We start from the raw sequence: 54,328 nt of genomic DNA, 5'->3' as shown, positions 1-54,328 counted from the left end.
TGCAAAAAGTGTCTCTTTTGGTTCTACAATGCTTGCAGAATGTGTCTATTGGTTCTAAAGCTTGCAAAAATATGTATATTGGTTCTAAAGCTTGCAAAAATATGTCTATTGGTTCTAAAGCTGGCAAAAATATGTCTATTGGTTCTAAAGCTGGCAAAAATATGTCTATTGGTTCCAAAGCTGGCAAAAATATGTCTATTGGTTCTAAAGCTTGCAGAAAAAGTGTCTATAGGTTCTAAAGCTTGCAAAAAAATGACTATTGGTTCTAAAGCTTGGGTGTGGCTTGAAGTTGAAAGGCACTACTTACTGCAGATGGTGGCTTGGGTGCAATGGCTTGAAGTTAAAATGCATTACTTACTGCAAATGGGGGAGTGGATGCATTAGCTTGAAGTTGAAAGACACTACTTACTGCAAATGGTGGCATGAAGTTGAAAGGCACTACTTACTGCAAATTGTGGCTTGGGAGCTTTGGCTTGAAGTTGAAAGGCACTATTACTGCAAATGGTGGCTTGGCTGCTTTGGCTTGAAGTTGAAAGGCACTACTTACTGCAAATGGTGGCTTGGGTGTGGCTTGAAGTTGAAAGACACCACTTACTGCAAATGGTGGCATAAAGTTGAAGGGCACTACTTACTGCAAATGGTGGATTGGTTGCTTTGGCTTGAAGTTGAAAGGCACTACTTACTGCAAATGGTGGCTTGGGTGCTTTGGCTTGAATTTGAAAGCACTGCTTACTGCAAATGGTGGCTTTGGAGCTTTGGCTTGAAGTTGAAAGGCACTACTTACTGCAAATGATGGCTTGGGTGTGGCTTGAAGTTGAAAGACAACACTTACTGCAAATGGTGGCATGAAGTTGAAAGGCACTACTTACTGCAAATGGTGGCTTGGGAGCTTTGGCTTGAAGTTGAAAGCACTACTTACTGCAAATGGTGGCTTGGGTGTGGCTTGAAGTTGAAAGACACCACTTACTGCAAATGATGGCTTGGGTGTGGCTTGAAGTTCAAAGACACTACTTACTGCAAATGATGGCTTGGGTGTGGCTTGAAGTTGAAAGGCACCTCTTACTGCTAATGGTGGCTTGGGTGTGTCTTGGGTGTGGTTTGAAGTTGAAAGCCACTACTTACTGCATGGTATGGGTGCATTGGCTTGAAGTTGATGCAAGATGGAGGAGGGAGAGGTCACGACTCGCTGTCTTTAGTGGCTTTGCACCCTACTTCAAATGGTATGAAACTGCACTTGAAATTGGTGGCCTTGCACCCTGCTAGAAGTGGTAAGAAACTGCACTTGAATTTGGTGGCCTTATACCCTGCTTGAAATAGAATTTCGAGGATTAGCCGTGAGTCAACTACCAGCCTACCAGCCCACCAGCCGTGAGTGAGTGAGTTGCCAGCACAACAGGCTTGATTGACTGAGACGCCAGCCCAAGAATCCATTTGGCGCACAATTTGCATACTAGCCCTCTGGTAACCAGTCCCTTCAGCCCACAACACCCATACTAGCGCTCCAGAACCCCCCCCCCCCCAACTGGCCACCAATATTAGAATTGGTGGAGAGGTGGAATATTGCGTTGGATGTCCAGCCTTCCTGTGTGATGCTGGGACCCAACGGGTCCCACTTAGTCTAGTGTTATATATAATTATGGGCAACATTGCTCACGAGTCCCACAGCCAGTTTTAATGGGAGTTTAATTTCAGTTTAACATGCAGGTATTCTCTCTAACATTCACTGTTTTCACTTCATTTGTTCATTTGGAGAACATATTCAATATGAAGGAACCAAATGGATGTTTATTGCAGATGTACATATAGGTCAAAAAATGAAATACAAACCAAATAATTAATTGTCCAAAGTCCACACCTGGTATAGGAAACGTCCCCATCTTGTTTTCATACATTTCAAATCAAAAGCAACTCATTTCCATTATTTGCACCAAATTTAGTCACATTTTAATTTATAATGTTTTAAACACGATTGCATTACAGACCCACAACTAAAAGCACCAGACATGGATCAGAAGTCAGACACAGCCTGGCAGTGGGGAAATGCTCATTTCATTACCCACGGTCAGGTCCAACATAGAATGCAACAGTCCACCAGGTTAGCTACTTTCCCCATTAAATAAGACATGGCTAGACAAATATGAAGGTGCTTACAGCACAAATTTTTAATGCTGGTCTGACCAATAATGTGCACTGTATTCTAGAGCAGATAAATTGTCCTTTCACTCCCAATGTTAACAAATAGTTCTCATTGCAATGAGAAAATGTATATACTGGCTTTTGGAAGAAACTACTTTAATCACCAAGCCAAATTTTGTTTTAATATATAGAAATGCACATATTTAATTAAGTTCAGTTGCTGAGTGCAGATGTAGTGGGGGTGGGGTTGGGAGTATTTAGCTTGTCTCCTGCTAGTTTAGATATTAAAGAATATAAAGCATTAAATCCTAGTTTCTTACATGCCCATCATGAGGTACATTAGATAGACACAAAGTGCAGGAGTAATTCAACGGGTCAGGCAGCATCTCTGGAGAAGAAACTGGTGACGTTTCGGGTCGAGACCCTTCTTCAGATTCAATCTGAAGAAAGGTCTCGACCTAAAACGTCACCCATTCCTTTTCTCCAGAGATGCTGCCCTGCCCGCTGAGTTACTCCAGCATTCTTTGGTGTAAACCAACATCTGCAGTTCCTTCCTACATCATGTTGGAGAGAAACCTGGTCATTCATTGTGGTGGCAGTAAATGTTAAGCAGATTACAATTGCATGGACAGTCATTTGATCAAAGGCTTCCATTTAGTTTAAGACAAATCCACAACATGGTGCACAATAGTCTTTTATTGTACCTGTTACTCTGCTGCTGCATTAAAGTAAAGTGAAGGGTAAAAGTAACAAAGCTGAACACAACACTTCATTAGACGCTTTGCATCCACTTTCTTAAAATGATACACCACTTTTCTAAGTAAAATCTTCAAAAGCAAAAAGGGGAAGTCCAGCCGCTAAGTTTTACCACCGAACAGAACGGGGTGAGGAACTCACTGCTACTAATTCTATATTCTGAATACGACCGATTAGGAGCGCTTTGGAAACAGGCGGAAGGATACTTTGTAAAACTGCAATATTGTTCAGCAATGGGGAGAGGACACCGTCAACTAATTTTGCGATGCGCTAAGAAATTACATGTCAAATATTTCTACAATGGCCAACAATGCTATGCAATTGTTTCATTCTCCAGTGAAATTCTACACACCGTGGCAGATTAAGCTTGGGTTTTACTGGAGTTTTCTTTATTAAAAAAAAAAATCCAGGGTAATCCGAATGCATGAATTGGTTATGGGGCTTGATTTACAACTGTAATAAATTTGTATACATCATAAACAGGAGGCAAACAGTCATTTACAAACCACTCAACCAAAATCCCCTTTCCAATCTCTTATGGATTTGAAATACAACTAAAATAAAACAACCAAGATTGAGTATCTGAAACTACAGCAGCAAATTAAAAACAAAACACTCTCACCCAGACAGTAGCTTATGTAAATATGGGCAGAGGCTGACTGTGGCGCTTGGATGGGCAATGGCTGTCTACGTTACTTTGTATGAACTACTGAAGTGCTGAAGAGAAGCTTCTGCTTTTTTTTCTTCTTCTTCCCATTCTTCTCTTCTGCAAAAAAAAGAGCACAGAGTTAGAAATGCTTGCATAGTCATGCCACTTACAATTTCAGTTCAAGAGAATCGAATACATGTTTTTGGTTGAGTGGTAACATTATTCCATTGCATCTGTAAACTGCTGGATATTTTGATGAAACATTCCCAAGCAGAATAAAATGGCACTCAGTTTATTGCATATTTTAGAAACAGGGATTCAATTTGTTACAGCATCTCACCAACTGTGAAGAAAACAACATTGACACAAGACCTTATAGAGATGAACAAAATCATGAGAGGAATAGCGGGTATACGCACAGAGCCTCTTGTCCAATGAAGGGGAATCGAGAACCAGAGGATATAGGTTTACGGTGAGGAGAGAAAGAATTAATAGGAAACGGAAGGATAACTTTTCCACAAAATGGGGGTTGGGTGTATGGAATGAGCTGCCGGAAGAGGTAGTTGAGCCGGGTACCATTGCAATGTGTAAGAAACATTTAGACAGGTACATGAATATGACAGGTTTAGAGGGAGATGAGCCAAGTTGGGCCGAAGGGCCTGTTTCCACACCATAAGTCCCTATGACTCAGACATCCACAACAAATGAAAGCAAATTCCTTTTAAAAACCGGAGGGGTTACAGCATAGGAGGCCATTTAACTTCCAAGGAGCCCTGTTTCTTCAGTTTTTCCACATAAAGGTGCTCCTCATATTCCAGGCATCATTCCCATAAACTTGTCCGTTGTCTTTACATCTTTCTTGAACAACACACCAGTTAAAGCTCAACTAGTTGGGTTAAAGGTTTGTGACTGCTTTGGTCTTGTGCCTCTTATGCCTCTATTGTAAAGAACAGGATCCCCTGTAAGCTTTATTAATTACTTTCACCACCTGCCCTGCCACTTTCAGCATGTTGAATCTAAATGTTCGTTTGTTCGTATAATGGCACCTTCTGCTTTTCAACTTTACCAAAATGCAACATCACTTTGCATTAAATTTCATCTGTCACTAGTCCATTCCTCCCTCCAGCCTGTACTCATCTCCTGAAGCCTTTTAGTCTCCCTTTTGCAGTTCACCATCATTTGCACCTTTAGAAGTTATGCCCTATACAACCAGTTCCAAATTATTAACAGATTAAGCACTGCCCTGGTACCAACATCTGTACAATGCATTATATACCATTCTCCCCGATTTGAAGAGCAATCTTTTAATTACTAGTCCATTGTTTACATGGTTTTCCTTCATTTTTCAGACTTGAAAATTAATTTTAATTTACTTTAGTGATACAGCGTAGAAACGGGCCCTTCGACCCACCAAATCCTACTAGTAATCACCCGTACACTAGTTCTATCCTACACACCAGCACACTAGGGATAATTTACAGAAGCCAATTAACCTACAAATCTGTAAGTCTGTGGAATGTGGGAGAAATCCAGAGCACCTGGAGAAAACACACGCGGTCACAGGGAGAATGTACTCACTCCATGAAGACATCACCCTGGAATGAACCCTGGTCTCTGACGCTGTAAAGCAGCAGCTCTGCCACTGTGCCACCCTTTAAATTCTATCCTTAAAAAAAAAAATTCTAAATTTTTTTTTGCAAATCCATTGCATTTTTTCATCCTATCAATATCACAAAAAAATCCCAGTAATAATAGCATTTAAACTGAAAAGTTTAAGGTCAACCCAACATTTTATTCTAACTTCCATGCAAAGAAAGTGTTCTCCTGCAACATTCATTTCCTGCAGATGTATATTGGTGATGATGTGCCTAGAATTAAGGCAATAGGAAAATCAGAAACAAAATGTTGGAAGAAGCATCCACATTAAACATCATTCGGTAAATGTTTTAGATCCAGGACCCTTCACTGAAAACACTTATGATTGCTCATTAGATGTGATACCGGAAGGCAGAGCTGCGTCATTAATTCTCCTTACTGAGTAGATAAAGGGACAAAATTCTGGAGTAACTCAGCGGGCCAGGCAGCATCTCTGGAGAAGTAGAATCGGTGACGTTACCTATTCCTTTTCTCCAGAGATGCTGCCTGACCGCTGTTACTCCAGCATTTTGTGTCTATCATTAACAGACTTCTACTTCTTACTTGGGATGACTTTGCAACCTGCTCCCCTACCTGCACAAAGCTCTGGGACTGGAACATTATCAAGCTTGAGGAAGGCTGCTTCCATAGCCTGACTGAAGGAATTCTGAAAGCTGGGTACAGGTACACGGTCCGAGATATCACTCTCTCCGTCACTATCTGCTGGAGGCATCAAACTTGTTTCTGCTATCAGACGGAAAAAAAAATTCCATGAGTTCAATGTTGACTTTTACACTAATATGAAGCAGCACAAATTTATTTGAAAGTCATATTAAATGTTAAGTAGAAACCTTTTCTTGGAGATACTTTGGACCACACGTCTGCTTTTGCCTTCCCATCCTTCAGCATCTAGAATAAGAAATGCTAACTAGTATTTAAGATCTTTAACGTGGAAGCGAAGCAAAATAAAAAAAGATAAAAGCAACAGTAAACAATACAGATGTCCATTCAGAGCGAACAAACTCAGGTGTGGGCAGATGTTGGGAGAAGTGATGGAGAGGTGAGGTTTTCAAGAGATTCTTACAAATGTAAAACAGGAATTCTTGAGAGGAATCACAGCAGTTGTAATAAATGTTAGGAGTAGGATATAGGGATGAAGACAATTCGGTAACTGAAATGAAGAAGCCACGACGAATTTTAAAATAATTTAAATTCAAGGAACCGGGACATCAGAAGCCAAAGGCAGACACACGGGAGACCAGTCAGGGTAACAGAAGAATAGCAAGTCCAGAGGAGATATAGGAACAGTAAGAATTTGAAAATAGTAGAAACCAAAATGGTACACAGGCACACTTTCAAAATGATCTGGAAATGGGGCCATAACCCAATCCAAAAAGATACCACAATCTATCCCACCAAGATTGCCAGTGAAGCAAATAAAATCAGCAACAGATGAGCAGCAGTAATATGTATTGGATGTTAACAATCCTCCATAATATCTGATGGGAGAACATTATGGTTCATACAAGGCTGTGTTGATGGACAACCTCGCGAGCAGAGACCGAGGACTGGCTATTAAAATACTACAAGAAAGCATACGACGTGTGTGTGGACTATATTTCTACGGGTACCATAATCGATCAGAGGGGCCAGAAACCTGAGCGACTTGCCGCAAAGAGAAATGCCACAAGGATGGATATTGGTGGGAAATGAGGATGCAATATCTTGCATCTATATAGCACATTTAAGACGTACTAAGGTGCAATAATCAAACACAATTTAACACTGGGTAACACAAGCAATGAGATCCCAGAGACGAGTTCCAAGAGCGTCTAAAATTCTAATCTCTTTAGCAACTCTGAGGGAATTCAAATTCTTAGGACAAAGATGCTGAAGGAAGGATTGCCATGAGTGGAACAAAGTAAACCTGGCAGCAGCAAAAGGGCAAAAATGGAACGCAAAGAGCAAACCACGTACAAGCCGTGAGGAAGCAAGAGGGGTTAGGCCATGAAGGGGAGAACTTCAACACGGAGATTATTCTATTGAGAGCCAATAATATCAACAAGTTGGTGAAGTAGACTAGTGTGCTGCAGATCTCAATTTCAGAGCTGTTATTCCTGTCAGTCTTTCATGTTGTCCCATTAAGTTAATTTAATTTAATTTGTAGTTATGGAGGCGGTTGGCGAAACAAGATCAAAGCAACAAATATATATCATTTATGAAATTGGCAAGGATCCTAACAGAAGGTCTTACCATTCGAACAGAATTCAGAAAAGATAGGCAGATTTCTTAAGCATAAAAAGGTTGCATTTAATTACGAGGACAGTGAGTGAAAGTAAAATATGTGGGCATTGGTGGTTTCAAAAGAGGCAAGACATTATACCAAACAGGAAAATGCCAATGCCTGCTGGCAAAAGAAACGGGGAAAGAACTGGTCAGGGGACCAAGACGTTGGCCTCATGGGCAAAGGCAACTTGGAGAGAAGCAAAGATACATGTGGGAAAGGAGCAGTGGAAAGGAAGAGCTGAACAGATGGATCAATAAATCCGTCTACAGGAACCTTGTAACTGAAAAGTGAAGGGATTAAGAAGGGTGGAGGAATTTAATTGAACAAAATTAAAATGGTCGCAATCTAAGGCTGAGAAACACCTCAGAATTAAATGCAGTACACTCCCTTTGATTACATACACTCTGTAGCAGCACAAACCAATTTCTTAACTTCATTAAATCATGCCAAAACAAATCATTCAGACATTTTACACATCAAAATTGTGTTTATTGCCATTACTGTTAGCCAATGAAACAAGGATGAGAATCAGTAGTCTACTATATCACAACCAAAGTCAATGTACCCAGTAAATTGCCCATTTGCAACAACTTCTGCCAGCAAAAAGCAAAGCAATTTTCCAGAAAATGCAATGAATTAAGAATAGTTACATAAACCATCATCATTAAATCAATCTTGGACCCTTGCAGCAATGTTGGCAGCAAGCTTAATTACAGACGGGCAACTACTGAAATCATCTTTCTTTAGGCCAGTCAAGCAGTCATCAAATACAACCACAAAATACACGTTATAATTCATTAATATGCTGGTTAAGTCTTGAAGTGCCAACTGTAAAGGAACATTAATCCGTTTTCTCCAGTGGTGAGATTACCTTATGAAGATCCCCAGCCATTTATTGGGTTTCCACCATTTAAAAATTTATACTAATTAAAACCAATACGGCATTCATCAATGCCATTAAAATTCATTGTATACCTATGGGATTATTTTAGTTCAGTATAGTTTAATAAGCTATTTTATAATCGCATAAAGGCTAAACAAATGATTCAGTTGGCAATTTGGAACATTGAATTTCTTCACAAAAGTGCATCCTAATCCACACAAATGAAATTAAAGAAAACTGAGAGCCAAGTGTACAAATTAGTGATTGGAGTGCAAAGTGCCTGTAACATTCTAGACATTTTGAGAATTTAAGAACGATAAAATTCTGAAATACCAAGTGGTTAAATAGAATGAAGTCCTTGCAAATGATCATGTTGCATGAAGAGCAAGTTAAACAGCATTAATCACCCTAAATCAAGTACTTTTCTCCAGCAGCTAAATCAACTTGTCATGAATAAAATATTTATACAGCAGCTAAATCAACTCGTCATGAATAATATATTGATATATTACTTCAAAAATAAAGAATTAATTCATTGTTGTTACCTGAGCAAATGAAGGAAAGTGAACATCATCCTCCATGCTACCAACACACAGAGAAGGACTTCCAGGATTAAATGCAGGGGCTGATGGATTCAATGTTGATTCTAAAAGGAAGAATTAGAATAGATGCCAAAGTATTAAAGTATTAATTAGAACATTAAGCAGCACAAAATAAAAACTGCAGCAGCAAAATAGGCCTGTCAGGTTACCTCAACACCAGACCAAACAAATAACATACAGATTTCCCCCACCCCACGTCACTGTAAATGCTCATCTATATAATTCCAGCAGATTCCAGTGTAAAAGGCCTGTCCCACTTGGGCGACCTAATCCGCGAGTTCTGGCGAGTTTGACCTCGACTCATACTCGCAGCATGGTCGACACGAGGTTGTAGGAGGTCTTCGTAACTCTCCTTCATGCTCGAGCGTGGTCTCCACGTACTCGAGGCCTCAGCTAGGTCGCGGCGTTTTTTTCAATATGTTAAAAAATGCCCACAAGTAAAAAAAGGTTGCCATGGAAAAAATCGATACTTTTTTTACTCGTAGGTTTAGTCGTAGTAGGTCGGCATGTTAGTCGTAGGTAATCGAGGGTAGTCGTAGATAGTCTTCATCATAATCGAAGGGAGGTCGTCTTCATTCTCCACTATGCGGTGTCCAATTTTCCCAGTTAGTCGTAGCTAAGTCTTCAACATATTCGAAGTAGGTCGAAGGAGGTGTTCTACATAGTCGAAAAAGAGGTCTTCAACCTGACATTTTTTTTTTTTTTTACTCTTCTAAACTCGCCAATTAGGTCGCCCAAGTGGGACAGCCCCTTCATATTGAGTGCTTCTGCCTCTGCACAGAAAGAGATGACGCAGGTCCATCTCACCTCATCCTCTCAGTTCCACGTATAAACTTTCAGCCTCCAATACTACCTCTCCTCCCCCACCTGGATCTATCCACCCATCGCCAACCAGGCTTTATATCACCCTGGGTAGAGAAGACATTTCCAGCAGGGTGGCACAGCTCAATGTGGTTTCATTTCATTGTTTCAAAGTTTGCCACCAGAATACTAAAGATGCACCCAAGTACAAAAACAATGAAGCGTGTACCTCTCCAAAAATGAAAACTTGGTGTTGAAATCTATAATGTTAGATAGCGTGGCTTTAGAGATCTTGTTCAAAAAGCGAAAAGCATAAAAAGGAAGCTGCAAGTGATCGTAAAACCACACACACACGGGCGACTGCCTGGAATGTGCTGCCAGGAATGGTAGCTGAGGCAGGTAAGATAGTTGCATTTAAAGAGTTTGGATAGGCATATGGATTAGCAGGGAATGGAGGGATATGGATTATGTGCAGGTAGATATTAGTGCAAATCTGAAAGCAGACCTCTAGTTCTCCCAAAAGGGACTTTGCACTATATATAGGCTAAAATATCATATAATAATATATACAATCAGGCTAGTGTGAAACCTGTGGCGGGGGGGGGGGGGGGGTGAGAAGACATCAATGAGGAGATGACCAACATAATCAGCTTCCCCATTCTACATACATCGTAGAAAGGTTATCAGCTGCTGGTGAAACACGATTAACCATGAAAATCAGTCAATATTTGAGGAAGTGTGAATAAAAACATTGTTTAAAAATGCAATTTAAACTGACATTCCACTGCAATGGCACACTGTTTTACCTACTGCTTGTACCCCCCCAAACCTATGGACATCCCTACATACGTGCGAGCTCCCATATTATTAAATTCAAAAGTGACACATGCATACACACTCCTACCAATGACAAAACTAGTTTCCTCTCTCACGCTCTCCACTTTTAGTCGTCGTTAGCTCTTAGTCCTGTGCTTTTGACATTACAATATTGCGGAGGCATGGTTACCATAGAGTGATTTCCGTGTATTTTCTGACTTGGGGGACAAAATTGATTTATGAGCTTATGTGACAACTGAACCCGTTCATTACCTCGGGAAAGGCTGTTGGGGGCCTTATTTATGACGTAACACAAAACAGGAAAAATTCGTAGTGTAGCTTAATTATTTAAATGTTATCACATTCCAAGTTAAATTGAAACAAGCCAAATATTTGCTTTGTGACTTCAATATTAGAATTGCAAGTATAGAATTTCATACCTGGCAGTGAATTAGGACTGCTGCTAAGGGTTGCTGTGCTGGCTGAAAGACTGTTTGAAGGCAGAGAGTCACCATCAGAGCTGGCAAAGGAAACAATAAATTGCCCACTTTCTGTTGCGCCAAATGCTGGGAATTGCTGGTAGTTTTCCAGTCCAATTTGTACTTCTAGATCTAAATGAGAGTTAGTTAATTGCAGATGTCACTCAGTATCAGTTACAATGGAGGTCAAGATAAGTGAAAGCACTCACATTTGCCTTGCTTTTCATTTTCTTCCATTTCAATCCTACGTTCCCTTCGACGCTCATCCCGAGCTTTCTTCAAGCGAAGACATTTCCTTCTGTCCAGATCAACTATCAAAGAAGAAAAAGGACTCAATTATTTGGGTGCCAAAAGCAAGTCGCTCAAATAATGTCCGATTCAATTTGAAAAAAACCTTCAAACCTGCAAAAGCATCCAACGTTTCTTTCGAAATCACAGGTGGTGTCAGGGCCAGCTCACAAATACTAAACTCACAGGTCAATGGCAGATGACACAAATAACGGTGTCTGTGTCGTACATCCTGAGGAAAACAGTTCATGTTGATGCAAGTTACTTAAGGCAGCCTTTTGTAAAGCAGATTCAAATAAGCTTTCCCTTCAGAGACACAAAATGCTGGAATAACTCAGCAGATCAGGCAGCATCTCTGGAGAAAAGGAGGCGGTGATGTTTCTGGTCACGACCCGTCTACAGTCTGAAGAAGGGTCTCGACCCTAAACGTCACCCACTGAGTTACTCCAGCATTTTGTGTCCATCTTCAGTGTAAACCAGCATCTGCAGTTCTATCCTACACAAGCTTTCCCTTTACCTGTGCTCCAAATACAATACAAAATCCAATCCTACTTTTTCTTTAAAAGAGTTAACTTCAGCTGAAGCATGATAATCAAAAATGTTGGAGTGGGGAATTTAAAAAAATGATGGAATTATATAGATGAGCTTTTAAATGCATGTCTAAGCAAGCCATTTTGTCCTCATGGTGAGGCAATGCCACTCAAATGGTAGAAGTTAAATCAAATAACATCACAGTTGGCTTTTGTAGATGGTTTATGCATGCAACCTATAACGTAGCTACCTCAACACCACTAACCACGCCCAGCCATATCAGTATAACTGTGATATCCTCCCCTTGTTCCTCCCTTTGGTTCCAGTACGCCTGAAGACTAGATGCAGTCAGTACTGGGACGTGTGTAACATGTGCCTTGATTAAAGACTCAGTAAAGGTTACAGTGTGTCAGACTCCACTCCTTTACATGGTGTCAGCAAGTTAAACGCGCGCCTCCTGTTTATCGGGGTTTATTTGTCCCTAGTCCAACTAGTGTTTAATTCCCTATTCATCACGGCATCCTCATGCCGAAAGCCCTCTCCCCTTGTCTTTGACGCTGACATTGCGGAATGTTGGGCTCTTTTTGTGATGGACTACAACCACTTCATCAACATCGTGCACCGAAATGACCCTGATGTGGTCAAAGCCTCGCTCCTGTTGAACCTTGCCGGTCCTGATGCTATGAAACGAGCTCAGGCTTTCAACTATGATCCAGCGGTCCTGGATGACAACGACCAGGTCGTCGAGCCGGCGGAATCTGCCAATGACCCGGTATGTCTCTTACGCAAGTTTGCGGAGATTTGTGACTTGCCCTCCAACCGCATATTGGAGCGGGCTAGATTTTTCACACGGAAGCAGCAGCCTGATGAGCCTGTTGAATGTTTTATCGCTGACCTGCGCTACCTTGCTCAGCGGTGCCGTTTCGAGACCATGCGTGATCAGCTCACCAGAGATATCCTTGTCACCGGCATGCTAGATCAGAAGCTACGCGCAGATCTGCTGCAGAGACCAGACCTCACCCTGACTCAGGCAATGCATGCTTGCCGCATAGCTGAAGTAGTTGCCCCGCCACATGGGCAGAAGGGATCTGACAATCGGGCTATTAATCTGACTGGTGTTGCTATGCCACGTCGCAAACAAGGCAACTTTCGCCCTACGCCGCGGCCGACTTATGCCCCTCGGGTCCCGCTTGTCAAGAAGTGTCCCAACTGCAATTATATCCACTCCATGCAGTCGCAGTGCCCAGCACTTGGCAAAGCTTGCAATTTCTGTAGGAAGATGAACCATTTTTCAGCTGCCTGTCGTTCCCGTGAGGAACGTTCCCTCAGCTCCTAGACAAGTTTTAAACAACCTTCAGCAAGCTGATAGCGATTTCGATTCCCAGTCTTCAGTCGACACTGACCTCGACTCTGAGCCCAGCTGTTCCATGGGAGATGCCAGTGTTTACACTCTCCTTCATGGCCGATCTCGCCTCCCTGATCCTTCTGTACTCATTACTGTCAACAACAAGTCCTTCTCCGCGAAGCTCGACACGGGGGCGAAAGTGAATGTTATGTCAACATCCCTATTCAAACGGATAAGAAATAATGAGCTGTTGACTGCTGATCGCTCCATATTGCGTGCTTATGGGGGAGAAGAGCTAACACCTGTGGGGAGGGCCACCTTCCATTGTGTGCTGCAGAAATCATCCAGTGACCCGTCGTTTTTTATTCTGGACTGTGACTGTTACTCTATTGAGCAATCAAGCCTGCCAGGATCTCGGTCTGGTGTATTTCGACCGCACGGTCCACGAAGTGCGGGTGATGCTGAGTCCACTCTCCGAGTACCCGGACCTCTTCGACGATAAGTTGGGGAAGCTGCCACTTGCATACAAGATCGCAACTGACCCCTCGGTAGTGCCTGTGATCCGTGCCCCACACAGGGTGTCGTTTGCCATGAAGGGCAAGGTTGAAGCCATGCTGAAAAACATGGTTGACATGGGAGTGCTGGAAGCCGTCAGCGATCCCACCGAGTGGGTCTCCACCATGGTCGCCACCATGAAGAAAGGGAGGAACAAGGGGAGGATATCAGCGTTATACTGATATGGCTGGGCGTGGTTAGTGGTGTTGAGGTAGCTACGTTATAGGTTGCATGCATAAACCATCTACACAAACCTAGACTCAGTAAAGGTTACAGTGTGTCACACTCCACTCCTTTACAGCTTTAACACCACTTGACCAAGGGGGGGGGTTCTATTTTACAACTGCTTTAGTGATGTTTAGAAAGTGCACATGTAGGAGAAACTGTTTGTTTGCCACATTGCCCAAGCTTAGCCAACTTGTTAACTTTTTTTTATTTGATGTATTGTGTGCATGGAAGCTTTGAAAAGGATGCAGAGGTGGTACTAGCTAATAGAGAGAGAGGTTGGACAGACCGAGATTGTTTTCTCTGGAATGCCGGAGGATGCGGGAGACCCGATAAAGATTTAGATTCTAAAATTATTAGAGGCATAGAGGGCAGATGGTCAAAATCCTTTTCCCAGGATGGAAAAATCAAATACCCCATTAAGGTGAGGTGGACAAAGTTCAAAGGAGTTGTGCAGGGCAAGTTTTATTTTAAAATCACACTCATGGTGGTGAGTGCCAGGAACTCCGTCTAGGGTGCTGGTTGAAGCGGATATGTTAGCAGTATTTAAAAGACTTTTGGATAGGCATATAGATATGCAGGAAATTGAGGGATATGGGTTATGTGCAGGCAGATAAGTGATAGCCTTGGCATGATGTTTAAGAAGGAACTGCAGATGCTGGAAAATCGTAAAAATCACCCCACATCAGTCTGAAGAAGGGTTTCGGCCCGAAACGCTGCCTATTTCCTTCGCTCCATAGATGCTGCTGCACCCGCTGAGTTTCTCCAGCACTTTTGTCAGCCTTGGCATGATGTTCAGCACAAACATTGTGGGGCGAAGAGCCTGTTCTTGTGCTGTTCAATTTCATCAATTTGACAATGCTTTTGTTTATTTTTCATTCCAGCATCTGAGTGAATAACTGGCAAGGTCAGCCCATGCAAATTTACCCAATTTGTTCTATTTTCTAAAAAACACTATAAAATGAAGTTTATTTTAGTAAAATTATTCTTTTAATCAATTATTTGCATACTTTAAATGTAAAAATGATATGAATCCAGTTTTATACATGTGCTTATAATCTGCAAAAACATCTGCCACATTCACCCAGATGGTCTAACTATGCAGCAGTGATGTGTTAAGGCAGCCTGTGTTTAACCTCATCCAGTACTGCAAGATGCCAAATTGGGTTCCAAAACAGTTTTCCAATAAAGCTCAGTGTAAACAGGTTATCAATAAAACATTAAGTTACTCTACCTCTGTCACTGAATGCCCCACAATCTCGACTACTGAAGCAGTGATCTGTTCAGGACAGTTCTCCAGACTACCATACTCCCGCACCAGGCATCGCACGTTCACTGGGCTCAGAAACATATATTGTCCATCCTCCGCTGAAAAAGATAGAAATCAGCATCTCAGAAACCATTCAAAAGCAAAATATAAAATTGACACTAAAATCTCCATTTTGCCCCAGCCTACACATGACAACCATGGACAAAAAGTTCCTCTTGGAGTGTGAAGATCCCTGCTTAATGTCAATCTAATCTCCTTGAACACAGAGCACATTATATAGGTATGTTGCAAAACGTACCTGAAGATCGCTGAAAATCTGTCCCAGCCCGTGTGCGCGATTTTGGCGCCGTTTAGAGGGGGTCGGGTTTAAAACGCGATTTTCCCTAGGCTGTTCCAATCGAGGTTTTTCAGCCTAGTTAACTATTAACGAAAAATCGCTGGAAGATTCCGTCGCTTGAGCTATTATTAGTTTTAAGGGCTTTATTTAATTGTTATAGTAGGTTAAAATTTAACCTCTAAACCCACGACCGCCAACAACGGGCCGGATCTCATACAGGGGAAAACGGAAGGTAGGGGTAGGCTGTTCATTTTTACGTTAAAAAGGGCTTCTTAAGATCCCTTTATACAAACTTTGATGTTGCGAGTAGCTAATTTGGGGCCCATTATATCCCGCAGTATTTTTCTGGGGTACAAATCTACCGCAATGTGAACGTTCTAAACCAGCGCGTTCACAGGATCCCACTGGAAAGCCGATTTAAATGGACATTAATTTACAGCAATTGAACACTAAATTCCTTCCATTTGGCCTATAAATTAATGTAAATGAGATTTAAAAATCATGTTTTATTGTGAATTATTTGTGAATATTATTTGGAAACTTAGGCTATTTAAAAATGTTAATCATTTATTAAGAAATGGATAGATGTTTAGATCTAGTAATTGAAGTTTGGAATTAGCTACAATTGGGTAACTAACTAATTATTTGCTTTAATTTCAGGTCATCCAAGTAAGATTGTTTTATATTTGTTTCAGAATGCTTCAATCTATAATAACTGAAAATTTATTTCAGTTCTTTTAATTTTTAAGAAAGTTATGGGCTTTTGACTGTCCACGATCACAGCTTTTTTGTTATGTCCATAGAAAATCAATAGGGAACAAGATGCTAATTTCTGAGTATGAAAATGGCCATAACTTTTTAAATACTGGAGATATGAAAGTGAATGAGGTGTCAAATTAAACTTATTTTTGTGCTTTATCTGATGGGATAAATTGCAGACTTGATTTTTTAAATCTCAAAGTTTTGTAACATTTTAAATCTCAAAATTTTGTGACATTGTAACATTGCTACATTATAATTTTTTCAATGATGTTCGAAGACTAATGTCTTATATTCACCACACTTTGCTTTTAAGGAAATACACGTTTATATGCCAATGGCATCCTTCTTCTTCAAGCAATTACCAACACTTATTGAACGAGATTGGCATATTCCAAACAAATACATTCATTCACACAAAAACAATTAATTTAATTGCTTACAAGACAAAAAATAAGATTTATTAAATACATTATCAATTGAAAAGCTCACCCTGGTAGAAATAATAGTAGTAGTTTGTTGACAATCTTCCTTTGATAGCATCAGCTGAAAGTTCTGATTCATCTTGTCCACATTCAGTCTCACCGCAAGCTCCTTCTGTTACTTCACAATCATCCACTGATTCTGAAAGAGTGACCGATTCATTCAAGGCAGTGCAGCACATGGCAATGGCCTCTTCTTGTGGTTCATCAATAATTTCATCAAATGCAGATGCGTAGGCCAATACATGCTGTCAGGAAAAATGCAGACCAGGTCAGATCAAATTTTGAAACATGCTCCCTCTGTAGTATCAGTATTTTTTTTAATTACTTACAATCACAGGAATATTACATTGCCATATTATGTTGGCTACTATCACATTTCCCCAAATTTGCTGTATGTAAAAAAAAATCATTGGAAGCCACCAACCTTGCGCAGAATGGGGGCTGTATGAGAATTAGGATGATTATCAGTTTCAGACAAGTTATATAATGGGATGAGGACGTCAATCAGTCTATTCACAAAAGGAAACAATAGCAAAAATCTACACACTAGCTGTTTCTGTTGCAAACTAACTGAAGTATTTGCAGCATTTTGACATTTAAGCATTTTCCTGCAGCTATAGCTTGTTCACCTGGAATGTATCAGCGTACAAAGGTAGTGGAAGCAGACTTCTTACAAACTTTCTCAAAGGAATTTTGTATATACCTCGGAATGACAAAAAGTGCACTGAACCACGGGTGAAGACTATGGATCACTGAATGGCTCTAAAAAGCTGCCACAGGCACAATGGGTCAGTTATCCTCTGTGGCCTTATTATTCAAAGCGGAGTCAAAGAACGCCAGTTGCAAATGGAAATGAGGCCAAGAAAATGATTTGTATTATACCAACTGGTTCTTCTTAAATTACATAATTTATTAATAATGCAGAATGGTTTTAGATTTTGAGTGTTTTCAGGGGTGAGTGAAAATTCAAGGAGCAGTACCCACGGCTCGACAAATTTTGAAAAGACAGTTATAATTCATCATAACTACACACAATCAACATTCTCAGCTACAATTAGACACCAAGCCATTAGAACTTGAAATCTAGCCATCTGATCACAATCCAGCAACCTATACGTGCAAATACATGTTGATAATATAACCTTTGGAATATAGCAGATTCTATCCACCTTTAAAAAGGCTCAGCAAAATTATGCATTTGACTAAATAGGTTCTTGGGGAAAGTGCGGAGAAATATGCCAAAGGAAAAATCCCTTCAGTTAATGTAGTGTTCCCATTAGATTTTTGTTTTTGATAGACATGAAAAAGGTGGTACGAATCTCCATGTTTAAATACAACGATGAAACATTCCATGATGAAAGTTTTATAGATGGTTCACAAACAGCAAATACAGATTGAATAAAGGAAGATGAAGACATTTTAAAAATAGATGATAACATTAGTACTAACATGGTTCTTGTCGCCTGCGGATGTATTATGTTCAATCTCTGCCACAGGGTCTGAATCAATGGTCAGTTCCTCAAGTTTAAACATTGTGTCAAGAACATCCTTCTCTGGAGGTCCCAGCAACTCTTGCTCACGATTCTGCAATTTAAAAACAGACATTGAAAAGACAACTGAACTGCTATTTCAAAATCTAGAGCACAATATTGCACTTTAAAGTCTAAATGGCGGAATAAATTTTTATCATCACTGACTACATTTAACAGGCTTCCCGCCTTGTTGCTGTAGTAACAGGATGCAAGGCTGGTGCTAATTACTGTACTTTTCACAGCACTATTGCAACTTCTGGCTCACATTCCTAACAGAATAATTTTAATACAGATGGGGGGGGGGGGTGAAGATTCTATATCAGAGAGAAAATTGTCCACGTAAGCATTTAGCTATTTCTACCACACCACTTTAGATCATCACCACCTATTTAAGCTGGGGACGTGTAATCAGCAATGCTTTTAAAAATGGCATGCACTACCGTTCAAGCTGGTGGCAACTTCTCACATCTTGATTCATCATGTTAATTTACGCCTTTTGATCCACACCCCCCCCCCATCATAAATTTTACAATTATAACCTTGAGTCTGTCACGTTTGGCCTTGCTATCTCCATTGCAGACTCAGTCATTATCTAATCTTTCCCCAATTTTCGGAATCACACCTCATTTCTCTCCCCCAAAGCCATTTTCTCTACCTCCGAAATATTCTCCTATTTCCCTTCAAGGCCTCTGATAACATCTTTTCACATCCAACTCCGACTTCCACATTCCTATTCCCAGTGAACTGTTAACCACGTGGCACTGATATTAGCTGATAGTATTAACATTTTGCCCTCTTTGCGACTGGATCCTTGACTTCCTTATCAGCAGACCACAAGCAGAGACTGCATTTTGGGCTGTGCGCTGACCCCCCCCCCCCTCCCCCTCCCCTCCCTTCTCTACACGCAACTGTGTGGCGAAGCACAACTCTAATGCCATCTTCAGATTTGCTCATGTGCCTGTGATGTTGATGCAAGCAAGATTTCCGTTGCACTTGTACCTCAATGTACTTGTGGATATGACAATAAGCTCAACATGGCTTCCAAGGAAGCAAGTCACCATCTGAATCTTCCGCAATGATCCATTCATCTCCAACCCTATCCAACAGGAAGGTAGGAATGCAACAAAATATCCTACTATGCCTGGATAGATACAACTCCATCACAAAACCTTGCGACCATGAAGGCAAGAGTAGCTTGCTTAATTAATAACACTTTCACCATCCTATACACACCCCCAGAGTCACAAAAGACATCATATGCGATCTCTCAAACATAATTTCTTCTCACTCCTCCTCTACTCTACCTAGCTGACCATAATTATCCTCTGAAGTTGCTCTGCAATCAAATAGCACTCAGTATGTTCCACTCTTCATTTTCAAACCTGTCTTTGGTCGCGAAGCCTCAACTATATGATGGCTAAATTTAGCTTCTTAATAAACTTCTTTTTTTTTTTAATTACACAACCAATAATGGCTATAATTTCAAGCAACAAGGCTGCAAGTTCTGGAATTCCTTTTCAAAACTCCTCTCTACATTATAGCTATAGGACACACGACAGAATCCACCATAACAACCGTTTTCAGGTATAGAAATTGGCTACTGAAGCTCAAGTAAACTGTCCTAACACCACCTTGAGGCTCAGTATGAAGTTTGTGTTCTCTGGGGAAATGTCTGAAGACATTTTGCTATGAAAAGGGTAATATAAAAATACAAATTGTTATGAACATAGTAGCACGAACTTTGAAAGTAGATTTTGTACCTTTAATTCTTGCAAGGCCAGTTCAATGAAGCAAGATTCAGGTGTATTCTTTTCCTCCTCATACTCTCTCAGTAGAGCTGCTCTCTCTTTTTCTATCACATGCTGCATAACTTGCTGCTTTGAAGCCAGAAGCAATTTTGAATACTGGCGGTGTTCTTCATCCACTGTTTTATTCAAATTAAGTGCAGCACATTGCAAGGAAGGAAGAATTTTTTTTTAAAAGAGCAAAATCAGTTTAGAATGAAATGTCAATCTAATTACTGCAAAGTTGCACCCAATAAATTACAGCAGGACTGACAAAGAATAAATTCAAGTCTGAAGAAGGGTTTCGGCCCGAAACGTCGCCTATTTCCTTCGCTCCATAGATGCTGCTGCACCCGCTGAGTTTCTCCAGCAATTTTGTGTACCCAAGAATAAATTCAAGGCAGTCATGTTAAGATTAAGAGCTACTTTGATCAGCAGATATTTAGAAAACTATGAATGGGATCCTTGCACTTCGCTCCATTGAGTAGGAAGCAATTCATTAACATCATTTCGTGTTTTAGCTTTAATAGCAAGTGGTGGCGTGGGAAGACTGGATGCCACTAATCCAAATCCAGGTCAGACGGACATTTGGCCGAAATCTGCCGTCTGATAACAGTTCATAGGTAACGTTAGTGGTGTGCAGGAAGGAACTGCAGATACTGGTTTAAACCAAAGATAGAGCCATTAAGCTGGAGTAACTCAGCGGGTCAGACAGGATCGCTGGAGAATAGGTGATATTTCAGATCAAGGCCCTCTCGAAGTAGGGTCTCGACCCGAAACGTCACCAAATCCTTTTCTCCAGAGATGGTTTCTCAACTGCGTTAGTGGTGTGTTGGTTAGTAGTAGCATTTTACATTAAATGAGTCACATGAGACCTGCAATTATACAGCAAATGAGCAAAATAGGTAAGTATATAGCACTTGATTTACTGAGTGCAATAGTCCCATTACAGAAAACCAAATAACTTTGTGTGTAACTTGAGAAAGGACTATTTTATCAGTGGAGCAAATGTCAATGTAGATATACAAAGCCACCTCCCACAACAGTATCACATGACAATTAGAATTGGCACAAAGACGTCCCAGTTCCCTTTTGGCTTTTAATATCAGAACAATGTAGATAAATTTAATAATTCTACTAAAGGTCAACTACAAATTTAAACCTAACACATTACTGAAATACATGTCGAGTCCCCAATCAAGCCTATGTACAATCAATTTTCCATTATGGAAATAGGCCAATTTGAGCTTGAAGTATCTTTAGAATTCAAATATTTTGCCTTGAGACACACGCACATCAGCATATGGGCCAGAGTTTTCAAATTGTTCAATACCAAATTTAAATAAAGCTAAATCTTAATTCTTCAACAGGTTTGGAATTAATTTTTTTACAATGCATTATACTTGCAATAATGGTGTTTGCATTTCATTCCATCCATTGTATCTAATCTTTATGCAACTTTAATAATACTTCAGCACAAATGTAATTACTTTGAGCTATTGTAGAGCCTAAATGTTATTGGCATTATACTTTCTGTAGCTCTGTACAAATAAGAGTTGTTTGGGCCATTTGAAACTGTACCAATCAACATCTTTTCAACCAGCCATAATTTAAAATACAATCGGAACCGCCTGCCCAACACTGTTCCAGGATGGGACCTGAATTAGTGGGTCCTGAAGAGCATCAATGTTTCCACTAACCTCCCAAGTGAATTGGTTCAATTCTCATCCACATGGATTTGGGTAAAGCCATCAGAGTACCTTTCTCCCTACGCATCAACTGCATGGTCATCGTATCGTCCACATTATACTGCCGAGTTTCCAGGGCAATCACACTGAAACAAAGCAACACGTCTTAACTCCACATGATTCACTAAGGGTTCAACGGATACTACACTGGTCACATTCACAAGGATTAAATCTTTACATCTTTATGCCGATTACTATGACAAATAGAACTAGTTTGAAAATTAAATGAAAATGAGCAGCATAAGAGCATAATAGCCGCATTATTAACACATCAATTTACTGCACCATACCAAATTCAGCTCTGAAAAGTTAAGGTGATGTGGAATGCAGTTACATGCGGTGAGGTCAATGACTGGCTAGTATCATTAGCCCGGCCCTCCCTGTATTGATCACCGCGACTCCCCGGGGAGAGAGAGGGATGGAGCCAGGGCTGTGTGCTTGAAGCACGGCAACTGGAGGGGCGGGAGCGTTGCCCCGGGACCGTAAGGGAACGACCCACCTCCCCCTCTCCAATCCCCCCTCACACTCCCCTCCCCGTCTACCCCTTGCTTCCCCCTCCACCTGGGGTAGATCTACCCGAGCCGAGAAAACATTACTCCAGCGCGGGGCCCCCTTAGGCGCGGGGTCCAATTGGGAGCTCTCAGCAGCCCTGAGCCTCCGAATCGGTCACTACAAATCAACCTACCAGTCAGCACCGCCAGCGGCTGGAAAGTCAGCGACGCCAGCGGTGGAATCCAGTGCTGCTGAAACTAGCTAACGTTGAGGGAGATTGAGGTAGCGTCAATTACGTGGGCTGAGCCTACATAATTGACGCTCGCTCTCCCTCCACTGGGCTCAAGACACGCCCCATCAGCGAGTCAGATGTGATCTCACCTCTCATCTCTTTAAAATTTTATCAGATAACAGCCAAAATTGTCATATTTAGACTAACTTTAGAGAACGCCAACCAGCAATCACCCCATACAACAGCCCCTATCCTACACACTAGGGACAATTTACAATTTTACAGAAGCCAATTAACCTGCAAACCTGAATGTATTTAGGGTGCAAGAAGAAACCAGAGTATCTGGAGAAAACCCAGGCAGTCACAGGGAGAATGTACAAACTCCATACAGACAGCACCCATAGTCAGGATAGCATGTTATAGCATCTTAACATTGTTTTTTCCCCCAATGAAGGAGAAAAACAGTATACATGCATAAATTGGCTTGAAATTACTAACTTAACCCCACAACTGAACTGAACTTTATTTATAGAGCACTTTAAAAACAACCAGTGTTGCAACAAAGTGCTACACATGACTAATCATAAACATAAAACAAAACAATAAAAACATTAAAAGACAATAAAAACAATAAAAAACAATAATAGAAACACTAAAACAAGAGCAAAGTCTCATGCAGGGGCGAAAGCCAAGGAATAGAAAAGGGTTTTAAGACTAGTTTTGAAAATGGACAGTGAAGGGGCCTGTCTAATGTGCAAAGGTAGAGTGTTCCATAATGTCGGAGCAGCAACAGAGAAGGCTCTATCCCCTCTGAGCTGCCGCTTAGACCTCGGTACCTCCAGGAGCAGCTGATCAGCTGACCTGAGGCACTGAGCATGAGCGTAGGGATGAAGCAGCTCAGAGAGGTAAGGCGGGGCGAGACCATTTAAAGATTTAAAAACAAATAAAATAATCTTAAAATGAACTCTAAAGTACACAGGCAGCCAGTGGAGGGAGGCCAGAATAGGCGTTATGTGCTCCCTCTTACGTGTTCCAGTTAAAAGGCGAGCAGCAGCATTCTGAACCAACTGGAGACGTGCAAGGGAAGATTGGCTAACTCCAAAATAAAGTGCGTTACAGTAATCCAGCCGAGACGTAATGAAGGCATGGATTACTGTTTCAAAATGCTGTCGCTCAAGAATGAGCTTCACCTTTGCCAGCTGCCTTAAATGAAGAAGCTGGACTTAACTATCGCGCCTATTTGACGATCTAATTTAAAATCACTGTCCATCTTAAAACCCAAGTTTAAAACTATTGGCTTCACATACAGTGCCAAGGGACCCAAGTCAACAGGGGGAGGTTCATGGGAGCCATTGGGACCAAACACTATCACTTCTGTTTTCTTTTCATTAAAATTTAAAAAGTTTAGGGCCATCCAGGATTTAATGTCATCAAGACATAACAGAAGTGGTTTGACTGAGAAAGCATCTTTCTTCTTCAGCGGCACATATATCTGACTATCATCAGCATAACAATGAAAAGAGATGCCATGCTTTCTAAGAATGGAACCCAAAGTAAGTACAGTGAGAAAAGCAGGGCCCTAAAATTGAACCCTGTGGAACCCCATATGACAGAGGAGCGGAGGAGGATTCAGAACCAGCAAGGCTTACACACATAGTTCTGTCTGCCAGATAAGATCTGAACCATTCCAGGGCACTGCCACAAATGCCCACTAGGTGCTGTAACCGAGATACTAAAATAACATGATCCACTGTATCAAAGGCAGCAGATAGGTCCAGCAGGACAAGAATCACATAATCACCAGAATCATTAGCTAGGAGGATGTCATTAAAACAACTTTGCAAACATTACTCTAATAGAATGCACATCCGAGCTACCACCCCCCTTTATTATGGCAACTAAATACTCTTCTGACAATAATGCCACAGGGTTTGATTCTTTTTTTAATGTGACACCACCATCTTTGCAACTAGAAGATATGCAATTACTTGAAAGAATCGACTCACCTCTTTAGGTCTTTCTTATGGACAGCTTCATAACAGATAGGGCATGTGCCCCAGGTCTTATCACTCAGGGATAGATAATGAAGAATACATGCCCAACAGTAGATGTGCCCACAGCGAGTAATCTTTGCAGCAGAGGGTGGATACAAACAGATTGGGCACGAGGGGACTTCATGACTACATATACGCTAAAAAAAGAGGCCACGTGTCAGTAACCCAAACTCAACAATACATCAGTACAGAGCACAGGAACAAAACTGACAAAGAAAAATAACTGAAACATCAACTGATTCATTTATAATGGGAATCTGGAATCTAGGATGGAAATATGAAATATTAGAGGTCATAGCTTTGAGGTAATGAGTGTTCATAACACAACAGGCCTTTCGGCTCATAATGTCTGTGCCAAATATGATACCAAGACCAACCCTATATGCATGTACATAATCCATATCCCCCATATTCATGTGATTATCCAAAAGTCTCTTAAATACCAGTATTATACCAGCCTCCACCATCACCACCCCCAACAGCATGTTTCAGGCACTCATTACCTTCAAATAAAACCTGCCCACACATCATCTTTAAAATGTTCCCGCCATAATACTATGCCCTCTATTTGATATTTCCATCCGCAAATAGATTCTGGCTGGCTACCCTATCTATGATTCTCATAATTTTATACATCTCTCGCAGGTCTCCCCACAACCTCCAATTTTGCAAAGAAAATAATCCAAGTCTGTCCAACTTCTCCCTGCAACTAAAATCCTCTAACCAAGGCAGCATTCTGGCAAACCACCTCTGCAACCGTTTTAAAACTTCCACAACCTCCTTGTAATGGTGCAACCAGAACTGGAAGCAATACTCCAAACAGTGCTAATCGAAGTCTAAAAAAAGCCTCCTGACTCTTGTGCCGAATGAAGGCAAGCATCCATATGTGCCTTCTTCACCACTCTCTACTTGTGCTGCTACTTTCAGGGAGTTAGGGACTTGGCTCCTGAGATCCCTCTGTACCTCCACGCTCTTACGGGTAAAGTCATTAATTGTATATTTTCCACTTACAAGCCACTTCCACTTTTCCCCAAAGCATCTTAAGTAGTTCCAATAAGGTTCTGACATTGACCATTGTTTTCCCAAGGGAATATCCCTCAGGGATATTGAGAACTATCCCCATTATCCAAAATACAAAAATGCTTACCACTTGCTGTACAAAGTCCCAGTTCACCAATGTATCTGGGTCAGCAAAGTGAATACTGTAGTCCTGCTCCTCGGAAACCACAAACTGACAGCTTGAATAGAAAAGACGGGCAATTAACCAACAAAACCCATCAGTTTAAATTAGATATTAGAACAGACAATTAACATTTGTATTTGTTTGTAATCGTCTATTGTCCTGACGTCTGTTAAACATTAGGCATACTATTTAGATACAAAGATAGATCTTAATGGGACATCAGCGGTATAAAGTAACAATTATTTTGAAGGATCAACAAAGAGCTTGCTTTAATGAATTCTGCACCAACTAAAACAAAGAAGTTCTGAGCCGCCCAAAATAAAGCAAGACGCATACTCACATTCTTTGTCAAATACCCAGAAAAGTAGTCGTTGGAATTGAAAACACAATTATTCAAATCAAAATGAACAAATTTAGGTCGGTGAATTCATTTGGCTCCACTTACTTGGCTTGCAGAAACTGCTCCTTGTTGAATGGCTTGTGTTTATGTCCCCACCTGTTCCTTTTACCCCAGCGTCCGTGACAACTGCCATCATAATGTGATCCTGACTGGCCACGAGGTTCAAATGTAAAATTTAACAAGTGGTTTAGGCTTATCTTCTTAGGACCAGTAAACTGGGCAGGGCTGAACTCTGCCCTTTGCACCTCTGCTACCTGCAAATGGAAGAGTAGCAGTCCTTTAAATTCCAATAAAACACTCTCTCCGCTACACTCCAAACTTGATACGTTGTTGTGCACTGCTTTAGGTTCAATGGGGATCAACCCTCAAGAATTGTGCTTGATCCATCAATCGAGTAGTTGCTGCTCTTGGCCAGCACTCACTAGTTGGACTAAATCTTCATCCAACAGTTATGTAAATCAACAGTGTGCAACTATAGAAAAACTGTTGTCTTCAGCACAGCACAAATGATGACACTTTCATAGTGATGAATGGACATAATGGAAGAGCTCAAAATAGAAACATAGAAAATAGGTGCAGGAGTAGGCCATTCGGCCCTTCGAGCCTGCACCGCCATTCAATATGATCATGGCTGATCATCCAACTCAGTATCCTGTACCTGCCTTCTCTCCATACCCCCTGATCCCTTTAGCCACAGGGGCCACATCTAACTCCCTCTTAAATATAGCCAATGAACTAGCCTCAACTACATAGAAACATAACAGTCCATTCAGACTGACAGCCATGCATCAGCTAAATTAGCTAAGTGAGGGGGGGGGGGGGGGGAACAATCCATGTCTGAATATGTAGGTCCTCCAATAAGTGTCACACTACATTTCAAACTCAAGCTTGAAATATTATCTCTTTGGTATTTTATCCCAACTAATCCCTATGTAAAAAGCAGTTAATAATTTGTTCTGCTAATGGATCTTGGAGAAAATATTAACTATTCCCTGCACTGCATCATACATCTGTATTAAGTAAATCCAAGTACGAATAGACAATCTTACCTCCTCCCGTCTACCACCATTACCAAAAGTGCTAAAGGATTTGTTGGCACCACGTGCAGGGGGTCTCTTGTCAAAAGCTTTGCTTTTCTGTGGAATGGAGCGCCTGGTCTGGTTGCATACATTTTCATTTTTGGGAAAAGTCGTGTCTCGTTTTCTGTTGTAGCGTTTTGATCCATTTCCACATTTACCATCTGAAAAAAGTTTAAAATGGATGTTCATTTTTACCCTAATGGATAGAACCTTCAACCAGACTGACAGGATCTTGCTACCCATGCAAAATGCTCAAAGTATTTGGTTGCTGCTAAAAATTGGTATGCTACTCAAGTGCCCAAATCTTACATGCAAATGCTGTCTGCACCTATATTCTTACTGAATATTAAATCAAAATGCCTACAAAGGTCTTTTGCATAAACCTTTCAGCACTGTACTCTCTGAATCACTTAAGAAATTATGAATAAGTACAACTGCTGAAGAAAATATTAAGGCCCTTGACGTTTTATTATAAAGCTGGTAAGGAGAATAATATTGTTTTTTTAATTAAAAGTAATGGCCAAAAGCCAAAGAGCAATAAAGTATAGCATGTATCATTTCCAGGTTTACCCATCACAAGCCTACGACCATTTAAACATCACAGTAAGAGTACAATGGAATTGGATTTCTATATTCAAAACTTTCCCAAAGTAGTTTTGTGACAAAAAATTGGAAAACTCCATCTATATTTAATTATGCATCGTTAGCTGAACAGCAATTTCTACAGAAACCATTCAGATTCCTCAACCGATATATTGCATGAGCACAATTTCTTGTACTCAACTTGGAGTTGGTGAAGGAATGCAATCAAGAGGTTGGCCTGAAACTCCATGGTGCACATCCTGTGGCGCAGTGGCGGCAGCCCTGTCAGCAGCGCGTTAGTTTTTTCAACTTTTTTTTATTTTTTTTAGTATGTTTTAAAGTGTGTTTTTAATGTTTCTTTGTGTGTTTTGTGTGGGGGGGTGGTGTGGGGGAAACCGTTTCGGCCGCCTCCTCCATGGAGAGGCGACTTTTTCCAGGTCGCCTCCCCCGTGGCCTAACAGCAAGGATCGGCGCGGCCTTTCCCTGAGACGCGCCCGGGGCTTCAGCGGCGGGCGCAGCGCGAACTCTCGGCGTGGAGCGGGCGAGCCCTCGCTGGAGGGGAGCGCTCCGTTTCACTGGCCCGCGGCAGCCGGCAGCCTGAAGCCGCGCGCGGTCTGCACAGTTCCAGCTGGCGCGTCCGCAGCCCGGGATCCCTCGTGGGGGACCCGGAGGAAGAAGAAGCCATCACTGCCGGCCCGCGGCCAACTTCTACCGCGGGCGCGGTGGCGACTTACCATCACCCCTGGAGGGGAGCTTCGACCGCCGGCCCTGCGGTCTGCGGTGCTTCTGGCTGCGACGCGGCGGGAACTTTAAACTTTAAATCTCGACCGCCGGCCTACACCAACTTAAAGCCGCGGTCTCCGGTGGGGAAGAGCCGATCCTGGACTTACCTGGACTTGTACCTTGTCCTTTTACCATCTGGACGCCCGCAGCAACGGCTGCGGAGGGTTGAGGTCCCGACCACGGGGGAAAATGGAGGAGGACTGGCCAAATTGTGTGCCTTCCACCACAGTGATGAATGCTGTGGTGGATGTTTATGTTAAATTTTTATTGTGTTTTTGTGTGTGTTCTTTATCATTGTACCGCTGCTGACATATTCATTTCACATGCACTTTATGTGCAATGTGACAAATAAACCGTATTGTATTGAAGAAGAGGGGTGGATTTTGTGCTATTTGTCTATGAATTGGGAGAACTTTCAGAACCAATTGAGAACTGAAAGGTTGCTGGATGGACAACATTCTACACTAGCAAGAAATAGAAAATCAGTTAAGGTTTTTAAAGTATTTTGAAGAGTCGTGAAACCTACAACTGGAGAATTAGGAAATTACTGTATTTTGTATCAGTCTTCACAATAGAAGATAGCAAAATTACCAAAATTAGCAGAAATTCAAGCAGTAAAAGAGAAAACAGTTGAAAATAGCAGCTAGACTAATGGAAATAAAGGCTGAAGCAGTCCACCATATATTAGCTTTTAAATGAGGTGGCTGCAGAAATATAGATGTACTGTTCAATTTTTACTTTAAAATTTCTTGAAAGATTCCGAAAACAGCAAATGTAATACTGCTATTGGAAGGCGACAAAAGAAACAGAAAGCCAGCAGGTGACCGGCGTAATCTCATAGTCAGTGATACAGCGTGCTAACAGACCCTTTGGCTCAACTTGCCCACACCAGTCCCATCTACACTAGTCCCACTTGCTCGTGTTTAGCCCACATCCCTCCAAATCTGACCTGTGCAACTGTTTCTTCAACGTTGGGATAGTCCCTGCCTCAACTATCTCCTCTGGCAGTTTGTTCTACACCCTCACCACCTTTATGTGAAAAAGTTACCCCTCAGATTCCTATTAAATCTTTTCCGATTCACCTAAAACCCATATCCTCTGGTCTTCGATTCACTACTCTGGGGCAAAAGATTCTGTGCATCGACCCGATCTATTCCTCTCATGAGGTGCTGTGAAGCAGCAGTTCTATTAATGTATGCCATCCCTGTATGACGACACAATAGGACTTCAGGGGTTGATGGTCATATATTAGCATCAACAGGCAATTTGTTAACCGGGGTAAAAGAATGGTAAAGGTTTAAGAAAGGACTGCAGATGCTGGAAAATCGAAGGTAGACAAAATTGCTGGAGAAACTCAGCGGGTGAGGCAGCATCTATGGAGCGAAGGAAATAGGCAACGTTTCAGGTCGAAACCCTTCTTCAGACTCACTTCCAGGCTATTAACCTGTGTGATGGTGCAAAGACCAGTACAGCACAGGAACAGGCCCTTCGGCACACAATGCTTCTGCCAAACAAGATCGACTCTTATGTACCTACTCGTAATCCATATCCCTCCATTCCCTGTATAATGCTGAGGCATCAGCTATATACAATCTATAATAATGCCCCAAGGGACCTTATATTATATGTCATTGGTGACAAAAGGTGCATGGGATAGTAAGTCATGATGGTGAGTCATCAAAAGATATAGACAATATAAATGTGACTATTGTAGTATAACAAGGGAACTGCAATGTGGCCCACATCGGCAGGAACTGCACTGCAGGATACAGAGAAAAACCTCATTTTGATTAATAGGGTTATTAGCAAGGGTGTCAAAGGTTATGGGGAGAAGGCAGGAGAATGGGGTTGAGAGGGAAAAATAAATCAGCCGTGATTGAATGGTAGTGGTCTCATGTGCCAAATGCCCCAATTCTGCTCCTCTGACATCATATTTGCAGAGGTCAGTGCTGCGTAGTATTCAAGAGCTGATGGCTGTTCAGGATCCTGTACATTCTTCGTAACAGTAGTAGCAACATTAGAACGGAGCCAGGGTGCTGTGGTGACTAAATGTTTTAAGATCCAGGATCCTCAAACACAAAAGTTGCCATAAAAGTCTGACGTAACAGAATAGAAGGGAATCAAGAACGAGAGGACATAGGTTTAAGGTGAGGGGGGAAAGATTTAAATAGGAACCAGAGGGGGAACTTTTTTTTTAAACCACAAGGGTGGTAAGTATATGGAACAAGCTGCTGGAGGATGTAGCTGAGGCAGGTATTATCACAACTTTAAAAACGTTTGGACAGGTGCACGGAAAGGATGGGTTTAGAGGGCCAAATGCAGGCAGGTGGACTGGTATAGTAGATGGGTCATATTGGAATGGCATGGGCAAGTTGGCCAAAGAGCCTGTTTACACACTGTATGACTCATTGGAAAGGTAAACTAAATTAATGCAAGATGGATGATGTCCAAAAGTGGTGAAGCTTAGCTGCAACTGTACACAATTTTATGGAACCTACAACGGAAGCATTGGTTTTAGTCTCTAAAGAAGGTTAATCTTAGAGATGTTGCAGAAAAAGATCACTAGACTGATCCCCGGAATGAATTTGCCTTTGGACGAAAGTGTGCAGACTGGGCCAATCATCTTGAGTTTGGAAGAGTGAAAGGTGATCTCCAACACATGCAAAATTCTCAAAGGACTTGACAAATAAATTCTGAAGGATATTTCCTCTCGTGGACAAGTCTAGAATCAGAAAGCAAATATTTCAAGATAAACAATCAGCCACTTAAAATGTCAAAGAATGAGAATTATCAGAACTATCTACCTCAAAAGCCATCTATATAAACAATTTGAGTTTCACGAAATCTAATAATTCGGAATTCAGAAGTAGAGTACCAAATGGCAACATGTTTTTCAAAGATGAAATCATACATTGCAATTGGTCACAAACATGGTGATGGCTAATTATGGCCCCAAATGATTAACAAATACCCCATTTATGCACATGCTTAACATAGAAACATAGAAATTAGGTGCAGGAGTAGGCCATTCGGCCCTTCGAGCCTGCACCGCCATTCAATATGATCATGGCTGATCATCCAATTTGCCTAAAATATAAAGGAATTGCTTCCATCACGAAAAACCAACAGCATCTTGTTCCACTCCATCTTGTCCCACTCCAGCTTTGCTGCCACATATGCAAAAGACAAATAGAGGAACAAAATAGCAGATACGAGGCATATAACTCAAATATTGGAAATAAAATAGAATACATAAAATGCTGGAATTACACTGTATTTGGTAATCTCCATGTACAAATTAACATTGGCTCAGATTATCTGCCAGCACTGATTGTGCTTGCTACTGACCTACAAAACATTCAAATTTACATTGGACAGATACCCAACATCAACCTGCTGCTCAGGATTGACCAACCCTCCATCGCAATCAGGGCCGATTGAACAAATCCTGTCACGTGGCACCAATGCAAGGAAATTGTAGTAGTTCCTCACAGAACTGAAGCATTTTCTCACAAAATCCAACTTAATGTCTCAGGTCAATGACTTTATCATAACTGGAAAAGTGTATTAAAAAAAACTAAGTGTCATACCAATTCTATTGTCCAGTCCTTCTGCACCGATAGTCCGGACACCTCACACACTCTGCATCACTTCAACAACTTGATCCCTTTGCTCCCATCGGCTCATCTTTACATGGATATCCAATCTAGTTACACTTCCGTTTCCCATCAGGAAGACTGCAATGCCCCGTTTCTTCCTAGAACAGAGACTCAACACATGTACCTTCCTCCACCTGGTGGAACTTGTCTTTCCCTCAGCAACTTCACCTTTGATTCCTCTCACTTCAAATCAAATTTCAGCTTTTTGTTAGCTATGTTGAACATTAATAAACATACCCTGGCACTCTTTCGCTGCTACATAGACAACTGCATTATGGCTGCATCCTGCACCCTTGCAGAAATTGACAACTTCAAGTTCCACCCTTGCTTCTAATTGATTAAGACCATCTCCGACACCTCTCACTGAAAAGCTCTTTTCAGATGACCATCATTATTGTGGTGCCAAACAAATGCATGAAAGGCGCCTTAATAACCAGTGTCGAGTGACTCAGCCATCCACTATCATGAAGTACTTCGAGAGCACTGCAGACAGGTTCGATTCACTGCAATTTGCCTACTGCTGTAACAGGTCCACAGCAGACACCATTCTATACTTAATCCCTAGAACAACTGGATAACAAGGACACACGTCAAACTCTGATTTATTGACTGTTTCTCCAGCCTCAACACTATAATTCCAACTAAACCCTCTCCAAACCCCTACACCTAGACTCAGCATATCTCTGCAACTGTATCTTGACTTCATGGCCCACACAGCACCTTGAGTGAGGAGACAACAAAACATCCTCCATGACAATTCTCAACAGCAGTACCATGCAAGGATGCTTTCTCAGCTCCTTACTATACTCCTTATGCACTCAACTGAATGGCCAAATCCTGCTGTAACTCCATTTATAAGTGACACCACCCCAGTGGCCCAAATCTCAAACAACAAACTATATTCTGCACTCTCCCTTTTGCTCTCTCTATTGGAGATTGAGAGCTTAGTAACATGATGTCAAGATAACAATCTCTCCCTCAATGTCAGCAAAATGAAGAAGCTGAACATAGACTATGGAAAGCAGGCAGGGGTACATGCCCCAATCTGCATCAATGGTGCTGCAGTGGAGATGGTCAAAAGCTTTAAGTCCCCTGGTTTAAATATTACCAACAATTACTCTGAACATGGCTGTGAGGTTTTGAGTCAGGACATATTTTAAATGAAGGGAAGGAGGAAGAGAAAACCTGCCAAGTGAAAGGGGGAGTGAAGAAAAATTTGTAAGCCTATTCATATTCTCCAGAGATGCAGCCTGACCCACTCCATCATTGTGTCTTTTTTTTTTTAATCAACATCTGCAACATCTACAATTTCACCCTGTCTTTGGAAAGTTGCGAAGATAACCAGGAACCATCTCACACCCAAGTCTCTCCCTTTTCTTTCCTCTCCCATCAGGCAGAAGATACAAAAGTTTGGAAGCATGTACCACCACTTCTTCCCTGTTTTTAGACACTCGAGCCGACCACTCATATGCTAATGATAAATTCCTAATCTCACAATCCACCTTGTTGCAGTCCTTGTGTTTTTTATTTATCTGCTATATTTGTCCCTCTATACTGTAAATGCAACACTACATTCTGCCCTGTTTTCATTCTCTTTTGGACCATCTGTTTTACTCTTACGCGGTACGCTTGTACTCCTGTATGGTATTTGCCCGAAAGGATGCAACTTGTCCTCAGTACACATGATAATAATAAAGCCATAGCAATAACTGAAAGCTCAGTGACAAGTGCAAATTCAGATGGTCAGTCATACAACCAGTGTTTTTATACTCGACCCAGCAAATCAGTTTCTAAGTTTCATAATGGGTCAGTGACAATTTTGTATTTAACAGTACCAGAGTGCATTCACTCTCCCAAACCAATCTTTACGATACAAGTTGGCCAAGACCTAAGGGTGCAAATTTGAATCGTTTACACTTAACCAGTACTGCCTTAGGTCGTCTAGATCGTTCTAAATCTAAACACAAATTCAGCCCAAGCCACTTGATTTAAAACAAATAAGATGTTGCAGAAAAATCGAACAATGCGGCCCGACTGTAAAGTAAGCTATTCTAGACTCTACGAACTAGACTCAACTTGAAACTGATGCAGAAACAATGGCCCAAACAGCCGATAGAACGCACTGATCGCCATCAAGTATGCTGTGTGCTCACCCAAGTGACTCAATTTAACTTCAGGTTTAAAAGCAGCCTGACAGCGCTCCCGTTGTACTACACCACAGATTTAGCCAAGACGCCGCATTCAAGTGTCGACGGTGAGATTTGGAAGCACAACCTTGTGATTCAGGTGGCATCATAAACAATCCTGGCGAGCGGCGGCACGGTGATGGTCGGGCCTGTCATTTAACATGGGTCACCGTCTATATCTCTCTATTTCACCCCCGTATCGTCTAGATTTGATGTATATATATATACACCTTTATATCTCTAAATCGCCGTCTATATTATATCTCTAAATCCGTCTTTATTTCTCTAAATCACCGTCTTTATCTCTCCTTATCACCGTCTATAGCTCTCGTTTCCCTCTCCCCCTGACTCTCGGTCTGAAGAATGGTCTCGACCCGAAACATCACCTGGTCCTTTTCCCTAGAGATGCTGTGTTTTTCCAGCACTTTGTATCTTTCTTCCATGTAAACATAGGCAGGGCGAGGGAGGGATGGGGAGGGGCAAGTGCGGCCAGCCCCTACCTTGTTTGGTTTTACTGTCCGGGGGCGGCGCCTTGCTGGGCCCTGCCGAGGCGGATCGTGCAGATTTCTTTTCCATATCTGGATTTTCCAGCATCAGCTTCCGACAGCTCAATGGGAACGACCGGGCTGGTTGTGCCAACCGATTTTCCACAGCGCATCGCGTTACTGGGCCTGACTTCAATCTTCATCATGGCGACCTCTGCATCGTGACCAGTCTGGAAAATGGCGAAAATGAAACAACAAGGAGCAGGGGCGGAGAGAGAAACGGAGTCGGAGGGGTGGGGGACGAACTGGGCTCCGAACAAGCCCTTGGAGGTTAGTAGACGGAGTCCAGTGGCTTCTGGTGACCCCCACCCCGCGCTCCTGAGGCAGGTAGGCAGGCGGCTCGACCGTCCCGATCCGATCCGATCCGATCCGATGCGATGCGACGCAACCCCTCACAGTGATGGCGACAAGTCGCCAACAAGCGCCCACAAGACGGATGCGCACCGCTTATATAGACTCAGCAAACCCGCGCCTGCGCCCTTTGCGCCTCCGGGCTGAGGCACCCTGGGAAATGTAGTCTTTCCCAACCCCCCCCCCCCCAACCAATCACAAACACAAAGGGGGGGTGGGGGGGGGGCTTGCAGATGCTGGGGTTGGCAAACTGATTGGATAGCGAGCCAAAACAAAAAAAAGCGTTTTTCACTGTACCTCGCTACACCTACACAATAATAATAAACCTAGCTCAGCGGTTTAGATGTGGCCCTTGTGGCTAAAGGGATCAGGGGGTATGGAGAGAAGGCAGGTACAGGATACTGAGTTGGATGATCAGCCATGATCATATTGAATGGCGGTGCAGGCTCAAAGGGCCGAATGGCCTACTCCTGCACCTATTTTCTATGTTTCTATGTCAGGCAACATCTCCGGAGGTAGACACAAAACGCTGGAGTAACTCAGCAGGACAGGCAGCAGCTCTGGAGTAAAGGAATAGGTGACGTTTCGGGTCGAGACCCTTCTTCAGATTTCATCTCCAGAGACCATGAATTGGTGACCTGAAGTTTACCACTTTGTGTCTCTGCTTTGGTTTCCAGAACTTTGTGTGTCTATCAGTGTTTCTAGCGCGTTGTGTCTCTTTTACTTGTTCCCAATGTTCCACCAAAGTTGGATGCCCAATATTCAACACATCCCCTCCTTTCTCTTTTTCCTGAAATACACAACCCCATTTCTCCCACTCTCCCATCCCACACTCCCTTTGCCCTCCGCACCCCGTCCCCTTCCACATAAATTTGGGTAGGTTTAGATTTATTATTGTCAGGTGTACGGTGGTAGTGAAAAGCTTGTATGCTATCCAATCTATTCAGATAATACTATACATAAATACAAGCAAACCAAAATGTAAGTAGAATAGGTCGAGCAAATGAAAATATACAGAGTACAGAATATAGTTCTCAGCATTAAAGTACACCAATTCCAGTGACAAAGCGCAATGTCCGCAATAGGGTTATTGATGAATCAGACAGTACCCTAGCTTATGGAAAGACCATTCAGAAGCATGATAACAAGGGAAGAAAATGTTCCTGAGTCTGGTGGTGTGTGCTTTCAGGCTTCTGTATCTTTTGCCTGGCAGGAGTGGAGAGAAGAAGGAATGACCAGGGTGGGACAAGACTTTAATTGTGTTGGCTGCTTTCCTGAGGCAGCATGAAGATGGAGTCATTGGTGATGAATCTAGTTTGGGTGATGGACTGGGCTACATCAACAACTCTCTGCAATTTTGTGTGGTCTTGGGCAGAGTTGTTCCCAAGGAGGCAACCTTTGCCCACCAGTCCCAGAATACACCCACATCTCACCTTCCCCCTCTCCTTCCCCCTATATCCCTCCCTATGGCTTTACATTTCACTTCTTTTCTCTCTTTATCTGATACACATCTTTTTCATCTCTAGATTTTGTCCACCCATCTGTAAGTCAAACCTCCTTCTCCTCGATCTATCTGTCACTTGCCAAGCCTTTGACCTGCCCGTACCCCTCTTCCAGCTTTATCCCAACTACAATCATATCCATGTCCTTTAGAGATGCTGCTTGACCCTCTGAGTTACCCCAGCATTTTTTTATTTACCTATGGCAAACAGCTCCCTTTGATCGTGTGTTACTTGTCATAGCCTCCTCTTATTTGCAAAATATTAGGAGTCAAATACTTGTTGCAAACAATGTTACCCAGCGACTGATTTACCATGGCCAAGATTGAATTGTACTCCAACTGGAGTTGTGTTATCCGGTCAGGGACCAGTACTGGAATTAGTTTAAATTGAGATTGGAATTCGAAAGGAATGTTTTCAAGAGTTAGATTTAGCTCTTCGGGCTAAAGGAATCAAGGGATATGGGGAGAAAGCAGGAACCGGGTATATTGAATGGCGGTGTTGGCTCGAATGGCCTACTCCTGCACCTAATTTTCTATGTCACCCATTCTTTCTATCCGGAGATGCTGCCTGAGCCATTGAGTTACTCCAGCACTTTGTATCAAAGTGTACCTATTATCATCAAAGATTATAGAGGAGCTCCTCTATAATCTTTGATTATCATGGCAATCCCACGTGACTTTCGTCTGCCCCGGAATCGGATTCGCGTCCCGGGTCGGGGTCAGCAGTAAGATGGCGGCCTGCAGGTTGCTGCGGTTGGTGGCAGCGGACTCTCGGGGTGTCACGGCTTTCCTTGTTTACCGGCGGAATCTCGCACCGCGCGTCGTGGTCAGGGCTCATTCCGGCAACGCCGAGCAAAAAGAAACACATTTCGGATTCGAGACTGTGGCCGAGTCGGAAAAAGCAGAGAGAGGTGCGAGTGCGGGGGGTTCGGGCTCCAGCGGGCAGGTCTTTGCTTGAGACCGGGAGATAACCTGAGCCGGTGCTGCCCTCCCCAACCATGCGATGTCATTGCGGGCTTGGGTGGTGTTGGCGGTTAATGTCAGTTGCGTGGTAATGTCCGTTCCTTTAGACAACTTAGGGGGCTCATTTTCAGCGGATCCAGACAATGGATGGAGCGAGAGCACAACTACGGGACACAGAGGAGACAGTAGGGGGGAAGCTTACTCAGGGGTGATTTATATAATTTTTTTACACAATATGTGACAATTTCATGTAGTTTGGTGACTTGGGTCACGAAACAGTAGAATAAAGCTCCTAGAAACATAGAAATTAGGTGCAGGAGTAGGCCATTCGGCCCTTCGAGCCTGCACCGCCATTCAATATGATCATGGCTGATCATCCAACTCAGTATCCCGTACCTGCCTTCTCTCCATACCCTCTGATCCCCTTAGCCACAAGGGCCACATCTAACTCCCTCTTAAATATAGCCAATGAACTGGCCTCGACTACCCTCTGTGGCAGGGAGTTCCAGAGATTCACCACTCTCTGTGTGAAAAAAGTTCTTCTCATCTCGGTTTTAAAGGATTTCCCCCTTATCCTTAAGCTGTGACCCCTTGTCCTGGACTTCCCCAACATCGGGAGCAATCTTCCTGCAATCCTCCTCGGCCCACAGCCTAGTTTACAAAAGAAAGAGGACATTTCAAATGATATAGAATGCGAAGCCTCCTCTTGGGAGCAGATGCGGCAGAGATGGAGAAACTGAGAGTGCGGGTTTTCTTGATTTCTTCCTGCCTCCCTTTTCTTTAATCTTGCAGTGTCACTCGTTGGTTCCAGCTGATATCTTGAAATCAGTGACAGAAGGCTAGGAGCAGACACACTGAAGACGATGTGTAACTTTGGGGAAGTAGGGAGATGGTTTGCAGATGGTGAATTTGAAAATAATGTTAATGTAAACCAATTTTAAGATGTATTTAGCTTGGTCTGGATGCACTGATTTTTTGACACGTTATGGCCAATTGTAATTTATTATGTTAGCTGAGTCATTGCTGAAATTAAAATATGGTTAGTTTCTCTTTCACTTGATTGTCGAATCTAGTCTTAAAAAATAATTTTAGGGTGAGCGTGAGAATTGGCGAAATGCGTGATTCTCACGCTCAATGCGTGTGAGTTGACAGCCCTGCTGAACACTTATCTTCCTCTGAACACTTCTGCCAAGGACTACAGGATCTTCCGGTTGCTAACCATTTTAACTCCCCTTCCCATTACCAGAGTGACCTTTCTGTCTTGGATCGCCTCCATAGCCAGAATGAGGCCACACCCAAATTGGAGGAACATAACCTCATATTTTGCTTCGGTAGCTTCAGACTGAAGAAGGGTCTCGACCCGAAATGTCACCCATTCCTTCTATCCAGAGATGCTGCCTGTCCCACTGTTCCCATTCATTTTGTGTCTATCTTCGGTTTGTGTCTATATTCGGTGGCCGATTAGGAAAGGGGGAGATGCAACGAGACCTGGGTGTCATGGTACACCAGTCATTAAAAGTAGGCATGCAGGTGCAGCAGGCAGTGAAGAAGGCGAATGGTATGTTAGCATTCATAGCAAAAGGATTTGAGTATAATAATAATAATAAATTTTATATTTAATGGGCGCCTTTCATACAAAATCTCAAGGACACCTTACATAGTAATCGGAATAAAAACATATAATCGGAGTAAAACAAGTAATTAAAGACATCACAATGACACAAATTAAAAACAGAATTCAATCCAAAAACAGAAAATCAAAAACACAGTGTGAAGAGAGAGCAGCGGCAACCAATTCGTGCCAGCGTCCACTCTCTCTTCACGGCAGCCATTCTGCCGTGAAGAGAGTATAGGAGCAGGGAGGTTCTACTGCAGTTGTACAGGGTCTTGGTGAGACCACACCTGGAGGATTGTGTACAGTTTTGGTCTCCTAATCTGAGGAAGGACATTCTTGCCATAGAGGGAGTACAGAGAAGGTTCACCAGACTGATTCCTGGGATGTCAGGACTTTCATATGAAGAAAGACTGGATAGACACGGTTTGTACTCGCTAGAATTTAGAAGATTGAGGGGGGATCTTATAGAAACTTACAAAATTCTTAAGGGGTTGGACAGGCTAGATGCAGGAAGATTGTTCCCGATGTTGGGGAAGTCCAGAACAAGGGGTCACAGTTTAACATAGAAACATAGAAATTAGGTGCAGGAGTAGGCCCTTCGAGCCTGCACCGCCATTCAATATGATCATGGCTGATCATCCAACTCAGTATCCCGTACCTGCCTTCTCTCCATACCCTCTGATCCCCTTAGCCACAAGGGCCACATCTAACTCCCTCTTAAATATAGCCAATGAACTGGCCTCGACTACCCTCTGTGGCTGAGAGTTCCAGAGATTCACCACTCTCTGTGTGAAAAAAGTTCTTCTCATCTCAGTTTTAAAGGATTTCCCCCTTATCCTTAAGCTGTGACCCCTTGTCCTGGACTTCCCCAACATCGGGAGCAATCTTCCTGCATCTAGCATAAGGGGGAAATCTTTTAGGACCGAGATGAGGAAAACATTTTTCACACAGAGAGTGGTGAATCTCTGGAATTCTCTGCCACAGAAGGTAGTTGAGGCCAGTTCATTGGCTATATTTAAGAGGGAGTTAGATGTGGCCCTTGTGGCTAAAGGGATCAGGGGGTATGGGGAGAAGGCAGGTACAGGATACTGAGTTGGATGATCAGCCATGATCATATTGAATGGCGGTGCAGGCTCAAAGGGCCGAATTGCCTACTCCTGCACCTATTTTCCATGTTTCTATGTTTCTAAACCAGCATCTACAGTTCCTTCCCACAACAAAGTAATGGGAGTGAATAAAAAAATTTGACAGACTCAAAGTAAATATTTACCCAGTTCAGGTAGAATGTATCATGTTGCTGAGTCAAGTGTGAATTAGTGACAGCTTCACCCAAAATCTTCCACTCTAGTATGAAGGCTGGATAGATAGTGACAATTATTAAAATTTAAATTACGTTTTCCAACTTAATGGAAACACTTGTAGAAATTAAGATGTTAAGATGTCTTCCCACTGGACAGGGTATTTGGGTGCCCTACTTTCTATTCCTTCCTTTGCCATTACCACCAAAATATGTTACATTATATATTTAATTGCTATTTGGTAACATCATTTTATGTATAATGGCTCCCAACTTTGACAATGCACTTCAAAGGAAAGTTTACTTCACTCAGCAGTTTGTTGCATTTCTTGCATATACATGCAAGTTTAGTCCTTTTGAGGCCACAGGGGGAAAATAAGGTTAGAAACACTACCAGATATGACCTTCACTATGAAATTTGTTTTATTTACAGTTTACAAAGTATTTGAAAATGTTGCTGAAAAATATGATGTAATGAACGACGCCATGAGCTTTGGCATTCACAGGTTGTGGAAAGACTCACTTCTTCATACAATGAATCCGCTACCTGGAACCAAATTACTTGATGTAGCTGGGGGGACAGGTACAGTAATTACTCAGAACTTTGCGCAATGTCTCTATTCTATTATTGTAATTTGAAGGTCCTGCAATTGGATTTTGGTTGTTTTCCCCCTTCTCCTGGTGCTGGCAATTATCTGTGAAGTGCCCTGTGGAGGTGATTCATGTTTATTTTCAGATAACGTTATCTAATTAGTATCTAATTTGCAGTGCATCTTTGTATTATCAGTGGAAACTGCAGCACTGGGGGAAACCCACGCTGTCATGGAGAAAGTGTGCAATGTATTGTGTATTATTATTACCTATTGAGTAGCTGCAGAGGATGGCACAGTGGTGCAGCAATAGAGGTGCCGCCTTACATCACCAGAGACCCAGGTTCGATCCTGACTACGGGTGCTGTCTGTATAGAGTTTGTATATTCTCAATGTGATCGCGTGGGTTTTCTCCGGGTGCTCCGGTTTCCTCCCACATTCCAAAGACATGCAGGTTAATTGGCTTCTGTAAACTGTCCCTAGTGTGTAGGATAGTGTTAGCGTAAGGGGGTGAATGTTGGTTGGCGCGGACTCAATGAGCCTAAGGGCCTGTTTCCACGTTGTATCTCGAAAGCCTAAAGTCCGAGGGAATGCATGTTACTTGTAAGAATTCTAGGAAACATTTTTCCTTTTTGCCTTCTCATTTTGCATGATTTTGCAGTTATTCTTCATTCTGCAGTGCCTTGTCCAATTTATAATAGTTTCATGGACTTAACCTTGTATAATAATATTTTCCGAGCTCTACCATGCCTTCCACTGAGGTCTTCAATTTCAGCAGGGGATACTATTTAGGACAAAGCATTTTTTCCCTTCCCATTCCCCCATCGCAAATAAACTGCAGTCAACTGAGATCAGCGATGGCTGGTGTATAGTTGCTCCAATTTTGTCCAGCCAACATCTCAGGCCCGCTGAGGGGCATCAAACCACATTCACTATATTGACTCAAGAACTAATAACGTTTATTTTTTGCTTTTCTTTTCCCCCCAAGGCAGATTGATTTAAGCTGGCAATAGTGTTTTCAAATAATACAGTCCACTTTGAAGCTGTTAGACCAGGATTCTAGCTATTTTTATTGATGATTGTCACCAGGGTAAGAAGCTTCTTGGCATGCTACATAAAGGATAATGAGGTATTGAAAATCAGCAGAACCCTAAGGACTAGTTCTCCAGCAAGTCAGCATATTAGGAAGAGAAATTAATAAATGCGATATAAATGAGAATTACCTACAACTTTAGATTGGGGTCAAGTAACTTCGTAGGTTGGCTGATCTACCTTTCCCTCTCAACCACATTCTACTGCCTTCTCCCCATAATCCCTGACACCCGTACCGATCAAAAATCTGTCAATCTCCGCCGTAAAAATATCCATTGACCCGGCCTCCACAGCCATCTGTGGCAATGAATTCCACAGATTCACCGCCCTCTGGCGAAAGAAATACCTCCTCATCTCCTTTCTAAAGGTGTGTCATTTTATTCTGAGGCTATGGCCTCTAGTTCTAGACTCTCCCACTAGTGGAACTCTTCCCATTCCTATGATATTTTACATTCTTATTGACAATTGCTTTAGCTAGTTATGTTAGTTAATTGATGATAAATCCTACAGTAGTGTGAAAGCATCTCATCACTCTCCTCAGTAAGGCAATTTGTGAATTGAAAATATATTTGGGTAATCAGATTAGCTGTTGGGCAGACTCTTTCTGAAGAACTGTTAGGTTGGATCTTTAAGAAGAGCTGTTTCTCATTGAGTTAACTGCTTTTCCTTATCTGTTTTCTTCATGTGCGAACCCGAAGAGTACCAGGAAACTACTTAGTCCGGGTACATCACTGGTGAACCCACATCAGTCTGCTTTGCTGAAAGCACATCAGTTCAGCAAGCAGCATTGGACAGCTGTCAGGAATGGCTGATATTTAACAATCCTCATCCAGTTACCTTGCTGTGACCTTATTACTGTGGTGTGTTCATTTAACCCTGCATGGTTTGAAGATTGAATCTGACAAATTTTTTGGCCTGAACAGCTGTACCTCAGAGGGACTGTGCTTTATAGCTTAACACATAGAAACATAGAAAATAGGTGCAGGAGTAGGCCATTCGGCCCTTCGAGCCTGCACCGCCATTCAATATGATCATGGCTGATCATCCAACTCAGTATCCTGTACCTGCCTTCTCTCCATATCCCCTGATCCCTTTAGCCACAAGGGCCACATCTAACTCCCTCTTAAATGTAGCCAATGAACTGGCCTCAACTACATTCTGTGGCAGAGAATTCCAGAGATTCACCACTCTCTGTGTGAATTTTTTTTTCCTCATAAACATAAGGAGGGTTCCAGGAGATCCAAAATTGCTCTGTATTTCTTCAGGAGATATCGCCTTCAGGTTTATGGATTATGTAAAATCACAACAGGAAAGACAGAATCGGCAAGCAATGAAACTTTACCAGAGTCCTTCGTGGCAACAAATCAACGATGCTTATGAACAGCAGATGGAATCGAACTCAGATTTGCAATCAATGGCAGTAATCTGTGATGTTAATAAGGAAATGTTAAAGGTTGGAAAGAAAAAGGCAGAACGGTTGAACTATACCGAAGGTAATCTAAACTTAAACCTGACCTTTTTTTTGATATTGACAATTTTGATATTGTGTCTGAATGTTCTTTCTTGTTCTCTGATTGTTTGTTGCTTGCAGGCTTGTCCTGGGTTGTAGGAAATGCTGAGGAGCTACCATTTGACGATGACAAGTTTGACGTTTATACAATTGCCTTTGGAATTAGAAATGTTACGCACATTGATCATGTGAGTACCTACAGAGGATCAACTGCGACCGAGTTGTGATCAAATCTGAGGTGAAAACTTCCCTTTGCCCCTTTCGTATATTCATTCACCAATTCAATCAATGAAAATATTGTATACTATTTTGGAGATATGTTCATAAGTGATAGGAGCAGAATTAGGCCATTCAGCCCATCAAGTCTACTCCGCCATTCAATCATGGCTGATCTATCTCTCCCTCCTAATCCCATTCTACTGCCTTCTCTCCAAAACGCCTGACACCTGTACTAATCGATAATCTATCTATCTCTGCCTTAAAAATATCCATTGACGGCCACCACGACCTTCGGTGGCAATTAATTCCACAGATTCACCACCCTCTGACTAAAGAAGTTCCACCTCATCTCCTTCCTAATGGAACATCCTATAATTGTGAGGCTTTGACCTCTGGTCCTAAACTTTCCCATTAGTGGAAACATCCTCTCCACATGAAATGCAAGAGAGGATGAAATGCAATGCATTTGAGCCAATATGTTTATTTCTTCCTTTGGAAATAATGTCTCCTAGCTCTTTCATCCCAACCCAATGATGCAGCAGAGTGTCCACAGAGGGACATCTAACACTTAATGTTTTTCCATTATCAGGTGTTGCAGGAGGCCTATCGGGTTTTGAAGCCGGGTGGAAGGTTTCTCTGTTTGGAATTCAGCAAAGTACAGAATCCAATCGTTTCCAGGTAGTTATAGCTTATTAGTATTAATGAAGGAGAAAATAACTGCTAAAATGAACTGCGTAACTTTCACTGCTAGAAATCTGTGCTGGATCTACTGAATGGTCTGCCAGCATCTGTGGAAAGAGAAGCAGTTGCTGGAGTTACTCAGCAGCTCAGGCAGAATCTCTGGAGGATGTGGATAGGTGACGTTTTGGATCGGGACCTTTTCCAAGAAGACATTCTTGTGTTTCCATCTTAATTTTGAGATTAATGGGCCTTCAGGCTTATGTCAGAACTGGTCAGTTCTAGATGCAACTAACTCGCGCTTCCTCTCATCAGAGATACTATCTGATCTGCTGAGTACCTATAGCTCTGTCTGTTCTGTAACTCAGTCCCGGTATTTGTATTGACTCTTTACAGCCCTCCCCCACCCCATTTTTACTGCTCCCGGCAGGTCAGTTGTGATTTACTATTATTTTTCAGTCTTTTTCAAGATTGTATTAATAGCATTTGCATCACCAGGACTATCTTGGATTCCATCATTTTTCAAATGTTGCACCTGTCGATTTTGGAACTTAATTAACTTTATGATTGTACCTGTTTTCTTTTGCCCAGGCTTTACAATTTGTACAGCTTTCAAGTGATTCCTGTACTTGGGGAAGTAATTGCTGCTGACTGGAAATCCTACCAGTACTTGGTAGAAAGTATTCAGCGTTTTCCTGATCAGGTAACGTTACCATTTAGTATTTTTTTTAATGGCTACTGCATCTGGATTAGCTGGGCAAGTGGGCCAAGGAATGGCTAATGGAGTTGTGTGTGTAAGTGCAAGGTATAGCATTTGAGAAGTCAAACCAGGGCAGGACCTCACAGTGAACAGCTGGGCTCTGGAGAGCGTTGGAGAACACGGGGAACTAGGAGCGCATGGTTCCTGAAAGTGGCATCACAGGTAATCTAACAAAACAAGTTCAATGTTTTCCTTATATCTCTCACTTTTTGCCAGTGCCATGTGTGAAAATGGCACGTGGGCTTGGTAGGGTGGTGAAGAAGGCTTTCGGTGCAATGGCCTTCGTCAGTCAGGGAATTGAGTACCGAAGTTGGGACGTTATGTTACAGTTGAACAAAATATCGGTGACGCCACACTTGGAGTATTGTTTTCAGATTTGGTCACCTGGCTATAGGAAAGATGCCATTAAACTTGAAAGCGTGCAGAGATGATTTGTGAGGATGTTGCCAGGATTTGAGGACTTGAACCATAGGGAGAGGTTGGGCAGTTTAGGACTTTAATCCTTAAAGCACAGGAGGCTGAGATGTAATCTTACAGCAATGTACAAAATCATGAGAATAGATAAGGTGAATGCACAGTTTTTTCCGCCCAAGGTAGGGTAATCAAGAACTAGAGATCATAGGTTTAAGGTGAGGGGGGAAAGACTTAATAGGAACCTGAGTAGAAACCTTTTCAGTAAGAGGGTGGTGGGTCTATGGAACAAGTTGCCAGAGGAACTAATTGAGGCATGTACAATAACATTTAAAAGAAATTTGGATATGTCACAAAGTGCTGGGGTAACTCCGCGGTACCTCAGACAGCATCTCTGGAGACCACAGACAGGAGATGTTTTGGTCGAGATCCTTATGCAGACTCAAGGTATCACGTCGAGACCCTTCTCCAGAGATGCTGTCTGACCTGCTCATTTACTCCAGCACTTTGTGTACTAACCAGCATCCACAATTCTTTGATTCTACATTTTGTTAGGTACATGTATACAAAATGTTTAGAGGGATATGGGGCAAATGGGATTCGCTTAGTCAACGTGGATGAGTTGGGCCGAAGGGCCTGTTTCTGTACTCTGACTCATTTCATCCTGAAATACTCTCAAACTTTCCTTTCCAGTTTATGCAGTCCATCATAAAACCAATGACTATTCGACACATCTGGCGCTTTTTTGTCGTCTTTATTAATACTGAACAATTTTCTTGCATTTCTTGCAGCTATCGTGTCACCAGCTAACTTTTGTAACTGGATGTGCGTTTTATTTTTCCTTTGAACTAAAGCGAATGTGATATGAGACACTGGGTTTGCTTTCACTTGCATCTTTTAATTTCCAGGAGGAGTTCAAGGCAATGATTGAGGATGCTGGATTTTACAAGGTGGAATACAAGAACTTGACCATGGGGATTGTCGCTGTTCACTCGGGATTTAAGCTCTGAATTTGAAGTGACTGAAAGAAAATCAAGATGCACCATCACATAGCACAATGCTTGGTGCAGAACTAGTTACAGATAAGTTTCAGTGAGGTAATTATTTATAAGCAGTCAAACAATTGGTGGTAAAATCTAACAAGGTTATACTGCAACATTGTTTAATTGTACTCCCCTTGTTGTGTACTCTAATGGTGCAGGTACATGTTACCTGCTCTAGGGTTTGTGGTTTTCCTCCATGAGGATGTGCTTTCTGGTATCACCAGTAATCGGTTCAAAATGCCTGAGGCATGAAGAGACATTTGACACAGAGACCCAAGCTTTGGAAACAGTCAGATTGCTATTAAAACTGACATCCAAGTTCAGAAACATTTTAATATCGAGGATTCCAGCAATTAAAAAGTTGAATGACACATTTATTTTGCACAAGTACACCTTAAAGTTGTTTATCAATGCCTGCAGGATCTGTGAAAGCAAGTATCTATCATTTTGCTTTCTCCGCATCTGGCATCCTAAATTATACAATCAAATTAAGACACCAAGATTCTTATTAACACTGTTTAACCTGACCGTCTGAGAAGATGGAGGATGGTCTTCATTTCCATGCGTCTTGAGAAGGAGACTGCCATTAACACAAAACTTACATGCTTATAATTTACAAAACCAACCTTGGTGGTATAACTAGCAATGATAATGGGTCAGTCACTCCTTTTAAATTTAGTCATACCTCTGTGTGTGTGTGTGTGCTCTTAGTCAAATTGCATCTTTCATGACGTTATATACGAGGTTTTTGTCATGTAGTATTGACTGAAAATATTTATACAATTTCTTGGTCGGAAGTGTTTTGATTTGATTTTAATGACTTGGGTACGTTCTTGGAATGGTGTGAGATCTCTTTTGCAGTCTCACTCGACCTCTCCAAACTGAACTGTTGATCCTCTGAGTGCTTCTGATGCTGCTAATGCCCCGCAGGGTCTCATAGATGTATTGTGTGATGCTGATTTATCTGTCCAAAGCAAGTGATAGTTCCATGATTCATGGTTGAATAAGTCATCACAATATGAATCAGAAGTTTCTCATCACGTAACTAATGTTATCGTGGACTGTCTTATCTGCAGAGACTTGGATCAATACTGGTTTCCTCACCATTCGATGGAGGTCCAGTCTAATGGGTGTGTTTTAAACCAGCAGATGGTGTCTTGAGCATGCATGTAGAGGTTGACCATGTCTGCAAAGTATATTACCTGGAGAGGGCATGTAATTGAAGACCAAAGATGGATCCTGAGTGTGGATGCAAATCCATAAGCTCCATACTTTTGTTAATTCTCTATTCCATTTCAAGACACTACCACCATTGACGACCTTAGATAACACAAAATGCTGGAGTGACTCAGCGGATCAGCCAACATCTCAGGAGAAAAATAATAGGTGACATTTCCGAGTCATAAGAAGGGTTCCGACCTGAAATAGCACCTATCCTTTTCTCCAGTGGTGCTGCCTGACCCTCTGAGTTACTCCATATTTTTGTGTCTAAATTTGCAGTACCTACCTACACATTGACGACCTGGGGTCAATTTTGTATGACCAGCATTAGTTAATTACAGTCAATTTGGTAATCCTCCCATTAATGCAGCAGCGGATATTTGCAGGTTTGACATGGTCTCAAATCATTCTCTAGCACAATCTTTGTGACAGATTGTTGACAATTTGTTGATATCAATCAACTTTGACCCTGTTCTTCATGAGGAACGCTGTCCATATTTAAGTGTAATATTTGCAAATATATTAGCAATTTTATGAAAATTTTTACCGATTAAATCTGTTAAACAATAGTTTTCTATAATAAGCGTCTTCCTTAATCAAAGGTTTTTATGGCAACACAATCAATATGATACACAATTGTTTACATGATGACTGCTAAACATCTGAATGGCAAAACATTAAAAATATTCAAAGCCACAATTGAAAAGTTGCCAAATTGGTTAAAGTATGTAACAACAATCTCTTCATGATAGATTGCAGGCGCATTCTGAATTTCAGAATGTTGAGGGATATAAAGAAGATAATTACAGCTAAACTGGAGCTGGTAGAACTCTTTATTGTAAAACCATTCCGGATGTCAGTCTTCAGGAGATGCTTGCTCATGTTCAATAGTAATTGTCGCTCCTGTAAGCTGATCTCTGGCCTTTGCATTCCAGAGCTGACTTGATCCCCAATGTACAATAGCGACTTGGGATAGAATTTCTGTTCATATGAAATGGATATTGTGTCTTTGTCACTTTCCCTTCATACCTGCTTTACCGGTTTTTCACTGGAATGTACAGTTTACACTTCAGTAAAACAATGTCACCGAATTTTTTTAAACAGTAAGTGCCAATAATAGTGGATACATTTAATTCTGCACAAAACTTGATAATATATTGTAGAATATTGAAAATGCTACACTGCTCAATATTAGGTCGAAACAAAGAACTGCAGATGCTGGTTTATACAAAAGTGCAGGAGCAACTCAGTGGGTCAGGTAACATCTCTCGAGAAAAATAATGGGTGACATTTCAGGTTGGAACCCTTCTTTTGAAGACACTCTGGGTTACTCCAGCACTCTGTGTCTACTTCTCAATATTAGCCATTATTTTTTTGCTTAGTTTAGAGATACAGCATGGAAACAGACCCTTCGGTCTACCGAGTCCGCACTGACCAGCGGACCCTGCACACTAACACTATCCTACACACACTAGAGACAATTAACTATTTTTACCAAGCCAGTTAGTCTATAAACTTGTACGTCTTTGGAATGTGGGAGAAAACTGGAACTCATACAAACCTCATTCGGACAATAACCAAAGTCAGGATTGAACCCAGTTCTCTTGATGTTGTGAGGCAGCAATTCTAGACCCTCCTACAAACTGATTATGGGGGGGAGTGGGGAAACTACAATTGGGATGTATCTGAGCAAATTATTTAACATGAAATCAAAAAAAGCTGAATAGAGTTTGAAGGGTTCCGACTTGAAACGTCAGCAATCTGCAGTTCCTTCCGACACAGAATCTAGTAATTGTGTTTAACAGATAATGTTTAGTGGCTAGAATCAAAAGTTATCTGATTGCTTTTCCTCATTAATTTATTTGACCTGTAATTACCTCAAGCATTAGATAGACACAAAAAGCCTGAGTAACTCAACGGGACAGGCAGCATCTCTGGAGGAGAAGGAATGGGTGACGTTTCGGGTCGAGACCCTTCTTCAGACTGCTATAAAGGTCTCGACCCAAAACGTCACCCATTCCTTCTCTCCAGAGATGTTGCCTGGCCCGCTGAGTTACTCCAACTGCAGTTCCTTCCTACACATTACCTCAAGCCTATCAGGTTGTTAGACCCATTCAGAGGATAATAAAAAGCCAATCATGTTAATGAGGGTGGAGCTGCAGATAGCACAGAGCAGGCAAGGATGGCAGGCTGTTCTTAAGCAAATCACTGAATCAGAAGCTTGTTTAACGATACAAGTTTAATTTTTCGATGCATTATTAGTTTGATCACCAGTATGGACTCCACCCTTCCTGAGGTCACCTGTTGCCGGCCCCTTTTTGTCCTAGCCATCTGTCTTTCAGTCGGAAATGGTTCCAACCCGAAATGCCGCCTATTCCTTCTCTCCAGAGATGCTGCCTGACCCGATGAGTTACTCCAGCATTTTGTGTCTATCTTCGGTATAAACCAGCATCTGCAGTTCCTTCCTAGCAATACAGCTCTGCTTGGTCTAATGGTTTTGGTAACATTGGAATTCCTTACTTTATACTTTGGATTCATTTTATTCAGGTGTGCTTCCTACCATATTGCTTTAAAAAAAATCTTCTTTTGTGGATTGTAGATGACATTCAAGAAACGTGAAAATGTCTCATTCAACCCACTTGGGTTGTTTGATTAACATTGACAGTGGAGTCTTAACAATAACCAATTCCACAATAGAAGCTGATATGCTTTTATGCCCACTGAAATAAGAGACATCTGAATATGCAGCAGGTCAAGTTACACTCCAAATGGGATATGACTAGCTGTAACTGGTGGAACTTTTACATTTTGAAGAGCAATAGCAAAGGTAACTTTAGGAATAGATAATTTGTGCATATAATGGAATAATGCACTTTAATATGCGAGTTTGGTATTCCGACTGTGCATGCCCAGGTCATAGGTCACTGGAGGGAAACGTTCTCGGCAGCTGACCTGCGTTTCATCTGTAGTCAGGATCGAACCGGGTCTCTGGCGCTGCAAGCACGGTTGAATTGCTTCTGGAGTTAGCGACACTATTTCTCCCTTCTCCACTGTCACTGCTGAGATTTCTGCATGGACCAATCTAATGAATCACGGTCTGGTCCCCCTCAGCCTGGGTGTATGGGTTCCATTCTCACTGGTTGCCCTCCCGTGTTATACAGGGGCGAACCACACACCCCTCTCCTGCATAACCCCAGGGGGCAGATTTGTGAGCGGAGTCTCCCTACCATCCCCTCCCGAGTGTCCCATCCCGGTCTGGGGGTGGCCGTGGACTGACGGGACACCGGCCCGGAGCAGCGGCGGGCAGCCCCAAGCTTACAGAAGAAGCGCTAATTCCAGCTCAACTATGTTCCAACTCCCAAGGAACCCGTTCCCCGACGGGCCGGGGACCGTCCGCTGCACCTCTCGCCTTATCCAGTGGCTGTTGGTTAACCCCCTCGGTGCCGGCGAAAGCCGAGCACCAGTCATCAACGGGAATACACACAAAATGCTGCAGTAAATCAGCGGGTCAGGCAACATCTCTGGAGAAGGGGTTCAAGAAGGAACTGCAGATGCTGGAAGATCGAAGGTACACAAAAATGCTGGAGAAACTCAGCGGGTGCAGCAGCATCTATGGAGCGAAGGAAATAGGTGACGTTTCGGGCCGAAACCCTTCTTCAGAAGGGTCTCGACCCGAAACGTCACCCATTCCTTTTCTCCAAAGATGTTGGGTACAATTAGTTATAACACGATTTTGACCGTGAACTGGCGACCAACTTAAAGGTTACTTGATGGGCCGAGAAAAAGCAGTATTGGGGCAAAAATAATCTCTGCAGCCTCTTACAATACCACAATAATTTTCTAAAGAACACACTGCTACATTAGTGATGGCCATTAAAATCGACACGCAGTCGTTTCTATTGACACATATGCAAGGATACGCTATTAAACAAACAATGTAACATTGCAGCCTTTTGTAATAATAAAAATAACATTGTATCTATAAAAAAGTCCGTTGTTTTTGAAAGCCCTGCGGGATAGAAAACGATTTGTGAATCTGAAAGTCTAGATTTTATAACTCAAATTTATATAATGTGGAGTTTCTCATGAACTATAACTACCGCGTTGTTGCAGAACTGCCTGCAGCTCGATTTGTACTGACGCAAAACAATATTGACGAAGAATGACCAATTATTAACTAACTTACATTAGAGTACACCAAATCAGTTGATATATTTAGATTGAGTAGCCTCAGTGGTAAGTGCACAAATCCAAGTAGTCTGTAAACATATATTAAAATGTTCTAAATATAAAAATTACACGTGTAGCCATTGTAAGCAGTTTTTTTAAAATCTTCATATGCAGTCGTAGAATTGCAATTTCTAGAAATTACATTCGTGAAACCACACATTCAAACAAGCTTTTTCATACCTTGATTGCGAAGATAAAAATTTCTCGTCATTCTTGAATCATTACCGAAGATAACTGTGTTTCTGAAGGTAACAGCCAGAGTGCACGCTGAACCTCCATGAAACTAAGTCTTCCCTGGTACATCACTACCACTTCAAGGCAATTCAGGATGAACAAAACTCAGGAGTTTAGCAGAGGTACAGTTTGTATTTCGGGTTGAACTCCATGTTCATCACTAATCATTCGCCGACAACACTCTGGGTTGAAATACGGATGAGTAACCCCAAAGCTCATCTAATAAGCTACAGACTACTACAGCTGTGGAATTTGAATTCCGATCATTAAATAATTTGCAGTTTAGTTTGGGAGTAACTCAGCGAGCAGGCAGCACTTTGTGTTTGTCTTGGTATAAACCAGTATCTTAAGTCCCCTCCCCTCTTCTTTCAGTCCGAAGAAAGCTTCCGGCTTGAAACGTCACCCATTCTTTTTATCTAGAGATGCTGACTGACTCGTTGAGTTACTCCTCCAGCACTTTAGTTTAGATACAGCATGGAAACTCGGCCCACCCAGTCACACTAGTTCGATGTTATCTCACTTTCTCATCCACACCCTACACACCACGTGCAATTTACAGAGGCCAATTATCCTACAAACCCGCACCTCTTTGTGACGTGGGAAGAAACCCATACGGTCACAGGGGGGAACGTGCAAACTCCAGATGGACAGCACCCGAGGTCAGGGTCGATCGCGAGTCTCTGGTGGTATGAGACAATGGCTCCACCAGCCCCGCCACTGTGCCGTTTCTTCTCAAAAAAAGACCATTGACGGCCATAAAATTACTAAATTGTGTACAAGTCTCTCTGGTTCATTAATACTCTTCAGGGGAGGAAATGCGCTGTTCCGACCCGGTCTAGTCATAACCATTATGTTGCCAAACCAGACCGTCCACCTCGTGTTAAATGAATTTGGACACTAAAGTAATTCTCCACCCAAGCAAGTTTGTAAAGGCCTCCACAAAACATGGGAGCTGGTGAGAGCCAGACTAGTCAAGCTTGATCCTGATAAACACGCTGAGCATCATTACGAATGACATGCTGAACTACTCCCTCCCCCTCAGAATCCCTGCGCACATTCCACTAATTACCACTGACCATCGGCTGATGAACCTATGCTCCATGTGCTTCCCACGGAAGAAATACTGAAAGTTGCAGAGTCACAGTTTGTATTTCGGGTTGAACTCCATGGTCATCAGCAATATTTTGGTTTGGCAGTTTGCAAAAGGTGGCATGTGAACCTTGTATGGGGTAGAGTGATTTGAGCTTGCCCTCACCCATTCACAGGATTCAGGGGCGTCTCTACACCAGTCGCCCTCCATTTTGTGCCACTACACTTCCGAACTAGAAAGATCCAGCAGCAGCAGCTCAAAACTAAGCAGTGTAGACCAACAGCAGCATTGTAAACGTTTTTCACGCAGAGAGCGGTGAATCTCTGGAATTCTCTGCCACAGAAGGTAGTTGAGGCCAGTTCATTGGCTATATTTAAGAGGGAGTTAGATGTGGCCAAGGGGATCAGGGGGTATGGAGAGAAGGC

At 42.1% G+C, this 54,328-nt stretch overlaps 2 protein-coding genes across 2 annotated transcripts; one reads left to right on the top strand and one right to left on the bottom strand.

Moving 5' to 3' along the window:
- Positions 1-1,770: 1,770 nt before the first annotated feature.
- rnf10 (ring finger protein 10) lies at positions 1,771-35,527 on the bottom strand. The gene is made up of 17 exons (XM_033043663.1): positions 35,054-35,527; positions 27,314-27,504; positions 26,310-26,518; positions 25,829-25,919; positions 24,634-24,818; positions 21,856-21,989; positions 20,132-20,295; positions 18,289-18,423; positions 16,847-17,084; positions 15,223-15,356; positions 11,447-11,564; positions 11,254-11,355; positions 11,006-11,176; positions 8,892-8,992; positions 6,028-6,085; positions 5,771-5,923; positions 1,771-3,658 (listed from the first exon to the last, which is right to left on the bottom strand). The coding sequence occupies exons 1-17, from the start codon at positions 35,145-35,147 to the stop codon at positions 3,585-3,587; spliced, it is 2,352 nt and encodes a 783-aa protein (XP_032899554.1). The 5' UTR covers positions 35,148-35,527; the 3' UTR covers positions 1,771-3,584.
- Positions 35,528-37,661: 2,134 nt separating this feature from the next.
- coq5 (coenzyme Q5, methyltransferase) lies at positions 37,662-49,058 on the top strand. Its single transcript, XM_033043662.1, has 7 exons — positions 37,662-37,861; positions 41,259-41,408; positions 43,773-44,000; positions 44,099-44,205; positions 44,826-44,914; positions 45,506-45,617; positions 46,994-49,058. Exons 1-7 carry the CDS (start codon positions 37,681-37,683, stop codon positions 47,093-47,095), a joined length of 969 nt encoding a protein of 322 aa, XP_032899553.1. The 5' UTR covers positions 37,662-37,680; the 3' UTR covers positions 47,096-49,058.
- The last annotated feature ends 5,270 nt before the right edge of the window (positions 49,059-54,328 follow it).

The sequence above is a fragment of the Amblyraja radiata genome, chromosome 25, assembly GCF_010909765.2.
Source record: "Amblyraja radiata isolate CabotCenter1 chromosome 25, sAmbRad1.1.pri, whole genome shotgun sequence".
NCBI lineage: Eukaryota > Metazoa > Chordata > Chondrichthyes > Rajiformes > Rajidae > Amblyraja > Amblyraja radiata.
The sequence above is the reverse complement of the archived record's forward strand: the minus strand, read 5'-3'. Positions and strand labels throughout refer to the sequence as shown.

What these genes read in the sequence shown, in the direction of transcription:
- coq5 (XM_033043662.1), top strand. Translation starts at nt 37,681, where the DNA reads ATGGCGGCCTGCAGGTTGCTGCGGTTGGTGGCAGCGGACTCTCGGGGT. An exon ending in GTCGGAAAAAGCAGAGAGAG is followed by an intron (nt 37,862 to 41,258) that starts GTGCGAGTGCGG and finishes TTTTATTTACAG; the next exon opens with TTTACAAAGTATTTGAAAAT. An exon ending in ATGTTACGCACATTGATCAT is followed by an intron (nt 44,206 to 44,825) that starts GTGAGTACCTAC and finishes TTCCATTATCAG; the next exon opens with GTGTTGCAGGAGGCCTATCG.
- rnf10 (XM_033043663.1), bottom strand. Translation starts at nt 35,147, where the DNA reads ATGCTGGAAAATCCAGATATGGAAAAGAAATCTGCACGATCCGCCTCG. An exon ending in CTACTATTATTTCTACCAGG is followed by an intron (nt 15,357 to 16,846) that starts GTGAGCTTTTCA and finishes TATCTTTTTCAG; the next exon opens with CGGAGGATGGACAATATATG. An exon ending in TGGGGCATTCAGTGACAGAG is followed by an intron (nt 11,565 to 15,222) that starts GTAGAGTAACTT and finishes TGTTTTCCTCAG; the next exon opens with GATGTACGACACAGACACCG.